This window comes from Nicotiana tabacum, chromosome 19 (genome assembly GCF_000715075.1).
Source record: "Nicotiana tabacum cultivar K326 chromosome 19, ASM71507v2, whole genome shotgun sequence".
Taxonomy (NCBI): Eukaryota; Viridiplantae; Streptophyta; class Magnoliopsida; order Solanales; family Solanaceae; genus Nicotiana; species Nicotiana tabacum.
The window spans coordinates 139,688,918-139,761,006 of NC_134098.1; the positions used below are offsets into that span (position 1 = coordinate 139,688,918).

At 37.3% G+C, this 72,089-nt stretch overlaps 4 protein-coding genes across 6 annotated transcripts in view; 3 read left to right on the forward strand and 1 right to left on the reverse strand.

Moving 5' to 3' along the window:
* The first annotated feature begins 17,375 nt into the window (after positions 1-17,375).
* Positions 17,376-25,253, forward strand: LOC107787839 (guanosine nucleotide diphosphate dissociation inhibitor At5g09550-like). The gene is made up of 13 exons (XM_016609443.2): positions 17,376-17,589; positions 18,164-18,226; positions 19,829-19,912; positions 20,796-20,903; positions 21,007-21,179; positions 21,308-21,419; positions 22,499-22,579; positions 22,665-22,727; positions 23,040-23,141; positions 23,294-23,418; positions 23,731-23,941; positions 24,420-24,494; positions 24,935-25,253. Exons 1-13 carry the CDS (start codon positions 17,503-17,505, stop codon positions 24,986-24,988), a joined length of 1,338 nt encoding a protein of 445 aa, XP_016464929.1. The 5' UTR covers positions 17,376-17,502; the 3' UTR covers positions 24,989-25,253.
* Positions 25,254-25,480: 227 nt separating this feature from the next.
* On the forward strand, positions 25,481-44,104 carry LOC107787832 (putative ubiquitin-like-specific protease 2B). Of its 3 annotated transcripts, none has more exons than XM_075238766.1 (16): positions 25,481-26,069; positions 26,948-27,219; positions 27,307-27,388; positions 27,482-27,531; positions 30,983-31,168; positions 31,313-31,361; positions 31,852-31,960; positions 32,736-32,810; positions 33,382-33,507; positions 34,608-34,808; positions 34,891-34,946; positions 35,018-35,114; positions 35,418-35,508; positions 40,402-40,521; positions 42,291-42,701; positions 43,187-44,104. In XM_075238766.1, exons 1-16 carry the CDS (start codon positions 25,868-25,870, stop codon positions 43,886-43,888), a joined length of 2,829 nt encoding a protein of 942 aa, XP_075094867.1. In that variant the 5' UTR covers positions 25,481-25,867; the 3' UTR covers positions 43,889-44,104. The 3 variants fall into 3 exon arrangements, with proteins under 3 accessions (XP_075094867.1, XP_075094869.1, XP_075094868.1); XM_075238768.1 differs by lacking the exon at positions 43,187-44,104 and adding an exon at positions 42,921-43,063; XM_075238767.1 differs by lacking the exon at positions 40,402-40,521.
* A 14,568-nt stretch (positions 44,105-58,672) lies between these two features.
* LOC107787835 ((-)-camphene/tricyclene synthase, chloroplastic-like) lies at positions 58,673-62,482 on the forward strand. The gene is made up of 7 exons (XM_016609440.2): positions 58,673-58,933; positions 59,044-59,303; positions 59,424-59,816; positions 60,081-60,302; positions 60,789-60,927; positions 61,045-61,293; positions 62,007-62,482. The coding sequence occupies exons 1-7, from the start codon at positions 58,673-58,675 to the stop codon at positions 62,307-62,309; spliced, it is 1,827 nt and encodes a 608-aa protein (XP_016464926.2). The 3' UTR covers positions 62,310-62,482.
* Positions 62,483-71,351: 8,869 nt separating this feature from the next.
* The window catches only part of LOC107787837 (putative expansin-B2), a 1,961-nt gene continuing 1,223 nt past the window's right edge, over positions 71,352-72,089 (reverse strand). The window contains exon 4 of the mRNA XM_016609441.2: positions 71,352-71,879. Coding sequence (XP_016464927.1) covers positions 71,549-71,879 — 331 coding nt within the window. The 3' untranslated portion in view covers positions 71,352-71,548. The remainder of the gene's footprint in view (positions 71,880-72,089) is intronic.

The window sequence follows — 72,089 nt, forward strand, 5'->3', positions numbered from 1 at the left end:
TCATAATTAAACCATAATTATTGTATGCTTGTTGTCTCGTAATTTTATATTAATTGTTACATTTATTAGGAGAATTTCTTCTATAAGAATTGGTAAATAAAAATGTTGGAGGAGCGGATTGCACGCCGCAAAATGATTGATTATAATAAATATATTGGAGGATCGGGTTGCACGCCGCAACAGACTTATTAAAAGTCAATATTGGAGGATCGGGTTGCACGCCGCAACAGACTTGATTAAAATAAATATGTTGGAGGAGCGGGTTGCACGCCGCAACAGAACTGAATGTGGATATATTGTGAGAGCGGGTTGCACGCTGCAAAAGAAATAAAATGATAATTGGTTATGACTGCTGAGTTGGCTTCAATTATTATAAATGAGTTACTTGATTTATTTTTATTATTGTTGTTGTATCTAATATTGCGTACAGGTAATGTAAGTGACCCGCCTTAGCCTCGTCACTACTTCGTCGAGGTTAGACTCAGCACTTACCAGTACATGGGGTCGGTTGTACAGCGACGTGCCATAGTTTTGCTCGGATTTCAGCTACTCGGAGCGGCGTGCCATAGTTTTGCTCGGATTTTAGCTACTCGGAGGAGACTTGAGGTATAACTGCATGGCGTCTGCAGTTCTGAAGTCCCCGTCTATTTCACTTTAGATGTGTGTTTATTTTCAGACAGCGTTACTTTATTCAGACCTTTATTTGTATTTATTCTAGAAGCTCGTGCTCTTGTGACACTAATTCTGGGATGGTATTTAGACACCGTTGTTTGATGGATTATTTCACTATATTTCAAACTTTGCTTCCGCATTTATTTCTTTGTTATTAATACATTTAAAAATTATTTTAAAATAGATAATATTATTCTAACGTTGGCTTGCCTAGCAAGTAAAATGTTAGGCGCCATCACGATCTGAAGGTGAGAATTTCGGATCGTGACAGTATATTTACCAAAAATAATAATTACACGGAGGAGGACATAGATATTAGACTCGTAAGTATTGTGAAGGTTGGATATATCCACCTTAGTAGTCATTTGTACATAATGTATCACGGTTGTCGATGGAATGAAACTCATCAAGGCAGCCATATACTATATACATATTAGGAACCAACAAAACAAGATCAAAGCAATCAGCTAACATCAGAAATGAACTTGTTCTTCATCTTCATGTATCTGAAATTTGGAAACCCATCAAATTCAAGCTTCATTGATCAGACATGAATATATCAATTACTTAATTATTGTTGAACCATAATTCAGAATAAAACGGATCAAAGCACATCCAAATATATTAAAACAGTTTTCAGCATATTAAAACAAACTAAATCAGTGAGCATGTCCTATAAGAACCTCCTCAATTAAATCATGCGAAAGAAAAAGAAACGAAAAAAAAAATCAATATGATTGAGGCAAGTGTTTGAATAAATAAAACAAGAATGAAAGGCACAAGGCATAAATAAATTATGTATTTATATCTGGGCCAAAACTATACGGAAAACTATTTTTTTATTAATAATTTTAAATAAACCAACGAAACCTTTTGTATATATACGGGTGAAACCGAGCTCATGATGCATCCTAACCTCCGACAAGATAAGCCAAGCTCGAGACATGGCAATAAGGGACCAGAATCGAGCCAAAGTCTGTTTATCTCGTCAGATCAGTTGACAGAGTCAGGAGAGATATTGATTATGAACCATGGTCGAACATGGATCGATATCAGCCATACAATGAAGACCGAAGAGGTGGTGGATATGGGAGAAACCCCGTGAAAAGTGAAAGAAGAAGTGACCGAGATCAAAACAACTGGGGACTCATGAGAAAAAACAATTTCGATAGGCCCATCGGGCCGAAAGAAGCGCCAAGACTATCGGAGTACAGCTTTAACGTCGCCGTCGCCGCTAACGTATCCGCCATTGGACGTATCAGAGACACCAAATGGCCTTGACCTTTATAGTCCGATCCAGGGCAAAGGGATCCTAACCTAACATGCAAATATCATGGCACTCACTATCACAGGACAGAAGATGGCCGATAATTGAGAGAGGAAGTAGCCCGGCTATTTAATAACGGGCATCTCCGAGAGATCCTGAGTGACTGAGCCAAGAAGCACTTTAGGAATAGAGATTCTGGTAAACAGACCGAATAGGAGGAACCTCAGCACGTCATCAACATGATCATCGGTGGGGTCGATATTCCCAGGGGGCCGATGCTGAAGCGCACTAAAGTATCTATCACAAGGGAAAAACGAACTCGGGATTATGGGCCTGAGGAAACCTTGTCCTTCAACGGCGAAGACGCTAATGGGATCGTTCAGCCACACAACGATGCACTGGTAATATTAGTACTTATAATTAAATCTCGAGTTAAACGTGTATTATTTGATCCAGGTTGCTCGGCCAACATTATCAGATCAAGGGTCGTGGAACAACTCGGCCTGCAAGATCAGATTGTGCCCGCGGTCCGAATCCTAAACGGGTTCAAAATGGCATGTGAGACCACTAAAGGAGAGATAACATTACCGGTGAACACCGCCGGGACCGTTCAGGAGACAAAGTTCTATGTGATCGAAGGGACATAAGGTACCATGCTTTGTTCGGGAGACCATGGATTCACAACATGAGGGCGGTACCCTCGACTCTGCACTAGGTGTTGAAGTTCCTGACGACCGGGAGGAAAAAAATTGTTTACGGAGAATAACGGGCCGCAAAAGAGATGTTCGCAGTTGACGAGGTGGTCCCGATATCCACACTTTCGACACCGAAGGAGCTGGGTCCAGTCATCAAGGGAGAAACCAAATAGCAACTACTGGCACCAACTCTGTCCCTACCGAAGAAGCAGAAGATAGGTGAGGATGACGACTACGGGATTCCCAGGTCTTTCATAGCTCATGATGATTTCGACGCTACCAAATCGACGATCGAGGAACTGGAGCAAGTCGTATTGATCACTTGCCTGATCGAAAGGTATACCTGGGCACGAGGTTGAATCCCGAGCTCAAGAAAAATCTCATTCAATTTCTTATAGCTAACGAAGATTGTTTCACTTGGTCCCACCTTTATATGACAGGGATCCCGCCGGAAATAACCACTCACAGGCTAAGTTTGGACCCAAAGTTTTACCCGGTCAAGCAGAAGAGGAGATCCCAGTCCGAGGTCAAACATGCTTTCATCAAGGACGAGGTATCTAAACTCCTCAAAATAGGATCCATCCAGGAGTTAAAATACCCGGACTGGCTACCAAACGTAGTAGTAGTCCCCCAAAAGGGGAACAAATTAAGAATGTGTGTGGATTATAAAGATCTGAATAAAGCGTGTCCCAAGGACTCTTTCCCTTTGCCTAACATCGATCGCATGATCAATGCGACGACTGTCCACGAGATCCTCAATTTTCTCGACGCCTATTCCGGGTACAATAAAATTCGGATGGACTCGGGTGATCAGGAAAAAACTTCCTTCATCACTAAGTACGACACCTACTGCTATAACGTGATGCCGTTTGGACTAAAAAACGCCGACGCCACTTACCAATGCCTAGTAAATCGGATGTTCGAAGAACAAATAGAAAAATCAATGGAGGTTTATATTGACGAGATATTGGTTAAGTCCCTGCGAGCAGAGGACCATTTGAAATATTTGGAGGAAACCTTTATCATATTGAAGAAATACAATATGAAGCTGAGTCTGGAGAAATTTGCATTTGGAGTCGGGTCTGGTAAATTCCTCGGATTTATGGTATCTAACAGGGGGATCAAGATCAACCCCGATAAGATCAAGTCCATCGAAGATATCACTATTGTGGACAACGTGAAGGTCGTGCAAAGGTTAACCGGATGTATAGCCGCCTTGGGACGATTTATCTCGAGGTCGTCCGACAAGAGCCACCATTTCTTCTCACTATTAAAGAAAAAGAATAACTTCTCATGGACCCTTGAGTGCCAACGGGCCTTGGAGGAGCTTAAGTGATATCTATCGAGCCTGCCGATGCTTCACACACTGAGGAAAGACGAATATCTATACCTATACTTGGCAGTATTAGAGATGGCAGTAAGTGGAGTCCTGGTCCGGGAGGAGAAAGGTACGCAATTTCCAATTTACTATGTTAGTAGGACTCTCGGCAAGGCCGAAACTAGGTACCCTCACCTAGAAAAGTTGGTGCTTGCTTTGCTAATTGCCTCTAGGAAGCTAAAACCGTACTTCCAATGTCACCCCATATGTGTCGTAATGATTTATCCACTGAGGAATGTAATGCATAAACCCGAGCTCTCAGGACGGTTGGCAAGATGGGCCGTGGAGATCAGTGGGTACCACATCGAATATCGGCCTCGGACTGCCATTAAGTCTCAAATTTTGGCAAACTTTGTGGTCGACTTTACACCGGCCCTAATACCCGAGGTTAAAAGAGAGTTGTTGTTGAACTCGGGGACGTCTTCGGGAATCTGGACCCTCTTTATGGACGACGCCTCAAACACAAAGAGGTCCAGACTTGGAATTATATTGAAACTGCCCGCAGGTAATATAGTTAGACAATCTATCAGAACTGTAAAATTAACTAATAATGAAGACGAGTATGAGGCCATGATTGCAGGTCTTGAACTGGCCAAAAGCTTGGGGGCAGAGGTGATCGAAGCTAAGTGTGATTCCCTTATCGTGGTGAACCAAGTTAATGGGACCTTCGAAGTCACAGAGGAACGAATGCAAAGGTACCTGGATAAACTGCAGTTAACGTTACATCAGTTCAAATAATGGACTCTACAACACATTCCTTGGGATCAAAACATCGAGGCCGATGCCCTTTCTAACTTAGGGTCGACGATCGATGATAACGAGTTCAACTCGAGGGCGGTTGTCCAACTCATGAGATCGGTAGTGGAAGAAGGTCACGCCAAGATAAACTTAACAAGCCTGACTTGGGACTAAAGAAACAAATATATGGAATATTTGAAGATCGAAAAACTGCTGTCATGACCTGAAATTTTCCACCGACGGGGCCGTGATGGCGTCTAACATTTCACTTGCTAGGCAAGCCAATGTTAGAGAATCATTAAATCAATTTCTTATTCACATTCAGTAATTAACAATAATTAACTAAGATAAATATAATAAGTGCAGAATATTATAAAACTGCATTAATCACTATCACCCGGATCTGGAATCATAATTCACAAGCATTCTAGAATTTACTACAAGTAATAGTCTAAAAAAAAATACAACTGTCTGAATGAAAGAAAACAGTAGGGCATAAAAGATAGACAGGGACTTCAAGGTCTATGAACGCCGACAGATCTATCTTGAGTCTCTGGATAGTAGACCAATAAAAAAATCTCGATCAACCTGAGCCGGTATCAAAATCTGCACAGAAAGTACAGAGTGCAGCATCAGTACAACCGACCCCATGTACTAGTAAGTGTCGAGTCTAACCTCGACGAAGTAGTGACGAGGCTAAGGCAAGGCACCTACAAATCAACCTGTACAATTTAACAGTGTATATACAAATAATAGAAATGAAGAACTAAACAGGAATTGTCGGGAGGGGACCATACTGAGGGGAATACAAGATAAAGAACTACAACAAAATGATCACCGGGGCAGTCAATAAACCATGAATCAACAGGAATAGGGAATACAATAAGGAAAAATGTACGGCATCACCCTTCGTGCTTTTACTCTCAATCTCACCATAAAATTAATAGAAACGACACGGTATCACCCTTCGTGCATTAACTCTCATATCATGGCATGTCATCACCCTTCGTGCATTAATACTCACAATATGGCACGGCATCACCCTTCGTGCATTAACACTCGTAATATGGCACGGCATCACCCTTCGTGCATTAACACTTACAATATGGCACAGCATCACCCTTCATGCATTAACACTCTCCTTTACCATAATGCAATGCATAAATAACAACAAGGAGATAGAATAACAAGTGCAAACCTTACTTCAACATTTGGTTCCATAATATCAATCTTAACTTTGAAATAAAAACTCAATTATCACCAGAAAATCCGTAAACATGATAAGAACGATAAATTAAAAAATACTAGTATAACACGTAGCAACTAGGCATAGAAATGAGACAATATAAGAAAAAATAGAGAAACATGGAAAATAGGTAAATTGGCGGTGCATAAGTACTCGCCACCTCACATATACGCCACTCACATGAATTTCACATAGCAAGTAATCTAAGGTTTCTAATTCCCTCAAGTCAGGGTTAGACACGACACTTACCTCGCTCCAAAGGCCACTTAATTCTCAATCACAGCTTTTCCTTTGGGATTCACCTCCAAACCACTAGTGTCTATTAAAAATGACTCAATAATATCGACTACTGCAAAAGGAATCAATTATATTACATAAATTAAATTTCCCAAATTTTCCTCCAAAAACAAAAAGTCAAAAAATCGACCCCGAGCTCGCTTGGTCAAAACCCGAGGTTCGGACCAAAATCCATTTACCCATTCACCCCCGAGCCTGAATATGTAATTGGTTTTGGAATCCGACCTCAAATCGAGGTATAAATCCCCAAATTCTCGAAATCCCTAGTTTCTACCCTAACTCCTAATTCTACCATGAAAACTCTAGATTTTAGGTTGATAATTCAAGAAATGTAATGGGTAATTGAAAGAAAATGGTTTAGAATTACTTACTAACACTTTGGGGAAGAAATGACTCTTGAAAAATCGCCTCACACCATTTGGTTTTTGAGAAAAATGAACTTTTGGCTAAATCTCGTGTTTGGATTCTGTTAAGTGTTAAGTGATAAATCTCGTGTTTGGATTCGCGAGAGCACTATCACGTTCGCGGAGAGTGTAGGCTGCCAAGACTTCGCGTTCGCAAGAAAGTGCTCATGTTCACGTAGGCTACCCTTTCCTGGTCTTCTCGTTGGCGAGACAGTGTTCACGTTCGCGATGAAGAAAAGGCTGACTCCCCCTCCCCAGTGCCTAACACTACGCGTTCGCGATGGGCTTGTCGCATTCGCGAAGGGTAACGCCCCCATCGCTTTGAGTTCATGACCAAGCCTTCGCGTTCGCGATCAAGCCTTCGTATTCACGAAGAAGAAATCCCGGCCTCATCAGTTTACTCTTCATGAATGCGAAGAAGGACATGCCAGAACCTAGACTCTGCAGAAAAAACCAGATTTTTCCAAAGTTCAAAACATCAAATGGTCTATCCGAAACTCACCCGAGCCCTCGGAGCTCCAAACCAAACATGCACACAAGTCTAAAAATATCATACGGACCTACTCGCGCGATCAAATCGCCAAAATAACACCTAGAACTCTAAATTTAGCACCAAATCAAATAAAATTCTCAAGAACACTTTAAAGTTCACATCTTCTCAAGTGGACGTCCGAATCACGTCAAATCAACTCCGTTTCTCACCAAATTTCACAGACAAGTCTTAAATATCATAATGAACCTGTACCGGGCTCTAAAACCAGAATACGGACCCGGCACTAACAATGCCAAACATCAATCAATTCTTAAAAATAATTAATTTTCATCAAAAATTCATAACTAGAGCTAGGGACCTCCAAATTCGATTCCGGGCATACGCCCAGGTCCCATAATTCGATACGGACCCACCAGGACCGTCAAAATATGAATCCATGCCCGTTTACCAATAATGTTGACCGAAGTCAACAAAAATCAACTTTTAAGGCATAAATTCTCATTTTCATTAATTTTCAACATAAACACTTTCCGGAAATATGTCCGGACTGCGCACTCAAATCGAGGAGGGTAAAAATGAGATTTTTAAGGCTTAAGAGTGCAGATTCAAGTTCTAAAATATAAGATGACCTTTTGGGTCATCACAACTGCCTTCAGACCCAAAAGAATCGAGGACTCTACGTACGAAGGCGACCCGGTTCAGCCTGTCGAAAGACGGTACATTGTTCCGGAGAACGTTCGATGGCCCACTCGTAATATGTCTAGGACTCGGAGACACCGACTATGTTCTGAGGGAAATCCACGAATGCACCTGCGAAAATCATTCGAGCGCTGAATCATTAGTTCAGAAAATAATCAGAGCCATCTACTATTGGATCAACATGGAAAAGGACATGAAGGAGTTCGTACGAAAATGTGATGGGTGTCAAAGGCATGCTCTGATGATTCATCGGCCCGGGGAGATACTACATTCGGTCTTCTCCCCCTGGCCGTTCATGAAATGGGGAATGGACATCGTCGACCCCCTTCCATGGGCACCCGATAAGGCTCAATTTATTTTGTTTATGACTGACTATTTTTCTAAATGGGTGGAAGCCCGGGCGTTTGAGAAATTCAGGGAGAAGGAAGTCATTAATTTCATCTAGGACCATATAATATGTCGGTATGGAATACTGGCCGAAATCGCGTGTGACAATGGAAAGCAGTTCATCTGTAGCAAAGTAAGCGAGTTTCTCGAAGATAAAAAGATTAAAAGAATCTCGTCAACACCATATCTCCCTAGTGGGAATGGGCAAGCAGAGTCCACGAACAAAACCATGCTCCAAAACCTTAGAAAGAGATTGACCGAAGCCAAAGGAAAATGGAAAGAAATCTTGCCCGAAGTCCTTCGACAGTTCAATATTGGGGACTTAATATTGAGGAAGGTCACATTGAACACTCGAAACCCGAACGAAGGAAAGCTGGGACCAAACTGGGAAAGTCCGTATCAAATTATCGATATCACCGAAAAAGGGTCGTACAAACTCGGAGCAATGAACGGTGAACGACTACCGAACAACTAGAACGTAACTCACTTGAAACGATATTACTGTTAAGGTACGATCCCGTTTACTTCTTTTATTTATCTACATTTTGAACTAACGCTTGCATGTAGCCATCAAAGAACGATACAATCTTTTAGGCCTAAAAGCACGCATTGCACTCTTTTTTTCTTGAACCGGGTTTGTCCCAAATGGGTTTTCTGACAAGGTTTTTAACGAGGCAACAGTAAATCGTGCTAACTTAGAATCGAAGACTGGTTGTCAATAGTATTCGAGGCTTCTCTATGATCGACCTCGAACAACAGGGGCATCACCCGAGGATAAATGATTTTGGCAAGTAAAGAAACTTTATGCTGTAATAGTCTATGCTCGATTGATAGGATTCACTGTAAGGACCAAACGGTCGAATGAATTGTTCCCACATAGACCACCCGAGTCCGGACACAAAGCTTGAACACATATGTAACTTTGTATGTTACGCACAAAATTAAAAGGATGTTTCTACCTTGCGGATAAATATTTTACCCCTTGAAAATTTTTCTTTCTTACATTCAATCCCCCAAAGACATCGAGCCCAAGTTCCACCTAACTCGGGGAGACTATCGCTCAAGGAAGGTTCGCACAACCCGGGATAATAAAGTCCGAGACCCGTAACAAAAAATAAGGCCTTTAAAATTTCTAAACTAGTTCAAAAGGCTACCCTCGACAAATTATAATTTAAAAAGTTCTAAGTCTTTTGGAAAAATTTCCCGTCCTACCGAGCCCCCACGAATCGTAAACAAAATAATATCGAAAGAAAGGCATGTTTGAACCTTATGACAAGACCTAAATATTATATGCTAAGGTATTTCGATATCTTTGCAATCATAAAAAATAAAGCTAAAGGAAACAAGCTTAAAAACTGTCGAAGGCGAAAGGAAACAAGCTTAGAAACTGTGAAAGGAAAAAGAATCCTTATATATCTATGAAAAGATCTTTACAAAGGCCAAACGGCCTTGACAAAAAAAAGTACAAAAGTACAAAAATACAAAAACAAAGAAAAATATACAAGGCACTTAAACGGCTTGGTCTCCACCGGAGCCCGCCTCATCACAGCACCATCAGAGTCTTCTCCACCCCCGGATCTGTCCGAACCCTCGGAGTCTTCTTCATCCTTAGGATACGCTAGTTTATTGGCCTCGGCTTTGAAATCCTTAGCACTTTCGACCTCGGCCGATAAATCAAAACCCCGAGCATGAATTTCTTTGAAAGCCTCCCTTAAGGATTGCCACTTCACGTATTGGATGGTATCTTTCAGCCAGTCCTGGGATGCCTCTGCATCGGCCTTATACTGGGCTACCATCTTGTTGGAATCAGCTTTGTTCACTTCAATCACCTACTTGGCCGCATTAAGCTCCTTGGCAAGAGTCTCTCGATAGAAATGGCCAAGCTTAGCTGATATTGAAGCTTCTCAACTTTTTGGGACCGAGACTTATCCTTATCCTTCGTCGCTTGAAGCTGCACCTCCGCCAAGGCCAACTGCGCCTGGGCAGTCTCCTTTTTCGAGGCCAGTCGGTCCATCCTGCCTCTTCACTCTTTAGCCTCGACCTTGACTGCATCCATCTCGGCTCGGAGTTGGTCGATCCAATCAATATTTTGTTGGACCTGCGGGTTACGACCATTAGTCATCGTGTCTAGCTCATCGTTACTAACTTCAAAGATTTTTACCTGTTCAACCAAGTCGGCATGTTCTTTCCGAGCCACTTCAAATTCAGCTCGAAGGCTTTTAGCCTCTCCTTCACGCTGCTCGCTGAGAAGTTTGTAGGTATCTCTCTTTTCAGTAAGCCCTCTAACTTCGGCTTCGAGCTGGTTCAACTCCTCCCGATACCGGATAAAAGTTTCATGGTAAAGCAGTGAGGACTACAAAAACGAAGAAGAATATTAGTATTATCAATGAATTAGTTCAAGTATAAGAGGAGGAATTGAAATCATCGAGAGTTGTTTACAGTTACCCGGTTTAGCGCATGTTGTGCTTCGTTGAACAGGCAGGACACGTCTACCTCGTTCATTTTGGCTTGGTCTTCCTCGATCACCAGGCACCGAAGGTAATTGGCCACCCCTACAGGGGCGGAAAGAACCCGGGCATCCTCTGGAATGAAGATGATGATGGATCACTTCCTGTCAGGATCCGCGCTCGGGGCAGGGAATCAGTTGATCAGTTTCGGACTCGAGGTAGTCCCTCTTGCTCCCAAAGACGGACTCTTTTTTTGGTACCTCTAATTCACCCAATCCGGTGATGTCCTCCGTGGCAGTAGAATCCATGCCATCAAAAAAGCCACGAAAAGGGTCGTTTGCCCTATGGGCCATCTCGTTGATGAGTTCTTTCACTGTTTGGTCCTCATTGTACATAGACTCAGTAAACGAGGGTGACTCAGTGATGTCGATCACACCGAGTGCCTCCTTCGGGGAACTGCCCGCATCCAGGGAAGCCTCGGCCCCGGCCTCCTCGCCGACCTCTTTAGCTTGAGGGAGATCGGCCTTGCGGTTCTCTGGTTCTGAGGCCCCTGCCCTTCAAGCTGCGACGGCACACGGGCCACTAGAACATATGGTTCTTCTTCTTCTTCTTCTTCTTTTTCTTCTTCTTTTTTTTCTTCTTCTTCTTCTTCTTCGAATTCTTCTTCTTCAGATTCGTTTCTCAGATGATAGAGCAAATCCAATGACGGTGCTCGGGCATTGGTGCGTTCTTTTGACTTGCACACCAACCTTCTTATTATTTTCTTTTTCTCTGAGCTCGGGGAACTCGGAGCCCTTTTTCTTTTTTTTTCTTCTCTTCGGCCTGTTTTGGAGCAGGGGATCGGTAGGTAAGTCCTTACCACCGACCGGAGGCCTCAGTTCGACGTCCTTAGATAAGCCTGCAAAAAGAAGTAAAGAGAGTAATGGCTTAATATTAAAAGAGGAATCCTAATACTACCTACTCGGGAAAGAAGTCTCACCATGGGAACGAGCCTCCCAACGACCCTTCTAAAGATTACTCTACGAGCGCTCGGAATATGGAATCTGTGATACGATACCCTCGACCCACTCGTTGAGTCGAGGGACAACGTTCGGGACCCGAGCAACGGTTGGACTACCACAAAGCATCGGTAAGAAAAAGAGAAGTAAGTGTAAAATCGACATTCGAAAGTAAATCATACTTACGTGACGTATTCCACTTCTCGAGGAATGGCCTACACTCGGCTGGGATTAAGTCCGAAGTCCTCACTCGGACAAAACAGCCTTGCCAGCTCCGATCCCGGCCCTCATCAATAATTGAGAACGGGGCTTTATTGGCTCGACGCACTAACTTTATCAGTCCCCGCCGGAAGATTCAGGGACTGTATAAGTGAAGAAGATGGTCGATGGTGAACGAGCACCCATCGATTTTGTTCACGAAGAACTGGAGGAGGATTATGATCCTCTAGAGCAAAGGATGAATCTGACCGAGGCATACCTCATACCTCTTACAGAAATCTATGATGACCGGGTCCATCGGAACCAATATAAAGGGATAAGTGTAAATACTTAGGTATCCCTCGACATGGGTGGTAATGGCTTCATCAGTGTCGGGGATCACTATGTCCTTATCGGCCCAGTTGCAGTCTTTTCGGACCGTAGGGAGGACTTCTTCAGTGATCGAGTAGATGTATCTCGAGACCTCTTCACATCGGCCTTGTACGGAGGAAGGTTTTTCAACCTTGAAATCGACATTGACCGAGCATCCCCCAGGATGAATATTTTCAAAGGGGATTCAGGTATCGGTTCGTCGATGGCGGCTCACGAAACGGTCTTCTCGACCTCAGTAGCCGTTCGCGAAGTAGAAGGGGTTTCTTTCTGGGGAACGATTTTTGAAGTCTTTGCCATTTCTTTAAAAAAATTGAGGAAAATCTGAGAAAGGTGTAGAAAGAAAGGAAGTTACGTAAGGATTACGATATCGATATTCTATATCATTTGCTACTCATAGAGTTTGCTTATAACAAAAACTTTCATGCTAGTATTCAAATGGCACCATTTGAGGCATTATATGGTATGGGATGTAGATCTCCCATTGTGTGGTTTGAGATAGGGGGAAATGGATTTGATTGGACCAAACCTCGTGCATCAGGCTATGAAAAAAGTTAAGATCATTAAGGAGCGGTTGAAGACTGCTCAGAGTCATCAGAAGTCCTATTCGGATGTTCGTCGTAGGGATTTGGAGTTCAAAGAAAATGATTGGGTATTCTTGATAATTTCCCCCATGAAAGGCGTGATGCGATTTGGTAAGAAAGGGAAATTGAGTCCGAGGTATGTCGGGCCGTACAAAATCATCTAAAGGATCGGTCAGGTGGCGTACAAGCTTGAGCTACCACCCGAGATGTCATTAGTGCACCCGATATTCCATGTGTCTATGTTGAAGAAGGTAGTTGGAGATCCGTCAGCTATTGTGTCGGTTGAGACCATTGAGGTTAATGAAGAATTGTCATATGAAGAAATTTCAGTTGCCATTCTTGATAGACAAGTCCGAAGGTTGAGAAGTAAAGAAATTGCCTCCGTGAAAGTGTTATGGCGAAACCAACAGGTTGAAGAGGCCACTTGGGAGGCCGAGGAAGAGATGAAGAAGAAGTATCCTTACTTGTTCGAATAGCTGTGTAATTCTTTTTATGAACATGTCACCTATGAATTTTGTATCACTTGTTCAGTTAATGTAAAGGTGTTCCTTTTGATTATATATTGTTTACATGAGGCCACGTTTGGTATTGTTAAGAGTTATGTTAGATTGTTGGATTGTGTACATGTTTTTAGGATGTGATTATGGGGCTCTCTAACAGGTGGATATGCCTAGTTACAAGGGAAACTCTAGCGAAATTTTTGGGAATTTAGGGAGTTAGTCAAATTTCGGGCTGATGGTGTGTAGTATGAAAACTGAGTTGTATAAGATGCTAATAGTAAACCTTGACCCTCATTCGAGGATGAGTGATCTTAAGTGGGGGGAGGATGTAAGGCCCCGTGAAAATATTTTCTAAAAACTGGGATTTTGTGATGCCGGGGCTAGCGTAGAGGTTAATAATAGTAGAAATTATTTGCGTCGAGCTTACGAGTTGCGGTTCAGACTTTTTGATTTGAACAGTGCCTGGGGAGTTGAAGAAAAATATTGGGCAGAAGTGGGCATTTCTGCGGCCCGTTATGCGATCGCAGAACCACTCTGCGGACCGCAGAATGGCCGCAGAGTGGAGCAGTCTTTTGGGCCATTTTTAATCTCATTTTTGCGGCCCATTATGTGACCGCATAACCATTTCGCGGGCCGTACTCTTGTTGCATATCCCGCTTTGGGATTTTTCGGAGGGAGGTTTTGCGGTGTACTATGCGACCGCAGAACCTTTCTGCGGTGTATTATGCGACCGCAGAATAGGTCTGCGGGCCGCATAGTGACCGCAAACCTGGTCAGTCCCTTTTCAGTTTTGGCACCCAAATTTCGCGATCATTTCGCGGACCGCATAATCATTATGCGGTTGCATATGCGACCGTAGAACCTGTTCCGTAGCTTCATTTTTTGGGGTTTTTAAACCCGACCCTATTCCGTTAAAACACATCCCATAGACCATTTTGAGCATATTTTTGATATCTTTAGAGTGAGAGAGAGAGTCCTATAGGGGGAAAGTGATCTTCATCAAAAATATTCTCTTCAATTCTTGCTTAAACCTTTGAAGATTAGCAAGAGAAGTACCTTAGGTCTTCATCCCAAGAGGTAAGAATCTATGCCCTAACTCTTAATTTCAAAAATTTACAAAAAATAGGGTAATTAGGGAGACAATTATTGGGTATGAGGGTTGTTGTCTTGCATGCTTGTATTCTTAAGGTATGTGGGAATGTTGTGAGCTAAAAATGATAGAGAATGGGTTGGGGAATGATGGAATCTTCCGCAAAGGGCCTTAAAACATTGATGCTCACGTAGTATTTGATAATATGCTCAAATGAGCTAGAATCATGACCATCTCCCTAATTTTAGTTCAACTTGTTGTATTTCTAAAATAGATTAAAGTTGCTAAAAATTCCGGAACATTTTTAAAGTTTAAGGAAGCTCAATTGAGGTATGTTGGTTAAACCCTTTTTTTCTTAGAATCGAACCTCACGGTGTTCATGTAATTGGTGTAAGTTCTTGATCATTATTGAATTGGCTATTCCTAATGTGGTTGTGTTGAATGATGTATGTTCAATATTTATTCTAAATATTCCATCATGTCATCTTGCCATTCGAGGATGTGTTCAAAATGTGGAATATGTGTTAAAAATGTTAAGACTTCATGTCAAGATCGAAAATAAAGGTTGTTATGCCAAATTGTATGAAAAGCCTCTATGTGCCTAAGATTCCCAAATTGCTCATATGTGAATTTAATGTCTTGAATGAGAAGCCTTATTATTGTTGACAATGATAATGATATTTGAATATGGAAAATGGAACTGGAACTATGAAATACGGCCAAGTGCCAAGAATGACTTTGTAATCGTAATCACTAGTGCCAATGAATTGAAAAGACATGAAAGAAGTGTGATGTGAAATGATTGACTGAAAAAGGTAACGTCTTGGGTGAGACGGCCTAGCCGATCGGGCCGTGATCGGACGCCATGCCGCACACATGGTGGTGACTGTGCTGAAAAATGATAATTGAAATTGTTGTTATGGTTGATGTCTCAAGTAAGACAACCTAGTCGATCAGGTCGTGATCAGACTCCGTGTAAGAATACAGTGATATTTTGAATTGTGGAATATCGGCACAAAAGATCACCCAACCTAATAACATGGAAATTGACTTGAAAACTTATGTGATCCTTAACTTGATGTTTTGATGTTATTTGAAGCTCGTATTGAATTCTTGATTGTATCCTTTGTATTATTATTCATTCTATTGAGATAGTGTTTAGTTTTACATACTAGCACTATTCGACGGTACTAACGTCCCTTTTGCTGGGGGCGCTGCATCTTTAAATAGATGTATGTGGTTCTATAGCAGGCAGTGTTGATCAGCGATAACAGTACACCTTCCTCCTAGTAGACTTGGTGAGCCCCACCTCATTCCGGGGTCATGTGTCTTTTGTACATTTTGTTATTACTTTTTGAGGTATAGCCGGGGCTTTGTTGCCGGCACTATCATAACTCTCTTTTATATCTCTTAGAGGCTCCGTAGATACTATGTGGGTTGTACATGGGTGCTAAAAAAGTCAAACAGATTATGTTGTGCTTTGATCTCTTGTTCCACTTTAGACTATAAAAAGGTATGTATTTTGAGATATTAAAGATGAAGAAACTAATAGAAAGGTTGTGGTATTATATGCATATGATCTTCCTACTGACTAATTAATGAAATCATGCCTTCTCTTGACCACGAGTGAGTTGGGTAGAAAGTGTCTAACAGGCTTTCTCGACCGGGTTCACTCGGTTGAGCGCCGGTCGCGCTCCCCGAGGTTGGGCGTGACATATTTATAGTATTTCAGTGGCGTTTAGCATCCAAGGGACGGCCGACCGGTGGCTGACATGCATTTAATGCCATTAAGACTTGACTGACGAGATCTTTCAGTTGTTTTGTTGTTTCTGTCACGATGCATCGAAGCAAGAATTGGATGCTCATGTCGTTTCTCGTCGTTTACTCTCTGAAAAACGAGGGGACTATCTGTATACGGGTGAAACCGAGCTCATGATACATCCTAGCCTCCGACAAGATAAGCCAAACTCGAGACATGACAAAAAGGGACCGGAATCGAGCCAAAGTCCCACCGGGCTAGAGCCCGGGGCATGCCGCCTGCCTTCGAGAATATCGAGGCCATGATCCCGGAATTAGTCCTAGTCTCGAGTGACTTCGAAGAGCATTGTCAGGCAATCTAGCATAGCCAACAAAAGGCTGAAATATCCGGGACCGACTGAATATTACTGCGGGGATCTCGGCGCGTATCGATAAGGAGCCGGCATTCAGCGGATCAGAAGATTTTTTACCTTTTATAGAGTTGTACCTAAAATAGGACTCCCCTACTATACAAATGGGGTTTAATACTTTATTTGACACATTGTAACACGTAATCAAAAGCAATATATTATTATTTTTTCTGTCTTTAAGCTCTTGTTCTTCTGTTTATCGACACCGGTCGTGGTGAGCCCGGCGCGAGGGCAATTATTCCATCAAGGCTGAATTATCCAACTCGTGTGGTTTGAATTTATCTTATCTTTATTTACCAAATAACAACTTAATTTATCGTTTTGTGTCAAGTTAATCCGCGTATCCTTAAAATTACTTACAAATTTAATTGTTATCTGATTTTGAGGGTAAACACTTTTTATAGCATCGATTTACACCACTCACCAGTTAGCACAACGTAAACATTGTAAATATATTCTTACTTCTTAACATAAAACAAAAATAAAATTATAATAAGAACTTGGTGGTACCAAGCAATATGATCCGCTGTGCAAAATTATACCAATTGCCCAGAATAAAAGAAAATTAACCGAAATATAACTTTCGGAAAAAAAGAAGTTAAATTTCAGTTATGGCAGAGGCTGGTTGTGGTTAAAGTTGCGCTAAAGACCCGTTCTAACAAATGACACCCGAAACCGCCACATGCTCTCCCTCCTTAACTCTCCCGCCCTCTTTGCTTTACTTCCATTAATTTCACTCTCATTCTCAGATCTCTCATTCTTATTTTCTGACAATTCAATTTGATTCATATATAGCTCGTAATAATCAAAGATCATAATTAGGCATTAACGATCAAAAAAGCATATCAATTATGGATGAAGAATACGACGTGATTGTTCTTGGCACTGGCCTCAAAGAATGCATCCTCAGCGGCCTTCTCTCCGTTGACGGCCTCAAAGTACGTACATTACTTTACTACTATATTCTTTCCCATCTTCTTTAATTTCAATCATTTCATTTCCTTCTTAATTTGTACAACTACTTTCTAAAATCATCTTATTACATGTATAAGAGTTTTTGAAATTAAAGAATTTTCTTAATGTCTTATACAGAGTAGTAGTAATATAGTAAAAAGTGCTCCTACTGTCTTTATTAATATTGATTCCTTATGAATACTTAGGCATTGTTAATTACAAAAAAAAGAAAAAGGAAAAAAGAAGAGATCATCAGATTACATCCACATGGAAACACAGAGGTGGCTAGCTTTTCTTGATAACGGAACTGTTTATGATAAAGATTGAATCTTTTTCCTTAGAGGATTTCTTTTTTTTCTCTTTCCCTCCTTTATACATTAAAATTCTTAACATTGGCAACTCTGTTTACTGGATTTGGTAGAAAATTTATGATGTCTACTAATCTTTAGATCATCAATCTCATGATTATGTATTCTAGTTCAGATATTTATCCATGCATCTTCGTTTGCTTTCTAAAATTGAACAATAACTTTAAGTCTAACCTCTGACTGTCTCCAGGTTCTACACATGGATAAAAATGACTATTATGGAGGAGAGTCAAGCTCACTTAATCTAATCCAGGTAACATCTTTACTAATAATGCGGAACCTAAATACGCACAAACAATTTTGGATAGCTCATCACTACTCTTCTGACTCCTGAGAGGACTAACGGCATGTTTGGACAAACTTCTCCAAGGCCAAAATCAAGCACTTTTTTTAATAAAACAAAAAAAGAGTTTTTTTAAAAAGTTAAATTGTTTGGTCAAACATTTAGTGAAAAAAAAGTGATTTTGCGTAGAAGCAGAAGCAGTTCTGGAAAAGCAGAAAAAAGTAGCTTCTCTCCATAATCATTTTATTGAAAAGTACTTTTGAGAAAAATACACTTAGGCCATCTCCAACCCTTGACTCCATTTTCTCCTCCAAAATGGAGTAAAGTTACTCCAACAATTACTCCATTTTTAAGAATATTTCATTTTATAGTCTTCTCTCTCTTCAATATTATATTATTATCTTTTATTTTCTTATTTCTATTAAAGAAATTCCATCTTTTTTTCTTTTTTACATATTCATCACATATAATTTAATATAAAATTATTTTATACCATAAAATTTTAAATAATATAATTTGTAAGCAAATATTATAGATTATATATATTAACGGATAATTCAAATAATAGTGAAATCATTGAGATACAAGATAATTAAATACATATTACATTATGGTAAAAAATCAGATTAAATATTACATAAATATTCAACTTCCACCTCTAGTATTCTCCCATAAATGATCTATTAATGCATTACGAAGTGTAAAATGAGCATATTTGTCCTTAATTCTTTTGTGTCGAGCTAAAAATTGCTCAAATCGGCGATTTTCATCTACTAGCATTTCTACTATTGGAGGTGGACATTACCAATCATCTTGAATTGGTGCATTAAGATCACGCTCATCCTCGATTTTATTTAATATATTTTTAATTTTCACTTTTCAATTTAGCAACATCTAATATTTTATATTCGCACCTTTCAATTTTAGCAACATCTAATATTTTATATTTGCACCATTTATTTTTTGAGATGATTATATATTGTTTGTATAATTATAACTTATAATAAAATTAACTTACAATTTTACATAAAAATAATAAATGCACGAAAATTAATTTATCTAAATTATACGCCAAAGTTAAGATGTAAAATTAATATTATAAAGATATTACATAAACATAATTAGGTATATATAAAGAGATAAATTAAAAGAGTTAAATAATAATAATAAAAATAAAGTAAGGATGAATAGTAACGAAGGAGATGAATAGTGTCACTCCATCCCCGTTTTGGGGGGGCAAAAATGGGGAGCATTTGAGCCATATTTTGGCAAAAAAAGACAGGTTGGAGATACCCTTAGAAGCACTTTTTTATAGCCTGGTCAAACACTAATTGCTGCTCAGAAGTATTTTTCAAATTAATTAGCCAAACACAAACTGCTTCCATTTGACTAAAGTACATTTGAGAAATAAAAAACATTTATCAGTATAAGCTTATTTTAGAACGTTCGCCAAAGAGGTATAACACTTACCCGAAAACGAGGCGTAAATGGAAGTCTGGCATGAGTTAGTGCTAATTTCATATTTACACTTGCAGCTAATCTCAGCATAACTTATCATGTTATTTTGTGTAGCTTTGGAAACGATTTAGGGGAAATGATAAGCCACCAGAAGAGTTAGGTACGAGTAAGGAATACAATGTTGACATGATTCCCAAGGTAAGATAGTTCACAAGTTCTTATATTAATTTTGATTTTTTATCTTTCGTTATCTATATTGTCCATTTTGCCACTCACTCAATTTCTTGACTTCTGATTCTTGTTTCTTCCCTTTTATGGATAAGTTAAAAGGATTGAGGCATCTTTATGTTGGTATCGAAACAAATAATATTCACATAATTGTAGGTTCTGTTTGATAATCATTGTTTACACAACCAGCTTAAGCTAATATGCCTGCAAGTAATAGAAGTCTCACATCTGTCAATAGAAGATCATGGGCTTTAAAATTACAGCCAGTTCAAAGAAAATTTTGGCTTTAAGATGAGGAAAATGCAATTAATGAAACAAATACTCAAAACCTGAGACAGCAACTATTTCATTTTATATATAGACTCATGCCAACTGATCATACAAGTTGGCAAGAGCATTCAGATGTTTATGTGATCTAATTTACCACATTATGAAGATTGCTAATATTGCAGTAGTTATGATATGTAAGAAATTATCTACAGATAATTAAAGGTATAACTCAACACTTTTCTAGAATATTTTTGATTAATAATGACATGAAACAGACAAGTAGATTCAACAGCATGCTCCTTATTTTAAAGGAAATTGAAACCAGATACACTGGTGCAATTAAAGAGTAGGCTCTTCTTTAGGTAAGTTCATAAAACATCTTAACTTCCTATTGATGACAGATTATGTTCATGAAAGGGCCAGGAAATTATAGAAATAAAGATGTTGGGCTTGAAAGAGTTCTTTTATTATCATGACAACTTCCAAACTGTATTTGGTTGAGTTTGATTATTGGCCTCTATTATTTGATTTATATCAAATACTTTACAAATATGGATTTAGAGCTTTTCCTGATGTATTGTAGTTTGCAATGGCAAATGGAACTTTGGTTCGTGTGCTCATCCACACCGATGTTACCAAGTATTTGAACTTCAAGGCTGTAGATGGTAGTTTTGTGTACAACAAAGGGAAGGTATGTTTGTTAAAGCACTATGAGGTGTAACTTCCGTTCCGGTTTTTGTTGGTAGAAAACTTCTTATTCTTACTTAACTTTCTTGTGAAACTGCTATCTTTAGATCTACAAAGTTCCAGCAACTGATGTTGAAGCCCTGAAATCCCCATTGATGGGGCTCTTCGAAAAGCGCCGAGCTCGGAAGTTTTTTCTTTATGTGCAAGATTTTGAAGAGACCGATCCTAAAACTCATGAAGGGATGGATTTGAACAAAATCACTGCAAAAGAATTCATTGCGTAAATTTTCTTTCCTCATGTTTTTTTGATTGCCTTGCTTAAACATATTGGTGAAGGCTGCATCCCCAGTAATAAACAGTTTCTTCCACTCTTTGGTAAGTTGTTCTTGGCAAATATTGTTTATGCAGGAAATATGAACTTGAAGCTGATACCATTGACTTTATTGGACATGCCTTGGCACTCTATACAGATGATAACTATTTGAACCAGCCAGCTATGGATTTCGTAAAGAGAGTAAAGGTGTCAAATTAAGTTTGACTTGATCAGCTTAGTATTTCAGAAAGTATATAAAATTGTTTTGATGAAGATATTATCACTAGCTTATTTTGCTTCTGACGCCATTTAAAACTTCACATTTTACATGACAGTGTAAATGTCTGGTTTGTGATTGCTGATGAGCTAGGTGTGACTTATTCTAGTTATTAAATCTGATTGAAAGCATGGTATAGGTATGCTTTATTCCATGACCATGAGAGAAAAAAGAAGAAATTAAGGAAGTTACAACTTTACCATGTTTTATACATATGGAGTGTAGAGCCTCATACAAATTTTATTCATGTGATGAGAGAAAACCCACATACTTAAATTGTTTATATATTACTGTCTTCTTATGTCCACCACCAAGTCTCTTCGGTTGCAAGACTCTAGGTTAGGTATTAATTGTAACCCTCCTCTGGTTGTAAATATCATATCCTTTTTACTAGACTAGATGAGGTAAATCTTTTACTCTTTCAGATAACTGCAAGGACCTAATCAATATCGTCTTGCCTACTGAAAATGCATTTTAAATGATTAGAGATTTGATTTCGGCATCAAGACATCAGGCTTTTTTCTGTTTCTCTTTTGTGTTTCTTCTCTCTTGCCATGGATTGAAGACCTTTGCAAAGTAAAATAGAGTGTTGATATAATCCTATCATCTAAGATGTGTCCTAAACTATTATTACTTTATGAGTTGTTGACTGATAGTCATATGGTAGATCTTCCGTAAAATGTTCTAATGAATGCATTATCACAATCAAGATATAAATGAAATGCCAAATGCTAGAAATATGCTGTGATGATAATTCCACTTCCTTTCATATGAATAGAACTATTTTTGCAACTCATACGAAAACCAAATTGTTTAATTACATAAGGTAAGATATGCCTTCTTCTTTTTGAGATAAAATAAGCTTGACACTTAGATGAACAGTGCTTGAACAAGGATTACTTTTTCCTTGTTCCTCTTTCTTTTTGATTATGAGAGGATTATTTGTTACTATCGAAATTCTTTGTTTAAAGAATTACTTAATGACTACTTCGTCTCTTGGTTTTTAAAGCTATATGCAGAGTCTTTAGCACGCTTTCAAGCAGGATCCCCCTATATTTATCCAATGTATGGACTGGGAGAATTACCGCAGGTTTGTCTCCTTGGATATCTCTTGTCAGTCATATTTGAGCAAATCTAAGTTTTTTTCTGTATCTGATTGGTGCACATGTTTTCAGGCGTTTGCACGTCTGAGTGCAGTTTATGGTGGAACTTACATGCTTAACAAGCCACAGTGTAAGGTAATCATCAAAACCATCTGTAGCTCATCTGGATGCTTAACTATCACCATATAAGGTAAGTTTCACAAATGTTTTAGCACCAGAATGTGACCTAACATCTACACCTCTTCTCTCCTGATTGGAAAAAACAATTCTGAAACGAGATTCAGGATCACAAATCTTAAGTATGGCATATTATTTTATAAGGAAAGCTGAGACGATCATGCACTCAGCTGGCTGCTCTATGTCAAATGCTGAGGAATTCTACATGGCTTACATACTCATTGAATTAAATTTGAAGTTTATGTGAACACTCGGGTTCTGGGATTGCAGGTAGAGTTTGATGAAAATGGAAAAGTAGTCGGTGTGACTTCTGAAGGAGAAACTGCTAAATGCAAGAAAGTTGTTTGTGATCCCTCCTATTTACCTGATAAGGTACAATTAACAAATTCGGAAAAACTAATATGTCCAGGCTTTCTGCACTGTCGATTCATGTCTTGAAAATTTGCTTAATCATCTGCTGAGCAGAAAAAGGATCAGATTGGTTATTTCGATTGACAATTTATTTATACCAATACATAATGCAGGTTCAGAAGGTTGGAAAAGTTGCTCGTGCAATTTGTATAATGAGCCATCCAATCCCTGACACTAATGATTCTCATTCAGCCCAGGTCATTTTACCACAGAAGCAACTTGGTCGCAAATCAGACATGTATGTTTTCTAGGCTTCCAGATAGTCTACTGAATTATCATTTCCTATTTTGTGGTGTACTATAGCGGGATGTCTCTGATAATGCAAGCTTCCTGATTCTAAAGATAAAGAGTACAGAGCATCCTAACTTTGACCTTGCTTATATATGCCACTGACTAGTAATTAAGTCCTCTTTTTTATAAACAATTGTTGAGAAGTGACTGCCACTGTTTATTAAGTCCTAGACTTCGTTACATGTTCACTATACCTTTTCTTCTGTTTGGAGAACTTGAAAAGTAATTCACAGCTACTTATTCAACATGCCGGTTACAGGTACCTGTTCTGTTGTTCCTACTCCCACAATGTCGCTCCAAAAGGGAAATATATTGCCTTTGTTTCGACAGAAGCTAAAACTGATGACCCCCAGACAGAACTGAAGCCTGGGGTAGACATACTTGGGCCTGTAGATGAGATATTTTATGAAACTTATGACCAATTTGTACCTTCACACGACTCTGCTGCTGATAATTGTTTCATATCTAAAGTAAGTTCCAATATTAGTTGCTAGTTTCTATTCTATTTCATACAACTATTTCTTCTGAAATATAGAAAGACATATGACTGTGTTATTACTTATTAGTACAACAAGCTTTTGTTTCTCTCGAGGAATTAGATGATATTTTATGTATATGTTTTCGAATGGTATAGAAGCATCACTGAAAGCGAAGGGGCACTTTGATTTTCTTTCTCTGACTTACTGGACCTTGCCCCACATTATGTGAAATTACTGCCACTCAAGGGAACCGTTCATAATCTAGTAATACCACTTAGGCGGAAAATTAATTGTAATAGTAATGTCTTAGAAGCTTAGGCATGCCTTCTCTTGCATAGAGAGTTAAAGTCCAAAAACTCTATGATAGACTTCTTTCCTGCCACTCCAATGTCTCTATATACTTTAGTCTGCAGTTCATAGTGGAAATTTGTTTTCTGATCTGATTACTATGTATTATCCTTTCTTGCAGAGCTATGATTCAACGACACACTTTGAGTCTACGGTAATGGATGTGCTAGACATGTACAGCAAGATAACGGGAAAGGTAAGACTCTAGTTTGAATTTGGTTATCTGGTGACTTTTCAGTTGACAAATGCAGCAGTTACATAGCACATATATCAAGACTCAAGTGTTTTCACGCATACTTGAGTCTGACATAAGGTTGACAATGTTGCCTTCAACTAAATAAATGTTGGAGGCAGTACTTAACGCACACACATTGTATATCCATGCATCATCAAAAGATACTGTTAAACTCAAGTCTTCGTCTATCAACAACCAAGCACACTTTTGTTCGAATATGGAAGCAACCTATCAAAAGTTTCTGGTGAAAAAAGGGGTTCTAATTAAACTTATTATCTTCTACTGTTTGACAAATATATCTTCTTTCTTTTGACATTGCGTGAATGGTTGTATGTGTAATGAACTTATTGACATTTCTACGCCATATTAGTTGTTTATTCATGCATTTTTCTTTTGTTTAGGTTGTTGACTTGTCAGTGGACCTGAGTGCTGCAAGTGCTACTGCTGAAGAATAAGCTTATTGTATCCACATCATTATGCTGCAAGTATAAGTCAGTAGAAGTCAATTCTGTCTTACATTCAGTAAAACTACCTAGTTGATTCCTAAAATGGGCTGTTGGAGGGAAGCACTTACTCAACTTTTGGAAAGGTTTAGAATAGTTTCTACAAATCCTTTCCATTATTAGTTTATGCTTACTGTTGTACTGATTCATTTTTAACGTTGTAAGGATTTAATAATTTTCCTATGGTCAAGGATGATGGCGGAACTTGGAATTTCTATTTTGACTCTCGAAATTCAATCACCGCCACATAAATTGGAACGGGGAGTATAAAATTGAAGGTAATAAAGGATGTCCACGGCCAACACCTTCAAAGGTGTTTTGTGGAATTATGTACTTTAAGAACCACAATCCACTTTAAAATATGTGTAGTTCTTTCTACCCCTATTCTATGTTACTCTTAATATGTAGTATTTTTTTTAATGACATCCGAGCCAGTTTGCACCCAACTCCTAACATCTTTGTGTGATTCATAGTAACACCCACCACCAAATGTTGCCCCTGATTTGCCTACCAAATGACCACTCTAATCATTGGCTTACATGTAAGCCCCTCCACCTCCAACTTAAATAGAATTTTGAGTCATTCAAGGAATTTTGAAGAACCATTCTTGATCTCGGTGATAGAAAGTACGAAAAATAAAAATGTGTTTCGTTTCACTGTATGCAACTGTATTTAATTAGAATCGAGTTACAAAATTGGAATCTTTTGCAACTTTTTCAAATGTAAACTTATAAGTATCATTTAAATTGGGACAAAAGAAAGGCAAAATCTTTGGCGTGGAAAGTGGGCAAAGGTACCGTTGAGGCTGCGCAAAAGTTACGATCGTCCACAATGACCAAGAGGAATAGCCGAAAGAAGAAGACGAGTAGCAGTAACAGCCAAAGCACTAGCAATCACAAATTCTCCATTTTCGAGTTTAACCCTGACGATGAGCGCGTTGAGAAACACTCCAAAAAGTTATTGCAAGCATTTAAACTTCAAAAACCTAAGAAAATCCATTCCCCGATTGATAAGTACACCTTTCTCGGTTTCTGTACGTTTCTGCAAAACCCTAATTTTTGTTTCCAGCGTACAATCTTTGATTGAACATAATGTAGTTATTTTACTTTGCTGCTCTTTTATTGTACTAGTGCAAAACATTGTTTTATTTCAAATTGATCTTGACACTCGAAACATGAAGTATTGGAATAGGAAGAAAAAAGACGTAATGGAACCATAATACATCTGATGCTTTTGGTTTATCATTCTACCGCAGGAAGTAAAATTGCAACTTCTGAGTTTTGTCTAATTTAAGAAGAGGGGGAAAATATAAAAGTTGAAAGATAACAATACGATTGTAAAAAAAAGGAATAAAAGTGATGAACATAGGGATGAAGGTAATGGACGAAGACTGAGAATGTACTCCGGTTGAGCATGTACCTTGCACTACTACATGGGGGGTGACGGACACATTGACCGGAAGTATCAACAACGAGAATAAGTTGATGCATATATCTAGGAATTGAGAAACAGAAGTTTTGTCGTATAACTTATTCTTGCAGTTTCTTCTTATCAGATTTTGCTCAAAGTATACAATAATAGTGTTTATGGATTCAATTAAGTTGATACATCTCCATGAAACATATATAATGCTTTTGCATTCATCCTACTTAGTTTAACTAAAGGAAGCCATCTTCTTAAAATTGTACATGCTTTTGGTTTTGAATTTATTGAAGATGAATGACATTTCTATAAGATATGTGAAAATATTTGGCTTAACTAGGTGACATCTATTTCTGTTTGCAGATTCCTTTCGGTATTTTTTTTCATTGCTAACTTTTGCCCTGTTTTTGTCCAGCAGGCTTTTAGTTTTACTTTTTTTTCTTTTAAACTATAGAAGTGCTGATATTCTATTTAACAAATTTTCCTTAGTTGAAGGAAGAACAAGGAGTTCAGAAAATGATTCAGTGAATGAAATCCTACACATTGATGATAGTGATGATATTGCAGAAAAGAAGACATTGGAGTCAGGTGCCACTGTGGCATCTAGCTTTTCAAGTTTGAAGCCTTCAACGGATTATTCTCTTGGTCATCTTGAGTCAAAATGTGACACTTCTGGGGCCAAATCCCATTTAACAAGAGCGAAAATACCTGGATGCTCTGTCACTGATGGCAAAAGTTTTAGGGGAAAACTTTTTGCTGATGTACCCATCTTTCTCAATTTCTCATGTTTCAAACTTTACATACTTCTAACGAATGCTTTATGACTATACCATCCTAAACTTCTGCAGAATGAGCCAGTTATTCTAGATTCAGATGATGCTACTGAAATCGAATCATCCAAGCCAGCCTGTTATCTGCCAGAAAATAAGGGTTTGTTTAAATTATATCATTTCATATTTTCAACGGTTGCTCATATAAAGCCACTTATTTGCTTATGAAGATGTTCTATTTTAATCATTTTAGGTTCAGGAAACCAGCAAGAGTTGATGCAAAGTCCTAATCTATGTGATAAAGTGAGCATGCCTCTTGTAGTCTTTGCTGTAATTAAATAACTTTGTTCTTCAGAAGTAAAATGATATTACTTCTTGTATCAGATAGAGCAAACCTCTGTGCTTTGTTTGCTCCATCATAACTTTGAGCATCTAAAAGTAATTTTTCTAAATGATGGTTCATTGACTATAAATCCTTTTTCCAGCTGATGTGTTGTTCACAATTTCTTTGGTGTAGCTGCTAACCTTTAGGCTAACTGTACTTTAATAATAATAATAATAATAATAATAATAATAATAATAGTAATAATAATAATAATAATAATAATAATAATAATAATAATAATAATAATAATAATAATAATAATAATAATAATAATAATAATAATAATAATAATAATAATAATAATAATAATAATAATAATAATAATAACTGCCCTTGGAAATGCAAAATCGAGCAATTAAAGCAACAACTTTTTCCAATACAAAGATAACTTTTCTCTCCAGACCAGCTTTGCTTAGTTAGTGGTGTAGAGGCAGAAAACCTAACCTTTCTAAGTTCTGTTTTGTCTTAGCTTCCTGTTTAGTTTTAGGTTCCAAAATTAAGCCACCTTATAGTGATTGCTCCCACATAAGCTGTACAGTTGAGATAAAATGCTAGCTTCTTCTGTAACTCCTACGCAAGTCGGTTTCATGAACTATTAGTGGTGATATCATAGCTGGCAGCGTACTCAACTTGCTAGTCCAAGATGCAGCTTCTCTGCGTTTCTTCTTTCATTCAGCAATATTTCATGGCTGAACTTCCATATTGACTGCAAAGCGGCATGCATAAGGATCTGTGCACGTCATTAATCATAAAATATATAAGAAAGCTAATAGGTTTTGTTAAAAAATCATGGATAAATCAAAAGTAAAAAATTTTCATATGAAAACAGTATATATGTAGGACGTATGTTCCACGGAAACGAGGGTGGTTATCTGATATGAGTGAGGATCTAGAAGTCGGATTTGCTGTCACCTAAATCTTAGGATTCGGGGATACAGATAGGATTGCAGGTATAGGTGCTGGATGCTGCCAATAAATATATACCAAGTACGTATCAATACATTCAACATTTTGTTCCATAAGTATATCTCCAATGATATCAAAATTTCTGATACTTTGTGTGTGTGCAAGTGCGCGCGCTCGTATCGTTTTGCTGATGGTTTAACAATAATAATCTCCGCACAAAGTCCTGCTTAAAATAATGGAATGCTTGGTTGGTTGCATAAGAATAAAATAATTCTTGCATAACTAATGCATCGTTTGGTTGGTGATGATTATAAATAATACCCGCATTAAGTTATGCGCGATAACATGCGGAATAAGAATACTTGTATTAGCAATGCAGGTATTAAATATCTAAAAACAAAAATGCCCTTTAGTGTAAGTAGTTCATGCATAAAAATCTCTTTATTATTAATCATCACATAAACAATCCCTGCATAACTAATATGTGAACCAAATGACCCCCAAATGTATTGACCAAATCCAGTGGGCATGACACCCACACCGAAATCGTGTTGAATCCACATGGCTGCAATAGGGGTTTTTGGAGGATCCATGTGCCATAATGTAGGACAAGCTTGAGTTTAACTAGTAAATGAACTGTGAAGTAAATCATATGATACATCAATCACACACATAGGCGATTAAAAATTATTGGTCATGTGCTTCAAGCTGTATATCGATAAATACAACACACACCATTCCTCTATCAGAACTGTAATTATGGCCAATTTTGGCTAATGGAGTCCATCTCACATAAGTATAAGCTGTCCCAAAGAATATTGCCAACAAAGTCTACACTTTGCAAAGAATATTGCCAACAAAGTCTACACTTTGCAAAGATACTTATGCTTATGTGAGATGGACTCCATTAGCCAAAATATTGGCCATAATTACAAATCTGGTATCAGAGCCGGATTTAACTGGGTTAGTTTCAGGTAAAGTCTATTTTCCACCGTCCTCTTCGTATATAAGGTTTTCAATTTTTCCCACATGCCTTGGCTGTGGTTTCTACAGAAACTTCACGTAAAATCTCATTTGAGAGATTTAAAATGATACCTGATTTTGCCTTTTTATTTATGATGGAAAACTCCTCGTCCGTCATTTTATGATGGAAAGTCTATTTTCCACCGTCCTCTTCGTATATAAGGTTTTCAATTTTTCCCACATGCCTTGGCTGTGGTTTCTACAGAAACTTCACGTAAAATCTCATTTGAGAGATTTAAAATGATACCTGATTTTGCCTTTTTATTTATGATGGAAAACTCCTCGTCCGTCATTTTATCCGGCTTCTTCTCCTTTCCTTGCAACGCCAAGTCTAAGCCATCCTGAATTAGGATAACTTCCATCTTTACTTGCCACATTCCGAAGTTTGCACTTCGGTCAAATTTCTCAACATAGGTCTTTGTTAGAGTCATTTTGACTATTGAAACTAACCCGGTTAGATCCGGCTCTGATGCCAGATTTGTAATTATGGCCAATATTTTGGCTAATGGAGTCCATCTCACATAAGCATAAGTATCTTTGCAAAGTGTAGACTTTGTTGGCAATATTCTTTGGGACCCAAAAATATTGCATTGTGTGGTGGACGTCATTTGCACAAGTTGTATCTCTTCTTTTACACCTAAGAGGCCAAGACTTTTTTGCCTATAAAAGGGAAGACCATTAGTTCATTTTAGACACACGTCTTCATTTCTTAGTTCTTCCTTTACTCCTTTATTAAGAGTGTTTTGTATAAGAGTTAAGTGTTGGGAAGCACTTCTGTGAACCCTTTATTTGGAGTGATCTTGTGAGGTTATTCTCTTAGGGTATTTGGGATTAATTAGAGTATTTACTCTAATTTTTTACTCTCTTTTGTACTCTTATTCGTATAGTGAAATTGCTCCTCTCCGCTTGTGGACGTAGGTCACTTTGAGCGAACCATGTTAAATTTGTGTCTTCTTTATATGCTTTAATTGCCATTGTTATCAACTTCCATTGTCTTTGTTATTGTCATTATACCGTTGTTTGGCTAAATTCCGCACTACCCGGGTTCCCGATCCTAACAAGAACTTTTTCTCCGCCCATGATATTGTTCAGGCCTCATAATGTGATTGAGCTCAATTAAATAAGGTAGGATATGATGTTTGTTCTATTCTAGATATGTGTTAAGTTACACTGATGTTGGAATATAAAATACTGCTGATGTTGTATCACTCTGGTGCTTTTTCCTTTACTGCCACTCATAAAGTGATGAAGGGGGTAGGCGAGAGCTGGTGAAGAAGAAAGAAAAGAAGAGTTGAGCATGGATTTTCCCCGATTGGTGGTCAATCCTTTTAGAAAGTTAATTGAACACAAATGATGATGAAAGTTACAATTGGAATTTTCTTCAAAGCTTGCAGAAAACTATTGTTTATACTTCACTTTTCTTTTTGCTATCCTTTGCAGAAAATTTCGGTGATTGTTAAACCTGATCGTGTCGAGTATGGAGATACGTGTTCTACAAGCTCCATTTTGACCTTTTCATGCAGTTCCATAAAGCTTGAGGGCTCCTCCAAATGGATGAACTTACCATTTACATATGAATGGACACACTGTGATATTCTCACTATTAACTCCATGTGGTACAAAATTGTGAGTTATAGTGCGTGTGCGCCCTTTATTTTTGTCCCCCCCTCCCACCCCCCCACCCCAAAAAAAAAAAAAAAGGGGGGGGGGGGGAGTTGGTTGGTAAGTGAAACTTGCTAACATGCGAGTTTACTTTGTTGCTAATGTTAGGTTAAAACTGCCCTTGTGGAATTGCATCTCAAATCCAATGAAAATTCAGGTTTGTGCATTTCAATAGAATACTTTCCCACGTAACGGTTGATGTTGTTAGATAAATGATTTCCTTCTTTTAAATTACAATGCCCAACATTTGAGATTAATTTCATGGTCTCAAGCTGCAACTGAAAAAAGCTAAGTCATGCTCTCCTACTGGGTTGTTCTAAAGAACCTCCTTCATGCTCTAAAGGAAACACGTTCTTTGTCTTTAGGGTAGATTAATTGTTAGAATTAGGTTGGAGAAGAGAATGCTAGATTTTTCAAATTCAAAATTCATATCTGTTGGTCATATATGTACTGGAGATTCTGTTGCATGTAACTGTGTGATGGGTCAAGTTTTTGGCTTTTGGAGGGATACGAGACTTGGAGTTGGAAACTGAAAAACGTAGATTTTTTTCTGTGTAATTTATTAGGAGAGAATATTGGTAGTTTTTTAAAGCTGTGATTCTACAAGTGATTGATCTTTGTTTCCATGAATACCTCTAAATTTACAGGTGCTGTTGTGTTAAAGTTTGCTTTGTTCCACCCTGATTGGTCTGAAACACAAGAAGCAATTAAGATGCTGGATGTGAGATACAAAGATAAATGGAATGACATTACATCGTAAGATTCTTCATTGAACAATGTATTTGATGGTTCATCTCTTATTTTTAGATGTCCTTTGGGATCTTGCTTTCGTTTTTGGCAGTGGAAAATGAAGTTTACTTTTTGTTCCTTTATCTGTATTTATTGTCTACAGCCTCTCCTCCCCTCAGGCACATCTGTGAGATACTTCTTTCGTTGTTTTCTGGATTTGGCTGGCTAAGCTCAATGTGAGACCAGTGTTTCTGTGTATAATGATTATGCTCTTCCTTTTATGAAGAAAGTAGGTTTTCTTCTTTGATGGACTGTGGGAGCAGAAGAGTTTTTTTCCCCACTAGAATTTGTGAGATAATTTGTTTGAAAAAGTTCTCTAGATTTATTCTCTTGGCCTTGTAGGACACACTTGCTGTACCAATTGACTGTCTCAGTTGGCGGAGATGTGAGTGAAACTACTAAACACCAATGGATGATGAAGATCAATTTGTTATTGGTTTTACCTTCAGTAGCTTTTAGAACAAAGGGCAGCCCGGTGCACTAAGCTCCCGCTATGCGCGGGGTCCGGGGAAGGGCTGGACCACAAGGGTCTATTGTGCGCAGCCTTACCCTGCATTTATGCAAGAGGTTGTTTCCACGGGTTGAACCCGTGACCTCCTGGTCACATGGCAGCAACTTTACCAATTACGCCAAAGCAACTTTACCTTGAGTAGCTTTTAGAATCTTACTGTTAATTCCCTTTCCTCACTTTGATGGAACTTTTAATATCATCATTAGTTCATTACAATGCCTCCTTTGGCAGACTTGATTGCACGAGGAGCTACAGTCCATTTTTTGGGCAGAAAAGCAATTCAGTTTCAAAGCATTATCATCCCAAGTAAGAGATACTTTTCCTTGTCGCCTTTCAATGTACATCTGATTTGCCGAGTTGACTAAGGTCTAATTTTGGTTGGCCACGAAAGAATGAACAGCTTTTGTTTCAATTTGCTAGTGGTGATTTAAACAGTTACTGATGTCTGACAGTATGCACACTTATATTTCTATATATTAAACTGGTCCCGGGAACCAGAGGAGTTCCTTATGTCTTTCTCTTTGACTTATGAATTATTATAAAAGGTTTTTTTGTGGTGACATTTCTCTTTTGTTGCCAAAAGATTGACGCAGTTATGAGGTGTAGAGCCAGGAACAATGACTAGTAATTAGCTAATTTGGCATATAAAGGGTTCATGTAGTTTGAAAGTTATAGTTTAAGATATATATTCCTCAAACTCAATTTTTACAGTAATCTAATTAAAAAAAAAGATAGTTGACTGTTGACCTTTGGATTGGGTAAAGATCACTGATTAACGCCTTAAGATTTGTCGTACGCATGCCTCCAACTTCTGTGTATCTGAAGTAACTTCACATTGTTTGATTCTTGTATCTTCTTTCATTATCTAATGTTCCAGAGATAACTTTGAAGAAGTTATTTATCCAGAAGGGGATCCAGATGCAGTTTCCATAAGTAAGAGAGATGTTGATCTATTACAGCCTAAGAATTTCATCAATGATACCATCATCGACTTTTACATTATGTGAGTTTATATGTACCTGTTTCAATTGGTACTGCCCAGCTAATTTGGTTTGGAATTAAATTTAGCTAATTTTTTGGTTCCTTTTTCTTTCTTTCTGGATCTTGGTTATTCATTTATGTGAACTTAGTTATTCCTGTAGGTATAAATATTGGCATGTGGTTCGTTATCAACATCTGGAAGTAGGATCTACTTTTGTTAACCACAAATAAAAGGAAACATTTAGTGGCTGTGTGACTCTTAGGTTAAATGTTTCTTCATTTTGTTTCAGCTTTTTAATCAGGACAGGTCAAAGTTGATGGACTCCTAATGATTTCATTGCATAGTAGTTGCATCTGAACCAGATTTGGTTATTGCTGTCAGAATCCCTTCCTCCCTCCCGATTATAAATATTTGTTAACATGCATCAACTACCTTCATTTGCAGTATATAGGCTCCATGGTAAATGAATATCAGGTCCTCTGTGTAATCCCAGTTCATGCTGTTCACAGCATACAGGAGTTTCTTTTAAGGCTCAATACACAGATAAAGTTCAATCCTTAAAGTTTGATAGTTAGCTTGTTTTAACACCTAAGCATGTTGTAGAGTACCAGGGCCTGAGAACAAATTAACCCTGACAATACTAGGGTAGTTATTTATGGAAAAAACCGTATGTTACTTTTATAATTTTATTACCTTATATGTGTCTCGATCGTTATCCAAGGGTATAGTATTTCAAAACTCCTATCGGTTGGTTTCCTTATTTTCTATAGATTATACCATCTCCAGATGTTGCTCAAGTGTTGTGTAAACTAAACGTTTATATATATAGATATATGGATATAGAGACAGTTTGTTCGAACGTTTCACATATGAAAGTAAACTGGAGATCTGCCCAGAATATTTTCTTCTGGTCTATGACTGTACTGTTTTGCATTATTGCTCTGAAAGTGACATACAAAAATCCATCTAAAAAATGACATTCAAAAGCGTAAAACCACAAATTTCAACATTTCAAGCTGATGAAACAGATGTTTCATTCATTTATTCTGAAGTTCTGTACTTGTTGTCTCCTGCTTGACACCGTGAAAGAAGGAAAACTCGATTGATGAAATGAATTGCAGGTATCTTAGGAACAAAATCAATCCAGAGGAGAAAGATAGGTTCCATTTTTTCAATAGCTTTTTCTTCAGAAAGCTTGCTGATCTGGACAAAGATCCTACTAGAGCTTGTGAAGGTAGAGCTGCTTTCCAGCGAGTTCGTAGATGGACTACAAAAGTTAATTTTTTTGGAAAGGATTTCATTTTTATTCCGGTCAACTTCAGGTTAGAAGCTGTTATAGAGCCATCTTATATGTTAAAACTTTTATGGTACAGCTCTCCACTATGATTTTTTTTCTTGTGACAGTCTCCACTGGAGTTTGATAGTCATCTGTCACCCTGGCGAGGTTGTTACCTTTAGAGGTATATCAGATGACTTATATGTTTCTGTTTCTAGTTATTATGACTCTTCATAACTGGAGGTAAGTTTTTAGGAGAGGAAGAAATGGAGAAATCATCTAGGGTACCATGTATCTTGCACATGGACTCAATCAGAGGGAGCCACAAAGGCCTGAAGAATCTTTTACAAAGGTATAATCCGTTTGAGTTGCTTTGACTCACAAGGTTGAGTAGTTATTGATTGAGTCACAATCATGTAAAATAAATTAACTCTGTTCGTATATTATATGAGGTACATTGTACCAATAGTCTAGTGATAGCATTTGGTCATTCACCATGCAAGTGAGCATATTGCAAACAATGATATATATGAGATCTCTTTACAAGGTAGTGTGTCTGTATTAGTGAAATTCGTTTAGGATTTCACTATGAAAGACTAAGATTGTTTCTTGATTATAATGGAAAGAGAGAATGTTTCATGTCTTGTAAGTGCAGTTACTTATTGGAAGAGTGGAAAGAGAGGCACAAGGAAGTAGCAGAGGATGTTGCAAGGAAGTTCTCGAATCTGCCCTTTTTCAGTCTCAAGGTATCACTCCATTCCCACCTCTCTATCGTGCATTGAAAATGCTTTTTCCTTCAATAAGACGTATTACTTTAATCGACAAAAGGAGAAGTTTCGGTTATTGTCAACAAAAGCAATGGTTAGCTTTTCTAAAATCTATTTATTGCACATATAGAATGAACACTGATTATATGCTGTTTATATGTTAATAATTACAGTTATATTATCATCTTCAACCTCTAAAGATGCACTGTTTGTCTCATAATTTTAGATTCTGTTAAATTTATTTGACTCTCTAATAAATCACTGTTTTGGGAAAGTAAAAATTTATTAGTTGCAACCTGCTTACTAGTTATGAAACTCCTTCACTTATTAACATCAAGCTTAATATTTTAATCATTCATGAGTCCATTTTTTGTAGGACCTTTTTAAAAAAAAAATGTTAACAGTTGTATATATAGCAACATCAAGAGAGTGCTGCAAGCCGTATTTACAATGCCAAAAGGCCAAAAACAAAATTATGCCCTTTTTCTTCTTACAAGGATTTTTTTGTCGGACTTGTTATAGAAGTAATATAAATATATGTTATATTATTTGGGAGTTTAACTTTTCAATAGAATAGAAAGTATATTATAATTTTGTTTCTGATAATTAATAATCTGTAGAGGTTTTCTTAAAAAAGGAATTATTCATTGTGATATATTAAGTAGATATGGGTAGAAGGTAAATGAGATGTTTTTTCTCTTGTAGTAGCTAGCTGTGATAGCTAAGCTTGATTTGTAATTTCATTACTTGGTGATTAATATAATGTTTAGTTACCAAAAAGAAGTAGATTGGCTGTAACTATAAACATAGAGTGAACTTGGTCTCATAAAATTTATTGTTTTGTGAATCGACAATATGACAAATGGAGATAGAGAAGCTTGTTTTAATCATATTGGTGGCTTTAGAAGAGCGAATAGGTAATATTTGAAAAGAATGGTTTCTAGGAATAGTTAATGTTCTAAATATTAATTTCAAAAGTATCTAGAGTTTTGATGTTAAAGGAGTGTCAAGCATTTCTGGAAGTCTCAAAAATGAAATAGCATAAATTGAGACAAAGGAAACTTCTAAGCTGTTACGATTTTCGTAAAGGTTTATTACATAAACTTGCCTTTGAGGTTGTCATTGTTACACTCTCCCCTCACCTGTGGTCTTAGAAACCACTATTGTTTTATGTTTTGCGTAATGAAACTCATTGTTTTTGTATGATTTTGCTAACATGTCTAACTCTATTGCTTGGAAATAATGCAACTTTATTTTATCATAAATAAGCTTTGAAAGCTATTTTTTGAAAATAAAATAAAAATAAAAATAGTTCATGTAAATCTTGAGCAATTAAAGGATGCATATGTTAAAAAATGGCCTTTTCATGGGTGCCTTTCTATTTATGTTAAAGTGGTTATCAATTAACTACCAAAAGACTCTGTTTATTAGATGTTTTTGATTACTGTAAATTATTTCTTTTGAATGTAGTGCAAAGTCATCAATTCATGCAGAAATTCTTTTTTATTGAATCATGTGAACTTAGCTAAAACCAGAACATAGTGAAACAAAAGGGTCTATACAGTTGATACCAGCTAGTTGGATTAAAGGTTAGTTGATACACTTACATTCGATTCAATTGGGGATAAGTGTGAGATCTAGACCATCTTCTTATAGGAACCTCCAATTTGCCTTGTTAGATTGTACTCCATTGGTTGAGGGAATGGATTGTTTTCTCCTAGATCAAACCTCATCTCATGAGCTAGCTTTAAGGGTTGGACTAGACCCAAATCCCAATATTCATTTTCTTAACATGGTATTAGAGCCAAACCTAATCTTATTCTCGGTTCACTTAATATTAGTCCCCTATGTTATATTGTCTACAGTACACGGTCTTGAGCATGTCAAGTTTGTTAGAGCGTCCCACGTTTGCTGAGGGAGTAGGTTGTTGTCTTCTTATATTGTTTTGACAATCCTAACCTCATGGGCTAGCTTTTAGGATTAAACCCAATGTCCATTTTCTTAACGGTCTCGAACAATAAATTGTGTACTAATATTGCAAAGACATAGGTCTGAATACATCATAGGGATCCTTATTTTGAGGGTCTATTGGAAACAGCCTCTCTACCTTCATTAGGTAGGGGTAAGGTCTGCGTACAGGTGGGAGATGGAAGGAGAATCAGCTTTTGGAATCACAGGTGGTGTGAAGAGGCTACTCTGAGGGTCTCTTTCCCCCACGTCTTCAGAGTTTCAAACCAGAAGGAATTGATGGTCCAACAGATTCGCAAGGAGCATGAAGGGGGATAGTATGAGACCTCTCTTTTTGAAGGAACATGCAAGATTGGGAGATTGCGGAGCTCGAAAATTTATTGGCACTGCTATACGGGCAAGACATGCCCCATCCATCTTGCGATTCTTGGAGATGGGGTTTGCGTGGCGATGACTTGTTCATCGTAAAGTCCTTTTACTAGAGTATGTTGGTGAGAGAGGAGGCTACTTTTCCATACTCATCGATCTGGATTCCTAAGGCGCCCACGAAGGTGTGCTTCTTTGCATGGCTAGCAGCGAGGGGAGTGATCTTGACAGCTGAAAGTCTGCGAAAGAGAGGAATTACACATGTTAGTTGGTGCTACATCTGTAAAAGCTCAGGGGAAGAAGTTGATCATCTTATGCTGCATTGCCCTGTGTCCTGGGGCTTGTGGAGGGCAATCCTGAATCTTTTGGTGTTCAATGGGTGATGCCAAACACTGTAAAGGAAATGCTATATAGCTGGGCCAGTTTCTGAGAAGAAGCAAGCAAAAGGCGTGGAAGTTCGCCCCGTTAGCTCTCCTGTGGTTAGTCTGGGGAGAGAAAAATAGGAGAGTTTTTGAGGAGATTGAGTCTCCGTTTTCACAGCTTAAGAATAGTCTTTTATCTTTGATCGCTTTTTGGTGCACACATATAGCCCCTACTTGTGTAGAAGATTGGGCGTCATTTGTAGAGAATCATGTTCTGATGTAAATTCTCTACTTTTTTGTATACTTCTTGTATGCGGGAGTTTTTTCTCCCTTTTGATTAATACAATTTACCTTATCAAAAAAAAAAAAGGTCTGCGTACAGATTACCCTCCCCAGATCCCACCCGTTGGGAATATACTGGGTATGTTGTTGTTTGACAGCGTAGAGATACAAAGGATTCATATAGAGGACTAGGTTGGGATTAAGGCATATTTGTTACTCAAAATTCATATTTAGAATAGGGGAGGTTTTTGTAATAGTCAAAACCACAGGTTAGAAGTGCGATGGAAAGAACTTTTAATTCTTCGACTGGACATGTAAATTTATTTTGGGACATGGGAAGAAGTGAGTTCTCTAAAACTCTTGAGATTATGAGAGACTATCAACTTGTAAGATGCTAATTGCGACAAAAAGCACCCTGATTTGCTGTTGAGTCCATCTATTCAAGGCTTGGTGGATGGGATTACCTTGGCTACCTGTGCTTGTGGGGGGTGGACAGACTATCCCCTGGATCAGTTGAGGTGTGTGCAAGCTAGCCCGGCCACCAAGTATAACACACTTCCCCTCCAAAAAAAAAAAAAGAAAAAAAACTAGACCAATTTCCTTAAGTGGAATAATTCTTTTGTATTCAGTATAAATATCTTGTTTTCAGTACAATGTACCTGATAGTACTTTATATTACTTTATCCTTGATTTAACTACTCTTTATAAGTCACCTACTTAGCCATTTAATTATTTTTTGAATCATATTCAACATCTCCAACGTAATCATCTGCCTGCACTTTTTTCTTTAATCTCCACTGTAAGCACTTGGGCCTTATAAAGTGCAGCTGATGGAGGAAAATACAATTGGTTTTTTAAATCTTCATCTGTTACATTTAAGAATTGTGATTTTTCAAATTTCAAATCCTCATGCCTGCTGAATGCTCTACAGTTTTACAGATTGATTTTGTCTTTATGCACTATTTGAGAAAAATAAACTCAATCTTTGGTCTATGTGATGTAGGCTTGTACTATTGGATAAGCAATCATCTCTTTCTTCTACTACGATATGCCCCATTGCATTTTCACTGCTTTTTGGATTGAACTGCAGTTCATCCAGCAAAGTCCGTTAGTTGAGAACTTTGCATTCTCCTGACATATTTTTGTTTACTAATCTAGCATTTTTCTGCTTTTTTCAATTGCATGCTAGAGCACCAAGCTCTTGCACTACTTATAAGTTATACCATATAAAGTTAAGCATTTATCACTAGAATACTTGTAAATTTGGGGTTTGTGTGGTATCTTGGACAGTTTTATTGACCCTTTTGGTTAGAACTGGAATCTACTCTGCTCTAATTCTCCAACTGACCTTGCCTCCTCAAATTATACAAAAAGGGGGAAAAGGAAAAAGAAAAAGATTAAGGCAAGCATACACTTAAATAAACGAAAGGGAGAAGAAAGAATCCCACTACTTTTAAAGGACAATTCAATTGTGTAAATTGAGTCGGCACCTGACTAAGGCAAGCATACACTTAAATAAACCAAAGGGAGAAGAAAGAATCCCACTACTTTTAGAGGACAATTCAATTGAGTACAGTGAGTCGGCACCTGTGAAAAATGATGTACTACAGGAAGAGTTACAACTTTTAATGTTACTCAGTGACCACATTCTTTTGCAAATGGGTTTTTATCAAATGTCTACTGTAAATTTTTCTGCAGTATCGATTCTTTTTCCTATTTGGTCTCTTTCATAGACTTGGGGTTAATTTTGGTGATTGCAACATGCATGCATACTGCTTGAAACATACTTTTTGAAACTAAAAATTGCAGTAAACAATCATAACAAATATTTTGTTACTGTCTTTTATAGTAAAACATCTTCTTACACCCCCACACCTTTATTTTTTGCTTCCAGCTGCCACAGCAGGAAAACTCATTTGATTGTGGCCTTTTTCTGCTACATTATGTGGAACTTTTTCTGGAGCAGGCTCCGGTCAACTTCAACCTCTCCAAAATAACTGCATCGTCCAAATTTGTAAGCTGTTTCGTCCTTGTTATATCCTTTTGAATTGAACCGGGGGTTATCATTTTATATATGTTGGGGGGGCGTTAGCTGATGGATATCTTGGACTTTAGAGAAGCTTTTGCACTTCATCCATCGCCATCTCTCATTAAGTCGACAAGGTCATTTTGTTTATGAGTGCTTGCTTTTCTGGGTTTTCTGCTATTATTCCTCATGCATTGAATTCTTTTCTCAAATACTTCTCAAAATTTTCTATTGTGACTAATTCGTTTATCTTTTGTTCCTAGAGCTGCTCCAGGTTTTGATTAATTGGTACTAGTCAGTCTTATTAATAGATTGAGAATATCTTTCTTTTCTGGTATGCATGCTGATTAAAGGGGAATGTATACAATTTTCTTGAGGCTTGGGTAGTACAAGGGGTAGAATGAGAGGAAGTGCTTGAGGATATAGGAATTTGGAATTTGACAAATAGTGCATCTTAGTATTTACCTACATGATAAGGTAAAAGTTGAAAAAGCATTCTCCCATGTTTGCCTACATGCTCTTCTGGATGCACTTTACACATTCACTATTTATGACCCATTTACAGTGAGGAAAAAAAATCTTTTTCGGGACTGAAACAATGGAGACGGAGAGAAGGAGGAGTGAAACCTAGCTTTGAGGTGGTTGAGATTCGAGGGGAAAGAAGAAGAAATGGTAATATTCTACAGAGGACTCAGGACAGAGAAATTCACTTATGGAGAAGTTGGAACCAGACTAGCAAACAAGGCTTCACATTGAGCTGCCAAAAGTGATGCAATGTGGATAAAATTTGGTGCTTTGCAATTTTAGTTGATACTGCTGAACCGCATCATGCAGCTTTAATTATACGAACTTACATATCTGCATTTTGGCATTTTTCTATAGGATCAAATTGTGTTTGGAGTAATAAAGCTCCAGAAAAAATCTTAGGGTAATCTTAATATACCTGTCCTGTAGTTTAGTGAAATTACATAAAGGGGAGCCTACAAGTTATGATGATCCATTGTGCTTGTCTTTCTCCCCATTATCTAGAACTTTTTTTATTCTTCTATTTATTGTTGTGTCATTTGCTTTACTTGAGGCCTAATGCTACAGACATGCAGGGTGTTGCATTATGTGGCTACAAGATGCCTCTTTTCTCGAGTTATCATCTGTTAACATGTTGCCTCTCTCACATCTCTGTGAATCATTATTTCATTAGGTTTCATGTTCATAGTTAAAGTTGAATACGTATTAATCCGGGAAGATTCTACTGTAGTGGCAAAGGGGTTCAAAAATTGTTTACCTATAAAATAAGTTGAAGACATATTAATCATGGCTCTATTGTAAATCGTGTCTTTCATTCCATTTTTAGATTTTGACTGTCCTGCGGAGCTGAGCGACTTAAATTCAGAGTCATTGGTAAACTTGTCTGACTGGACTAGGAATAAGTATCCTGAAGTTGACCTATTTCTTCACAAACTTATATCTTAAAAGATGCAATGTTTGAGATCATATAATGAGCATCTGCTCAATGTTACTTGCATTTTGCTATATGTAATCATGTTGTTATGATATCGGTGAATTATTGCATGATTTTACTGAACTCTGTGGGGATCTAACATTAGCTTGATGTGAAGACTACAATAATATTATTGGGATGGGAAACCATTTTGACAGTTACATATGTGATTGACTGCTGCTGGGTTTATGCTATTGTTTCTTGTGTTGAATAGTTATTCATGTCCTACTGGCACTTTTGGTAATATTCCATTTTTCAGCTTGCTGGAGATTGGTTCTCAACTGAAGATGTTGATTGCAAACGTGAACATATTAAACGATTGATCTGTGAAATTACAAAAATTAGAGTTCAGAAGGTTTCTTCAGCTGATTGTGATGACAACTATTCTTTACATTGCTTAGAAGAGGAAAATACTTGTATGAATGTTCCTCAGGAAACTTGCAATGCCAGAGAAGCATGTCCTGGTGGTGACTTGAGCTCACATGAGGCTGAACTTCTTACTATGTCTCCTGTAGCCAACCTTATTAGGGGTTTGAAGAGTGCTGCAGTATCAGAAGTGGTTTCTAGAGATTTGTTGCAAGCACCAGATTCTGCAAAGCCACCCACTTATGACAATGATGAGCAAAAGGCACTACTGGATCCATTTAGGAATGTCATGTCACCAATAGAGGTAATCGATCTTTATCATTCTGGTGCTTAAGTTTGCTTGACTTTTTATAACAACCAATATTCTGGATGGAAGTCCTTCACAAAATAGTTGCATGGATAGTCGTCAGCTCCCCTTTTGTGGGATTGCTTGTTTTCCAGGGAAATATCTGTGAAAAGGGTTTGAACGACAAAACTAAGAAAGTGGCAAGGACATTAATTTATAGAACCTCATTGTTTGCAGATGTTGGTTATCTTACCATTCTCTTTGGATGTTGAGCGATGAAGGTTGGTGTGGTGCAGGAAAAGGAGCCTTTGCAACTACTACTTTGGCAAAGCAATCAATTTTTTGTTTCAACACTGACGTTCATTTTTTTTTTTTTTTTTTTTTTTAGCCTGAAGTTATCACATTCTTGACAATGTTCCTGTCTCTTATCCAGTTTATATTCGCATCCGAGCACATCTCCAGTGGTTAACTTAGTTGTCTTGTTTCTTATTATTTTTTAAAAGGAAGAGGCAATTGGGGAGCAAATGTCTATCTCACCAGCCATCAAAGCAGGGAGCCAGCCCATTGAACTTTTTGCAGCACCACATGCTTCCAGCAGTTCTAAAGCAGAAACCATGTTTCCTGGAAGAGCTAGTCCTCTTAGCAAAAAGATAACTCCAGGTAGTCAAAGTTATGGATGTCGATCTCCAAATTCACTAGATGATGAAGAACTTAAGGCTGAAGTAGAGGAGGTTTCCGCTCCTGATGCAGACTCACCAATTTCGACAGAGGAACTTGCAGGCTATATTGTTTTGGACTCTCAGGAGGAAGATGAAAACCATGATCCGAATGGTCTGGAAAATAACCTACCCACTACAGCCACTATTTCTGCTTCGTGCCACAAGGAGGTTAACTCCACTGATATCTATGATTATAAAGTAAATGAAAAGATATTGTCTTCACAATTAGTAGAGCAGGCTGCAAAGAAGCCAAGGCCCGTGCCTGAAGTTTTGGAGGTGTCCAGTTCTGGAACAGGGAACGACGAAACTGTGCCTTCTTCAACATCATGTGAAGAAGTTGCAAGCTTATATATCCAGGATTCAGAGGTGGTCAACTCCGCGAATTGTAGTGAAATAGATAATTTAGGACCAGCAACAGGATCCAGGATCAAGCATGTTGCAGGGCAGATGAGGTATTTGTTTCGCCGTCGACGAAGAGGCGGATAGACCTGCCCGGAGACTTAAATATGCATAACTGACTTGCATGCACAGCGTTTTTGGTGGTTATGGATTTCGAAGGAAGTAGGTACAACTGTAAATACACCTACTGTCTCAACGATGAATCTTGCCACCTTTCCCCTTTGGCCACCTTTTTGTCTAGAACTATCCATGCGGAGGAAATACGTGTATATATATAGACATTTTATGGTTGAATATTGGGTGTTTCTGTTTTCTTTTTCTTTCAAAAGTGCCGTTTATACATTAACAATGCAGTGCATTCATTACATACAGTAGTTTTTGAAAGTCCAACTCGAGCTACCTTCAGTAGTTCAAATAAATTGAAGTTTTTAGATATTAGTAAAGTCTTATTTTAAAATATTCTACCAATAAATATCTTAAGCTTTACCCGGTAATTGTCTAGCTCCTTAAAATTTAGAAGACCCAAAAAATGATGATGAAACTTCTTGCCAATTGTCGTAGTTGTGTGTAAATTTATTCCAAAGCTTTCTCTGCGGGTGAGTGAGATCGCTGTGTTTGGTAAACTTCTCAGTAGTTTACTAAATGGACCTCTTTGGCCATCCAATTTTCTGCGACGTCCCGATAAATATTCAACAGCATCTCCTACTTTTACTTTCTGGAGATCATTTTGTTGCTTTTTTTTTTAAAAACCATAATGAGATACTCTCTCCGTTTTTAATTGGTAAAAACTTAGTGTTTACATATGGCCAATAACCAAAAAGACACATGTTGATTTATTTAATTATAACTATTAGTACTTAATCATTGTTAACTGTAATGTGTTTGGCACATGATCTTAAATAATTAATATAAAAAATGATAAATCTCTTGTTTTTCTTCATCATGTTCTTAACCTAGCATCAAGTAGATCGACAAATACTCTCAATTGAAAATTTCTTTGACACTAACCGTATCGCAAAGGTCATCACTGGCCATTTTGGACATGGAACTTTTTTTCTGCCGACGATATCAAAGTTTTCCCCTGTTTCAACGATACAAAGAGTTTATTTAGATCTTCCTGGTATCTACTCTATCTGCTCATTTTGTTCCTTTAGCTGCTTCTGCAAGGTTAGTACAAAATTTTGTAAATTAGAATTATTTGGTGTACCTGACCCTCCGGCTCCAGAATTATTTTGCATTTCTGTCACGACCCAAACCGATGGGCCGCGACGGGCACCCGGTACCTTACTCAACCGAGTACCAACATAACGTATCTTTCTTATTACATCATCATAGGTAAGTGGGCCAGAAGGGGCGTCATGAGATAAACTTAGTAACAATGAGGGAATACCCGACATTAAACGACCCAACCTGATACAGAAACTCATACCTGTGACATACGGGCCTCTAAGGCCAATGTGATCCATTATATACTTAAAACATAGGCCGACAAGGCCATACAAGTATCCGTATACATGACATCTGTCTACAAGCCTCTAAAAGTACATACTTATCATAAAGGTCGGGACAGGGCCCCGCCATACTAAACAATACACGTCTAAATCATACTGACCAAACAAGCAACTCTAGAGCAAATAGAGCGCACCAACATCTTCCGCTGAGCTGATAGCCTACTTGGAGGACTCTCGATCTGTCTATCGGGACCTGCGGGCATGAAACGCAGCGTCCCCAGGCAAAAGGAACGTCAGTACAAATAATATACCGAGTATGTAAGGAATAAAAATTAGTAAGTAATAGACATGAAAGAAACATGGAGTAAAAGACTCAACATGTAAGTCTGAACAACTCCGTGAATCATTAATATTCATAATGTCATGCATATGCGTATAAATGTTATACCATGCATAGGTATATGCGTTCATAACATCATCAAGCCTCTAAGGGCATACCATCATATCATCTCGGCCATTATGGGCAAATCATCAACGTATACTAGCTGATCAGGTGGTGGTGCGTATATAACATCGTAACCTTTTTCCATATTCCATATACATATATATACGCATATATAACGCCATCTGGTCATGGGTCAATGTAAATGGATGCAATGCATGAGAAGTGCGTTAATAAAATCTCTCGAAATGTCATAAGACCATTTTGCCTCTGATTAATGTCATGAAATAAATTTTATCAACTTACGTATTTTTTGAGACCCATGAACAGACGATAGAATAATAAGACATATGGGGAATCAATAACATAGGAACCTCTAGTATTTCTATAAGTAGAATCATTTATGGAAGTTGTGCATTTGTTCGTTTCGTTTGTATCGTATTGATCATGCCAAAAGAAAGAAGGGATAGCCTTAACATACCTGAGTCGATTCTCTTGACAATCCCTCTAACACACGTCAATTGTGGCAAAACACGTGATGGCAAGATCAGAGTAGGAAACAATTCGTATAATAATCTTGAGAAAGATTGCACCGTACTCCCTTAAAATTACAAAATCTCACGTTGCTTAAGATGCTATGAAACCTTTGTTTGAATTATTGAAGATCCGTACCTTAGAGTCATTAATTGTAGAATATCAAGTTGTTTAAAATTGCACCGTACACATAATTGGATCTTGTATGATTTTCGTTGAAGCAATTTCACGTTTCCATCACTTGTAAGAGTTTGCTGGAGCACTTCACTTTGCTATGAAGATTGAAATGTGTCTCTCTTTGAATCTTTAAGATGTCTTTTACCTTAGTGGGTGTGGGCCCCACTAAGGTGATGAGTTAGCCACCAAAGATCCTCCAATTGCCACTTATTTTAATGACTATGAGCCATTAGTTGGGCTTTAAAATCAAGACCCCTTGGCCGCCATATTAGGAGACTAATCAACCTTATCCAAATATGATTAATTAATTAGTTAATCTCCCACTAAAATCAATAATTATCCAATTATTCACATAATCAAGAATTATCTCAACTAACTTAAAATACTACTCACTTTTAACACACTTTGCACACCTTACTATTATGGTCATGTGGTACCTTGTATGGTACTAGTCCATAAATACCGGGTATTATAGCTCGGACCGTATTTCATCCCAAAATGTCAAACTTCAACGAAACTTATTTCTTCGATTCGCTTACCCTCTCATCTTCACGAATTTACTTATCACTTATTTTGAAATAGCATAAATGCTTATAACCTCAAAATAATCTCAATCCCGTGCTTGCGTCGATTAACTTGCGATGAAACTTTAACGTACGACAATGCGGGATGTAATATCTCATTTTTAAGCTTTCATCAATTTACTTATGGCGTGCTTTTACGTACAAAAATATGGGGTGTAATATCATTCTCCCCTTTGGAACATGCGTCCTCGAATGTTGACTGATGCACTTATCATTTTCATAACTTATGTCTTCCGAATACTTTAGTACTTTCCTTGCCATCTAGGAAACTATTCTGTGAATAATTTCAAAGGTCAGGGCATTCCCACCTGTAGGTCTCTTTCTCATACCACGGCCTGTGGTCGAAATTCTTCCAATCTTGTAACTCTTGCTACCTTCTGTCATGAGCCTGTACGACTTTTTCCTTATATATGCGCCTATGCGACTCTTCCCTCCAGCTGTTAGCCAATCTCTAGGCCTTACTTTATAAACATATACAGATCTTGACAAGATGTCCCTCTGGGCATCTATAGGTATACTGAAGTTCTTCGCTCGGTACTTTGTTGAACTCACGAATATTGTTATACCTTATTTCATAGACCCGATTATCCATCCGTATGACTTTACTGCATCAAGGTAGGTCATACTATACCATAACTCTTACTTCGATTTATCGTTACTGAGGTCTGCTACCAAACTCCAGGTTACTTTTGTTGCTTATCCTATATGTATAAATCTAAGTCCTTTAATGCTTCTTCATCACTGTTTATTTTAAGAGTGATGGCCTATTCTCATCTCATACTTTGTAACTTTTATCCATCTATTATTGATTCACCTCAATATTGATCTATAATCTACCATTAATAACTTGACCTTTTATGTAATCACTAGGGCTCATGTCTCATCGGGGAACATCTGAAGTGATTTTCCTGATCCACCTGGGGGCGATACGATACTATGCTTCCATAACCGTATTTCATAGCATCTCGATGTGATTTAGCTTACATGGGTATTTTTAATCCTGTACAATTTATGAAATCATTACTCAATCGAAGGCCCAAATGTCATTCTTCATCATCCTCATTCTCCTACCAGGGCAACATTCTATTTCTTCTAAATACTACTAGTCTTAGACTCATTTGAGTTTATTCAGGTTATACTGAGCTTTCTATAACTTAAAGAACCCATCAGCTCTCTTATTTTCATGGGCTTAATCCCGAGGACTTATCGATTCTCATCACCTTCTCACTTCGCCCTTTCTTATCCTTATTCCTGTCTTCCTAAAACCTTGTCGCTTACCATACTTTAGCTTACGACCTACACATATCTATTTATACTACTCACAACCTTCCTTCAACTTGCTTGCACCATAGATTTTCTTATGTTATTCTGAAACATCAAGCGAGACGTCACATTGCTGCTATCATTCCTGGATACTGAATCCTCGTGCTTCTAGTCGTTTATCCGAAGTATGGACCATTCACAACCTTCTGCATTTGAGTATCTCGTATGTTGTCTACCTTTACCTTACTTACCTTAAAGTCTCGCATCATATCTTTCCACATATGTATCATTCACATCCATAATTTGAATCTCTATTATAATACTTGCACCTCTGGTGCATACACAATCCGGTGGGAGCTTCATACTGACTTCTTATGAGGCTGGTACTCTTCTAACTGGTTTTCTCGTATAGCCGTTATAGAATATGGTTGTTGTACTATCTCTCTTGTACATCTGATATTAAGAGTGCTTCTGCAATGATCTCAATCACGATTTCTATAATTTTCTGGGTCCAATAATTAGACTTCTGATTTACTTAGTTGATGTTACTCTTTTAGTTTCCTCTTCCCTCTGATCAGCCTGTATGTAGTCTTAAGCTATCTTCTATCTGCAGCTCCTGGTATTAGTTATTACTTTAGCCTTTCATGGGCGCTATGAAATATCCATGATACAATCTTCTAACAATTCAATCCTTTGTCTATGACCTGGACTCAATTTTTTTCTTTTAACTTATACCAGTGTCTTATATCTAGCTGTATTATTTTAGAGTGCACCATCTGGGTGTCTCACAAGGAGATCTATTACCGCATTTGCAATATCTTTCGGAAATGTCAACTAACACAAACAATCCATTCACTATTTTGGGTTGCTCTAACCCCAGCCGGATCCTGATATCCCGTCTTTCTCTTAGACTACACCTGTCAGCCCCCATAGGGCATAACTAAAATGGGTGTGATCAATTGTATATATCTCCGTTACTGTTGAAAGTAACTCAGAATGCTTATATTTCTCTGCGTGAATTATAAATACTAATAATCTTCATTAACTGGGCGTCTCATACCCTTCTCCACCTTGCTTCTTTTACTTATTGAAACTTGTATCTACCTTCTGAATCTCTCATTGTTTTTCACCATATGGGTAGATATTCTTGCCTTAAGGCTCCTTATCAAGAAGCTTACATGTCTTACTACACACATGTTATGCTAAAGACCTCACATTTATCCATCATAAGAATGACGAAATCGAGTTCCTCTGACTCAATTCTTCCACAGCTACATTCAATTTCTTACCAACTGTCTTTCTGGATGTAGGCATGTATTATGAATAAGATAGAGTTTAGGAAATTGAGTTCTTACAACTGAGCTCTACCACACGATCTAGAGTAAGAAGAAAGAGTGATAGTCCTAAATGCCCTGTAGCCTCCTGCTTATAAGTGTGGTGCACAACACACCCATAAACAAGACTCTACTAGACACGGCTTGTAGACTCCCTAGGACACAACTGCTATGATACCACTTTTGTCATGACCCAAACCGATAGGCCGCGACGGGCACCCGGTACCTTACTCAACCGAGTACCAATATAACATATCTTTCTTATTACATCATCATAGGTAAGTGGGCCAGAAGGGCCGTCATGAGATAAACAGAGTAAACATGAGGGAATACCCGACATAGAACGACCCAACCTGATACAGAAACTCATACCTATGACATACGGGCCTCTAAGGCCAATGTGATCCATTATATACTTAAAACATAGGCCGACTGTCACGACCCAAACCGATGGACTGTGACGGGCACCCGGTACCTTACTCAATCGAGTACCAACATAACATATCTTTTCGTATCATACTATCATAGATAACTGAGTCGGAGAGGCTGCCATGAGATTAGTAGAATACAACATGAAATACCAACTTATACTTAAGACATACTGGCCTACAAGGCCAAAATAAGCATTCTTACACTGAACATAGGCCGACTAGGCCATACAATCTTTCATATACATGACATCTGTCTACAAGCCTCTAAGAGTACATAAATATCATAAAGGTCGGGACAGAGCCCCGCCATACCAATCAACACATGTTCTAATCATACTAACCAAATAGCAACTCCGAAGCAAATGGAGCGCACCAACACCTTCTGCTGAGCTGATAGCCTACTTGGAGGACTCTCATCATGTCTAACGGGACCTGCGAGCATGAAATACAGCGTCCCCAGGCAAAAAGGGACGTCGGTACAAATAATGTACCGAGTATGTAAAGAATGAAAATCAGTAAATAATAGACATGAGAGAAACATGGAGTAAAAGACTCAACATGTAAGTCTGAATAACTCTATGAATCATTTAATATTATAATGGCATGCATATGCGTATAACTGTCATACCATGCATAGATATATGCGTTCATAATATCATCAAGCCTCTGAGGGCATCCCATCATATCATCTCGGCCACTGTGGGCAAATCATCAACGCATACCAGCTGATCAGGTGCGTATATAACGCCGTAACCTTTTTCCCATATACGCGTATATAACGCCTTCTGGTCATGGGTCAATGTACATGTATAAATGCATGAAATGCATAAGAAATACGTTAATAAGATTTCTCGAATATCATAAAATCAATATGCCTTTCGGACAAACTTTATCAAATACGTATTTTTCTGAGACCCATGAATAGAGGATATAATAATAATTCACATAGGGAATCAAGAATATAGACACCCCTAGTATTTCTATGAATAGGATTTCTATGAATAGAGTCATTTATGAAAGCTGCGTATTTTGCTCGTTTCGTTTGTATCATTTGGATCATGCCAAAAAGAAAGAATGGATAGCCTTAACATACCTAGACCTATCCTCTTGGCGATCCCTCTAACACATTTCTTTTGCGAAAATACGTAACGACGGATCGAAGTAGGGAAAAATTCGTATGGTGTTCTTGAGAAAAATTGTACCGAACTCTCTTAGAATTGCAAATCCCGTTGCTATTATATTACGTAGTCTCGTATGAATTTTGTTGAAGCAATTTGCCATAGCAGATCCGTATGATATCTTTTTCAAATAAATTTGATCAAAATCTTTCATGACCTTTGTTGAAGTGAATTACGTTGCCAAGATGCTTAAGAAATTTTTGCTTGAATTCTTGAACTCTTTCTTGAATTCTTGCTTGAATTCTTGTTGAAGCAGAATGTTACTAAGTTGCCTATTTTTAATATAAGCACTCACGTTGCTAAAGAAGTTCACCTTGCCGATGCCTTTCACATAGATGTAATACATCTTTAGTTTGAATTTAGAGATGGATTTTAAGTCTTGGTGGTGTGGGCCCCACCTTTCAAGACTTGGTGTCACATATCTTCTTTAAAATATGCCACCTTTACACTTAATTCAAGAGTCATTATATGGCATAGTGGGCTGCCACGTTTGGGAGCTCAATCAAAATTATCTTGTAGACAAAGTGAATTAGAGAAGTATTAAATCCTTAGGTATGGACCCCACTTTGATTTTGCTTGACGCTTTTTCTTAAGAGATGAACAATTGATAACATTGATATTGCAAAGTTTATCCTTGCTGAAACTTTCCATTATTATCTTGTAGACAAAGTGAATTAGAGAAGTATTAAATCCTTAGGTATGGATCCCACTTTGATAAGATGACTAAGCCAAGAGCTCCTCCAAAATGTGCCACATTGTCTTGTGAGTTAAAGACTCATTATCATGGCCTCTTTGGCCAACCACGTTGGGGGTGTTTAAATTTATCAAGTTTATCCAAAATAATTCATCCCTTTCCTTAATTAGTTTATTAATCCCCCATTAATTTAATAATTAACTAATTGTCTACATATTTAAGAATTATCTCAAATTACTTAAAATATTACTCATTTTTAGCACACCTTATACACCTCACTATCATGGTCATGTGGTGCCTTGTATGACACTAGTCCATAATTATCGGGTATTATAGCTTAGATTGTATTTTGTCCCAAAATGTCAAATTTTGACGAAATTTATTTTCTTTGATTTGCTTTCCCTCTCACCTTCACGAATTTACTCATCACTTGTTTGAAATAGTGTAATACTTATAATCCCAAAATAATCTCATTCCCGAACTTACGTCGATTAACTTACGACGAAACTTTAACGTACGAAAATGCGAGATGTAACATCTCATTTCCAAGCTTCCATCAATTTATTTATGGCGTACTTTGACGTACGAAAATATGGGGTGTAATACCGACAAGGCCATACAAGTATCCATATACATGGCATCTGTCTACAAGCCTTTAAGAGTACATACTTATCATAAAGGTCGGGACAGGGCTTCACCATACCAAACAATACACGTCTAAATCATACTGACCAAACAAGCAATTCCAGAGCAAATGGAGCGCACCAACATCTTCCGCTAAGCTGATAGCCTAATTGGAGGACTCTCGATCTGTCTATCGGGATCTGCGGGCATGAAATGCAGCGTCCCAGGCAAAAGGGACGTCAGTACAAATAATGTACTGAGTATGTAAGGAATAAAAATCAGTAAGTAATAGACATGAGAGAAACATGGAGTAAAAGACTCAAAATGTAAGTCTGAACAACTCTGTGAATCATTAATATTCATAATGTCATGCGTATACGTATAAATGTCATACCATGCATATGTATATGCGTTCATAACATCATCAAGCCTCTAAGGGCATCCCATCATATCATCTCGGCCACTGTGGGCAAATCATCAATGTATACCAGCTGATCAGGTGGTGGTGCGTATATAACGTCGTAACCTTTTCCCATATCCCATATATATATATATATATATATATATATATATATATATATATATATATATATACGCGTATATAACGCCATCTGGTCATGGGTTAATGTAAATGAATGCAATGCATGAGAAGTGCGTTACTCGGAACGTCATAAGACCATTATGCCTTTGATTAATGTCATGAAATAAATTTTATCAATTTACGTATTTTTTAAGACCCATGAACAGACAATAGAATAATAAGACATATGAGGAATTAATAACATAGGAACCTCTAGTATTTCTATGAATAGAATCATTTATGGAAGTTGTGCATTTGCTCGTTTCGTTTGTATCATATTGATCATGCCAAAAGAAAGAAGGGATAGCCTTAACATACCTAAGTCGATTCTCTTGACAATCCCTCTAACACACGTCAATTGCGGCAAAACACGTGATGGTAAGATCGGAGTAGGAAAAAATCCGTATAATAATCTTGAGAAAGATTGCACCGTACTCCCTTAAAATTGTAAAATCTCACGTTGCTTAAGATGCTATGAAACCTTTGTTTGAATTATTGAAGATCCATACCTTAGAGTCATTAATTGTAGAAGATCACGTTGCTTAAAATTGCACCGTATGCATAATTGGATCTTGTATGACTTTTGTTGAAGCAATTTCACGTTGCCATCACTTGTAAGAGTTTGCTGGAGCACTTTACTTTGCTATGAAGATTGAAATGTGTCTCTCTTTGAATCTTTAAGATGTCTTTTATACCTTAGTGGGTGTGGGCCCCACTAAGGTGATGAGTTAGCCACAAAAGATCCTCCAATTGCCACCTATTTTAATGACTATGAGTCATTACTTGGGCTTTAAAATCAAGACCCCTTGGCTGCTACATTAGGAGATTAATCAGCCTTATCCAAATATGCTTAATTAATTAGTTAATCTCCCACTAAAATTAATAATTACCCAATTATTCACATAATCAAGAATTATCTCAACTTACTTAAAATACTACACACTTTTAACACACTTTGCATACCTTACTATTATGGTCATGTGGTACATTGTATTGTACTAGTCCGTAAATATCGGGTATTATAGCTCGGACCGTATTTTATTAAATAGAGTACCCACTCCTAGATTAAATAATCTATGCCCCTTTCGTGGGTTATTTCATACTAATCCAGATTACTTAGTCTTACGTGTTTTTGGTTGCTTATGCTTTCCATGGCTTCAGCCTTACACGAAGGACAAACTCTCTCCACGATCTAAGCCTTATGTATTTCTGGGATATAGTAAGCTGCACAAGGGGTACAAATGTTTTGATATAGCCTGATCAAAATTTTTTGTTTCCCGTTATGTAATTTTTGATGAGTCCAACATTCCATTTGCTTCACAGGATGTTGTGGTGCCTACTTCATCAACCAATGGAACTTGAACCCCATTAGTTGTCAATGTACCACTTCACTAGCCCATACCACCTTCACCAGCTTCACCTTCGAAGCAATCCAACACCTTGGCGAGTCATTCTTCACCAACCTCATCTACATGCCCAACACATTTGCCTGATGTTACTGCTCCAGATGGACACTCTACATTGGCTGCTCGTTCCTCTTCTGTTGGTATCCCTTTGTGTGCTGATTCTCCACAGGATATTCCTCTTGATACACTGCCTTGTCATCATGGTACTCGTCTTCCGTAGTTAAACCTGTACACCATATGGTTACTTGAGCTAAAACAGGCTCGTTAAAACCTAAACAGACTTTTTCCTTAATGTCAACTACTTTACCTTCCACTGAGTTCTCTTGCTACTCACATACTGCCAAAGATTCAAATTAGCGTAGGGCCATGACTGATGAATATAATGCATTGATTCAAAATGGGACTTGGCAGCTTGTCCCACCTTTTCCTTTACAAAATGTCATTGGATGCCGTTGGGTCTATAAAACAAAGCTGAAGCCGGATGGTTCACTCGATCGCTAAGCGAGGATTGTTGCTAAAGTCTATCATCAACATCCTGAAGTTGATTATATTGATACGTTCAGTCCAGTTGTTAAGCCTGCAACTATCTGATTGCTCCTTTCCCTAGCTGTGACTTATCGTTGGTATGCTACTCAGTTGGATATCTCCAATGCTTTTCTTCATGGTCATCTAGATGAGGTGATTTATATATCCCAACCTCCGGGCTTTGTTGATCCGATACGACCAGACCATGTTTGCCTGTTAAAGCGCTCTCTTTATGGCCTAAAACATGCTCCTAGAATGTGGAATCAATGTTTAACTGATGCCTTGACTTCCTTTGGTTTCTTAGGTTCCAAAACTGATAGCTCTCTGTATTAGAAGTCTACTGTTGGACAGAAAATTTTCGGCCTCATCTATGTGGATGATATCCTAGCCTTGGGCTCTAATCTACTCTTGTTATGACACTAGTTGCCCAATTACATAATCGTTTTGCAGTGAAAGACTTGGACAAACCTTCATATTTCTTGTGAATTGAGGCACACTAGGTGAAGGATGGTCTTCATTTGTCTCAAGGTAAATATGTTGCTGACCTTCTCAAACGAGCTCAAACGGACTCCTGAAGTAGCTTGTCTACACCAACTTCTGCTACAAACAAACTCTCAACTACAAATGGTGCTCATTTTTTTGATGTTACATTATACCACAGTGTTGTTGGGTACAATATCTAACCTTTACGCGTCCGGACATAACTTATGCGGTGAACAAGTTGTCTCAATTCATACATAATCCTTTGGACTCATATTGGGTTCAATTCATGCATAATCCTTTGGACTCATATTGGATTGTTGTTAAACACATTCTATGGTATATTATGGCGACACCATCATATAGTTTATTTTTTGCTTTATATTCCTCGTCCTTACTACACGGTTATACAAACTCAGACTGGGGAGGTGATGTTACTGATCGAAAGTCGACTACTGGATTTGCTTTGTTCTTAGGCTCTCACCTTGTTTCATGGGCTTCACGTAAATAAAAAGTTGTTTCTAGGTCGAGTACAGAGGCCGACTATCGAGCCTTAGCTATTGCTACGATCAGAAATTACATGGGTTGAACATCTCCTTCGAAAAATCGGTTGCTTTTTCTCTACAGTTCCAACACTGTGGTGTGACAATCTTAGTACTACGTACTTAACAGTGAATCCTATTTTTCACTCACGGACGAAGCATATGGAGATTGATTTTTATTTTGTCCATGATAGAGTTCGTGCAAAGTCTTTACAAGTTCGATATGTAAGCTCGCATGATCAAATAGCTGATTTCGTTGCTAAGGAATTACAAGTTACAGTGCTACAAGATCTGCTCAACGTGAGGGGGAATGTAAAGGATGACTCCTAATCATACTTAAACTCTAGGATGGAAGTTTATTGAAAATAGAATTCTATAGGGTTAGAAGTCTTATGTACTTTGGGATGTATTGTATATATACATGATGTAAATCATTGTTTTGATTATTGAATAACATAGCCTTTCACTTTCTAGATAGACCACTTCTTAAATCCAAAGTCTCATCATTAGAAACAAATTCTATTTCAGCCATTAGGACCGAAGGAACAAATGATTCCAACCACTACAGAAAATCAAAGTAAACTAGTTATTAAAAATGTCCAGCCAACATTGTATCGATAAATAAATATGGATTCAAGAATTTTCTTTTTCCTTAGGCTATTTCAATGTTAGAACAATGATAATATACTATTAGAAAATCTATATGAAACTTGCTTAGAAGCATTTTAACACACTTCTTGAAAATAGTTAAGTCTCTACTACGAGTATACGGAAGAATTCAAGGGCAAAACTATTTATTAGAACAGTAGGTATCTAGGTTTTAAAGCTTATCGAGCCCTTTTTAAATGTATTAATTCCCCAATGCCAATAAGAATTGGCAATAAACCTTACATAATACAATAAAGCTTCAAAAATATGCTATTATCATCATTTCCTGAAGATTTTCTTTCAAAACTTCTCTTAAAAGTAAATTTAATATTCCATTGAAAATCACTGGAAAGAAGAGGCGATCGAGAAAGTATATTAAAACCTGGGCGAGGAAGTTAATTGGTTTGTATAGTACCTGATCAAACAATTAATAAGCATGTCTATTCTTTAAATGGCACCTTTTTAGACATGGTACATCTGATTTAAAAACTGCATATTTGTAGTTCCTCGTTATAAGGCCGGCCTTTGAAGGAAGGACGGAATATCTTTCTCAACTAGTCTAATATTGATAAGTAGCATTCACGTGCATGTTCTTCTATTCTTGAATCTAGGATTTCACCTCCGATAAATATCTCTTAATAAATATTCTCTTCAATTGAAAATTTGCTTAAGATTTCCAAAGAAAACCCAGCCCCTGCTGCTCAACTCAAAAATTAATCTGCCATCTTTCCTATATTCACATGTTTGTGTCAAGAACGACTATCTATTCGTAGATAATAGTACGTGTATATATGGACTGGTAACTCCTTAAATTTCTACAAGACCCACAAAGGATGATGAAATTTCTTGTTAACTGTCGTGTAAATTCATTGCAAGGTTAATTTCCAACATTTTTACCCCTGTCAATCCACAGAATAAAAACTCTATATTAAAAAAATGAACTATTTAAGAGGTCCATCCAACTAATTTCCTGGGCGTCCCAACATGGTCAGATGTTAGATTTAAGTGGTTTACTGTAGTATGAATTTGAAATTATTATTTTTTCAATTAAAGGAGATAATTTGGGGCCAATTTTAGATGAAGTGTTCTTGAGGACATAGCAATTTTAGTTCTTGTTTTTTCTTTTTACCTATAAAGCTGGTTATAAACGTTTCAGAGATAGCTTTTGCAAGAGATTTGTCTCATTTTCATTGAATGTTGTCAGAATCGAATAATATTTGCTCTTATCTTGTCATGGTTACCCATTAAAAACATGTTTTTACCTGATAAAATAAATAAAATATACGTTGATGATTTATGTGAGATTTGTGGTGGAGAAACAGAAACGCAAACGCAAAAAACGAGTCTTCTTGTGCTTTATCAGATCAATTAATAAAAGCTACAGTCTAGTGATATCAATGCTCTCTTTTTCCTAATCCCTTAATGTAATAGATTTTATTTTTATCTTTCTGAAAGAAAATAAAAACATTTCCTAATTGTACTTTAATTTGAGACCAATAGAGTACTAGTACAAATTAATCTGCATTTTCTTAATGATGTTCCATATTCACCAAGTACTCAGATTTCAAAATGGAATTCAAGACTTAATTGTGAAGTCAGTCATCAATTATTTGTTCATATAATTCACGTGAAACATTAGTATTTAGTGCAAAGATACAAATAGGTCTTCTTCCTTGAGATATGCTCTCTTTTCTTAGTTGATGGTAAAACATCAAATCAAAACTGTTCATGCCTTTTCCCTAAAAAGATTTACATTTGGTAGTTAGCCACGAAAGATTTAGCAAATCTTAGTTATTGGAGTATTTGAGTCATCGATATATTTTGCGAATCAGACTTTAATTTCAGACGCAAACTAAATCATAATTGTGCTTGTGGAGTGGTCCCCACAAATCCCTGGGGGGGAAAAAAATGAACATAACACGTCCATATATAAATAAGATGTTTTAGAGACATTGAACTGAATATATCAATGGAGGCAATGTTATTCACCAACGTAGGGATACTACTGCCCATGGCTACCTACAGAAGACCTCCACCTAATACCTGTTTTCCCTCTTTTACCCCTGGAAAATCATCAACAATATCCTGCCTTTCTAAAGCTGAACCACCACTTAATCACTCTACTATTTCCACTAATCAGTCATCATTTTCAGATCTTAATCCCATTAGGCGTTCAGGGAATTACGAACCTACCACATGGGATTCTGAATATATTCAGTCCATACACAATGATTATGTGGTAATTACATTTGTTTAGCACGTCTTTGTTCTTGTTATTAAAAGAATCAGCATATATGAATATCGTCGTATCACTCAGATAAATTAATGTGATTTGTAACCTTTGCGTAGGGAGAGAAGTATATCAAACGGTTTAACAAACTGAAGAAGGAAATGAAGGAGAAGATGATGATAATGATTAATGAGGGATCAGAAGAATTAGATAAGTTGGAGCTAATTGATAATTTACAAAGGCTTGGAGTAGGTTACCACTTCAACGATGAAATCATGCAAATTTTGAGTAGCATACACCTTAATGCATCCACAGGAGATTCATTATACGCCACAGCTCTGAAATTTAGACTCTTGAGACAACATGGTTTTCATGTCTCTCTAAGGTGCTGTTTTTGCCAACTAATTTTAAATTTCCTTATTCTTCTTTTTATATATGTTCTGATATTTTGTCATTTTTATGCATGTTTTGACCACCATTTAATTTTTTATTCTCGTATTTTAGATATATTGAATGATTTCAAGGATGAGCAGGGTAACCTCAAGCAGAGTCTCTCTGAAGATACAGAAGGATTGTTACAATTATATGAAGCTTCATTTCTCTCTACCGAAAATGAAAGTACTTTTCTAGAGTGCGCCAATATATTTGCAATGTCACAGCTACAGAATTTTCTGAACAATCAATTATATGAGGAAGACAATGTGACAGTCGCATTAGTGCGCCATGCCCTGGAACTTCCTTTGCATTGGATGATGTTGAGAGTTGAGACAAAGTGGTACATAAACATTTATGAGAGAATGTCGAATGCTAATGCTCTTCTGCTCGAGCTTGCTAAGTTAGACTTCAACATTGTTCAAGCAACACACCAAGAAGATTTAAGAAATCTATCAAGGTGAGAGATCGATCGAGTATTGATAATGTAAAAGTTTTTTACATGACTATCAGGTCATTTGATAAGTTATAATTAACTACCCATATAATAAGTAAAATTACTAACTTAACGAACAAGACAAATAACCTTTTACAATATGTCAAACACATTGATAGTGTAAAAATTTTATTATATAGGTACGGTCTGTGAATATAAGTTAAATCCGAGAGAGAAAAATATATATCCAGAGTATCTACTGACGCAATAATTTTCATGTAAATTAAGGTGGTGGAAGAACTCATGCCTTGCAGAAAAATTGCCATTTACAAGGGATAGAATAGTTGAAGCTTTCTTATGGATAGCGGGGATGATGTTTGAACCTCAAAAGAACCAGCTGTGCCGAACACTGTTGACGAGGGTCACTGCTATGGCTACAGTTATAGATGATATTTATGATGTCTATGGCACTCTTGATGAGTTGGAACTTTTCACTTGTGCTGTTGAAAGGTCAGAAATTAGTCACTATGTCTGTAAATTTTGTGCATGTAGATTTATCAATTTGTTTTCATTGGGAAATTACTTCCTTCTTTAATTATCATCATGAGAGAAGTAATTATCTTTTTACGAAGATATATAAAGCTTAACTCTATGTAATATATATATATATATATAACCAGTATAAACATGATGAAGAGTTAATCTTGAATACTCTTGTTAGATATATTTTGAATTTCATGCTTAACACTAACCGCTACTCGATTTATATAATTGCATGTCCCAAATAATGAATAAATTAAATGAGGAGTATTTACCTTTTAATTTCATGAAAGGACTATTTATAGCTTTTCTGCTTTGAATTCACGCATGTTCATCAATTCTCTAAATATATTTTCACTCTTTACTTAATAAGATATATGTACGCTTCTCTTAGTTGTTGCACCTTTATAATTAGTTTTGTTAATGGCCTTCCTCGTTTGATTTTTTAACATTCAGAATGGAGCTAAAAGCGATTGACCATCTTCCAGACTATATGAAAGTATGCTACCTTGCACTCTTCAACACTGTCACTGAAATTGCATATGAAGTTCTCAAAGAGCAAGGAATCAACATCATACCCTACCTTCAAAAACCAGTAAATATATACTTTGTTCTATTTTGAATCTTTTCTCCTCGTGTATTTTAATTTATTAATTCTTAATTCATTGTTTTTCCACTTACCATTAATCTGCTTATTTTTATTAATAATTAGTGGGGAGATTTGTGCAAAGCTTACTTACAAGAAGCAAGATGGTACTACAAAGGGTATATACCAACTCTGGAAGAATACATGGATAATGCATGGATTACAGTTGGAAGTCTTGTTATAGTATTCAATGCATTCTTCTTTGTTACGAATCCAATTACCAAAGAGGCGCTGGAATATTTAAGCAAGTACCCTGACATTATTCGTTGGTCTGCTACAATTATTCGTCTTGCCGATGATTTAGCGACAACATCGGTACGATTTTATTTAACCCTTATTTATGGTATCCATAAAATTTATGTGCTCTTCATAATATGATTCAACAGTAGATACATACAACTCATGTATTTTAAAATCATGTACTTGAACCTCTTGCATAACCAAAATTGAATACATGTCCAAAATGCGAAGAAATTTAATATAAAAAATCCTGTATATGAAATGTATAATTTTTCACAAAAATTTGTGATTGCAAATGACAAGTTTTATAGTACTGTTGTCAAATACAAAATAAGGATCTATTTGAACGTATTGAGAATTAAGTTTGTATTCTAAATTCACATTTTCTTGCGTGTATGGTAAAAACAAGTACACTGAAATTACGGCTATATAAAATACACAGAGTCAAGTTACTCCTTCGAAATAAAACTTAGATTTCTTTAGATTTTAATTTATATACACTTAAAGAATTCGTCGATTATAGGTCAAGTGTAATTTTACTTGTTATTGGCAAATTTGCCTTATTTTTCAAAGCATCCAACTGATTATTAGCAATTATGTGCATTTACTTTTTAAATAACCTATTAGTGTATTTTTTTAATAAAAATAAACTGTTAATACACGGGAGTTAAACTCTTTTCCGTTTGATATCAAAGTAACTAAAATTCCATGCAAAGCTCAAATTCACTGGACTTCAAAATATTATGCGTGGTATATTATAGATAGTATATATTTTCCTCTTACTTCAGGATGAAATGAAAAGAGGAGATGTTGCCAAGTCAATTCAATGTTACATGAATGAGAAGGGTGTTTCTGAAGAAGATGCAAAAAAACACATCAGTTCTTTGATAAAAGAAACATGGAAACTGATCAACACGGCTCAACGGGAAAATTCAATATTTTCTGAAGCATTCATTAGATGTGCAGTAAATATTGCAAGAACGGGACAGAGCATTTACCAGTATGGAGATGGGCATGGAATTCAAAATTATATGATTAAAAATCGCAATTCCGAATTATTTTTTGAGCCCATCAGAATTTCAATTCCATAAAGGCCTCCCATCTTTAGTACTTCGATGCCTAAAAGTGCTTCTCATAATGTTTGGTTTTTACTTGTATGCTTGACATGTCTTATACTAAATACTTTAGATTTTATATGTTTCTTATCAAGAAAAGTTTGTTGTAAAGTAGATTTTATAAATTTCTTATCAGCCCATCCACATTCCACCGCGTAAGATTAATTCCTTCTTTCTTTTATTAGTTATTAACTAATTTTTCTATACGTGTGTTGTCGAGTCACTGTGTGTTGTCGAGTCACGTACTAGTGTGTATATGATTTTGGATTATTTAAAAATTATTAAATAAATAATTATACATAAAAAAAAATACATATTTTTATGAATAATCAATATGGATCATCGCATAGTGACTTATTAATCGAAGTCAAGATGCATATTAGATATGAAAATGAACAATCAAAGTTTAATTAGATACATGTCCTTTTTTGCTTATTTTATTTTTTGAAATGCACAAACATGTGATGAAACGTGTTACCTAACACTACTAGAAATTCGGCCAAAATCGACCGCGGCCAACCGACTGACTTCGGTCGATCAAAAAACCGACCGAAAAACCGACCAAAGTCGGTCGGTTTTCAAAAATATTTTATTTTTAATTTTTTTTTACGAAACCGACTAACTTCAGTCGGTTTGTTTTGGCGCAAAAATCCGGAAAACTATTTTAGAATCCCTCGAAATTTATTTTTTAAGAAACTGACCGAAATCGGTCGGTTTTTCATATAAAATAAATTAAAACTAATATTCAAAAAATCGACCGAAATCGATCAGTCAGTCATTTTAAGAAACCGACCGACTTCGGTCGGTAATTTTATATTTTTAATAAAACTGACCGAAATCGGTTGGTTATTTTCGCGCGAAAATGAAATGAAGGAGTACAAATAAATTAAAAGGAAGTCTTAAACTAAAATGTACCAATAGTCTAGTGGTAGAATAGTATGATGCCACAGTACAAACCTTGGTTCGAGTCCCAAACGGTATATTTTTTAATTGCATAATTAAAAATACCGACCGACTTCGGTCGGTTTTTTCGGCAGATTTTTTCTTTTTTGGTCGTTTGTGAAAATTAATTTACCGACCGAAATCGGTCGGAAATTGCGACCGACTTTGGTTGCTATTTTTTACCGACCAACATATTTTCGACCGATTAAAGTCGGTCGAAAATCGATCGGTTTTTTCAGATTTTCGACCAATTTCGGTCGATATTTCTGGACAATTTTAGGCAGTTTTCTAGTAGTGTAATACTTCCTTATAGACTATATTACTAGTATATATTTTTTTCATCTATTTCGGTTGTTTTGTCATGGCCAAGACTCTTATTAACAACATTGATATTGTTGCGAAAGATCGTGGTTAACTAGCTCACACTCACACACACAAAGCAAATAGAGAAGAAAAATCAACACAAAGATTTAACGAGGTTCGACTAAGCTTAATCCTCGGAGAGGAACCAGAGAGAGTTTTTCACTATGAATGAAAAGAAAAGCACACTATAATCTTTAGAATCTCCAATTACAACCCCTATATATAGATCACAAATAGTCTCAAACCTATAAGAGAAAGATTTCTCAATTTGACAAGGACAATAAGGTTTCCTTTCCCAAATCTATTAGAACAATGGATTTTCTTAAACCTATAAGGATTATGGGTTTCCTAAAAATATAAGAAAATAATCCAAGCCACAAAATAACAAATCTTTCCCTTGGCTTGAATTCTCTTCATTAACAAGAACAACATCTCTCTACCTTGCCCTCAGCCCTCGCAAGGGCTCTACCAATTGCCGCACACATAAACCAAGTCTAGGCAACACCTAAATTTCTTAAGAGACTCAATCTCTTTAGCCATAACACTAATTCGTCGATTTGGTTCTGTACTCGAAATAGCTTCTGGATAGGTATAACACTCAAACGCATCAACGGTCTCTGCACCTGCCAAAGCAAATCTCACAAAATTCGTATATCTAAGAAGATTCCTATCAACTATGTTTGCTAACCTTTGTGGTCGGTTGATCACTCTCTTCTCTCTGCCTGTTGCAATGCTATATGGTTGATGTTGCGCAGGTGCATCAAAATTATCATCTTGATCAATATTTTGAACCTCCTCCACTTCCTCTACTTTAGAACTACCGGGCTGAGCTAGTAGAGATTTAATTTCTAGTTCTATGCGGTCACTGGCACCACAATCTGTTTCTGCTATTGCCTTCTCCCTCTGACTGTCCAGTGAGGCAGATTCAATGAATGTTACATCTCTACTGATAATTAGCCCTAGAGTCAATTGATCTGTGCACCACAACCTATAACATTTCACTCCAGTTGCATACCCTAGAAATATGCACTTCTTTACCCTTGGCTCAAGTTTTCCATCTCTCACATGAGCATAAGCAGGACAACCAAATATCCTTAAATTTGAATAATCAGCAGGCGAACCGGACCATACCTCAAAAGGAGTTTTGAACTCAATAGTTGTGAATGGAGATTTGTTGACCAAATAATAAGTTGTATTGATTGCTTCAGCCCAGAAATCCTTGCTAACACATGAATGTGAAAGCATGATTTGTGTCGTATCACAAAGCATTATGTTCATACGTTCTGCAATACCATTTTATTGTGGTGTTCTGATACAAGTGCGGTGTCTCACTATGCCCTCTCTGCTGTAGAAATTATTGTACTCAGAATTGCAAAATTCCAACCCATTGTTAGTTTGAAGACGCTTAAATTTTCTTTCTGTCTGCCTCTCAACCATCGTCTTCCATTTAACAAATATCGAAAATGCCTCATCTTTTATTTTCAGAAAATACATCCACACCATCCTTGAGTAATCATCAATTAAAGTCATAAAATACGTGGCACCACTCTTGGAGGAAACTCTATTTGGACCCTACAAGTCTTAATGTATATAATCTAACTTGTCTCTTGTCTTGTGTTCGACCTTCTTGCTAAACATTACCCTTGTTTGTTTACCAAACACACATTGCTCACAAAAATTCAAAACTTAATTTTTGTACCCATTCAGCAAATTTCGCTTACTCTAAAAATACAATCCCTTATCACTTATATGACCAAGTCACAAGTGCCACAACTGAGACTGATTTAGATCACTTTTTCCAGAAGCTATAGCAGCTTCCCCTTCAACTACACTGGCCTGAAGATGATACAATTGAGAATGCAGTTTACCCTTCATGAGTATCATGGAACCTTTACATACTTTAAGTATTCCATTCTCGGAGTGAAACTTATACCCTTGATCATCCAAAGTCGAAAGAGAAATCAAATTTCTTTTATCTGATGAACATGACAACACTTGATGTTTCTGATAATTCCATCGAACATTCTCAATCTGATGTTACCAATCCCCTCTACTGGTAATGGATTATTATCTCCCATGTAGACAGTCCCACTCATCTGCTTGTAAGTTACAAACTAATTCTTGTGTGGACACATGTGAAAAGTAGCACCAAAATCAAGAACCCTGGAATTCTGCCCATGACTAGAACTCACGACACAGACTTTCCTTACATAATCACATTCATCAGAATTATTGCCAGCGTCAACAACATTTGCCAAATTATCTATTTTTTGCTTCCCTCTTTTCTCTTTCAGCTCGGGGCAATCTCTCTTGTAGTGACCTTGCTCCCCGCACTCATAACAGTTCTGCTTCCTTGCTCAGACTTCGATCTGGCGGTTGACTTTTTCTTGTTAAAGTCCTTTTGTTGCGTACTTCTTCTACTCACAAGACCCTCACCCTCAGTTCTGGTGTCTGAAAAGCTCTTTTCAACTCTTTAGATTTTAGTGTATTACTAATATTTTCAAGTAAAATATTATATTTTCCATATAGCAACGTATCGGTAAAAGTATCATAAGACGGTGGTAAAGAACATAACACAATCAAGGCCTCATCCTCACTCTCAATTTTAATATCCACGTTCTCCAGGTCCATTATAATTGAATTAAACTCATCAAGGTGAGTTTTAACAGGTGTGCCTTCGTTCATACGGAGATTGTATAACCTCATTTTCAGGTAGATGCGGTTTGTCGGCGATTTCTTAAAATACAAATCTTCCAGCTTCTTCCATGCCATTGCTATAAAAGTTTCTTCAGCAATTTCCCGAAGAACGCTATCTGTAACGCTTATGAAGATCGCATCAAAGCCCTCTTCTTCAGGTCTGCCTTCTCTATCTCTTTCATCTCTTCAGGAAAATTCTCATCAATTGTCTTTCATAACCCTTGTAACACCAAGGATGATTTCATCCTAATCTTCCATAGACTGAAACTAGAACCCCTGTCAAATTTCTCCACTTCGTACTTTGTTGAAATGATGAATACATCTTAACCCTAGATTATATGTAGAAACCCGAACCTTGCTCTGATACCAATTGTTGCGAAAGATCGTGGGTTAACTAGCACACAAAAATCAACAACAACAACATACCCAGTATAAACCCACAAATAGGGTATGGGGAAGGTAATGTGTACGCAGACCTTACCCCTACCCGGAGAGGTAGATATGCTATTTTTGATAGACCCTCGGCTCAAGATAAGGTGTTAAGGAAGAAAAGGAAAAAATAAGAAGAAAAAGAAAGAGGGGGGACAAAGAAAGACAAGGGAGACAAAAGACGATAAGGAAAAAAAGGAGACAAAGTAGCTTCAGATAGTAACAATCAGGGAGCAACAATTTCCAATAAAAGGGAGAAAAAGTAGCATCAAATAGTAACAATCAGGGAGCAACAATTTCCAGTAGCAATTTTCAAAAACAATGGATGTGGTTGCTAAGTACCAGATATAATAACAAACTGAAAGGAAGTAACTTTCAACCAACAACAAGAATATTACTGGTACTACTGGTACACCTAGGAGAAACTCACAACTACCTGTCAACCCACCATCTTAATCCTCGACCTACACACCTTCCTATCGCTAGTCATGTCCCCGGTTAGGTGAAGCAGTTACATGTCATGCCTAATCACCTCTCCCTAATACTTTTTGGCCTACCTCTGCCCTTCTTCAAGCCAGTCATGGTCAACCTCTCACACCTCCTGACCGGGGCATCTATGTCACTTCTTCTCACATGCCCAAACCATCGCAGTCTCGATTCCCATAACTTGGCTTCCGCGGATGCCACTCCCACCTTGTCTCTAATAAATTCATTCCTGATCTTGCCTTTCCTGGTATGTCCACACATCCATCTCAACATCCTCATTTCAGCTACACTCATCTTCTGGTCATGGGACTTCTTGACGGGCCAACACTCAGCTCCATACAACATAGCCGGTCTAACCACCACCCTGTAGAATTTTTCCTTAAGTCTAGGCGGCACATTCTTATTGCATAAAACCCCCGAAGCTAGCCTCTATCTCATCCAACCCACTCCAATATGGTGGGTAACATACTCATCAATCTTCCTGTTGCCTTAGATTATAGACCCAAGATACTTGAAACTATCTCTCGTGGGAATGAGTTGGGTATCAATCTTTACTTCAACTTCTTCTTGATGTCTCTCATCATTGAATTTGTACTCCAAGTATTCAGTTTTTGACCTACTCAACTTGAAACCTTTAGACTCCAGCGTTTGTCTCCAAACTTCCAACCTAGCATTAACACTCCCTCGCATCTCGTCAATCAGAACTATGTCGTCAGCAAATAACATACACCATGGTACCCTCCCTTGTATATGTAGTGTCAGCACATCCAATGCTAGGGCAAACAAAAACGGGCTAAGGCCTGATCCTTGATGCAACCCCATCTCCACAGGAAAATGTTCTGAGTCTCCTCCTACAGTCCTCACCCGAGTCTTAGCTCCTTCGTACATGTCCTTAATCACCCTAATGTATGCTACCGGGACTCTGCTAACCTCCAAACATCTCCATAGCACCTCCCTTGGGACTTTGTCATAAGCCTTCTCAAGGTCAATAAACACCATGTGCAAGTCATTTTTTCTCTCCTTATACTGATCCACCAATCGTCTCACAAGGTGAATGGCTTCTGTAGTTGACCGTCCCGACATAAATCCGAACTGGTTCACAGAGATAGATATACTTGTCCTCACTCTCTGCTCCACCACCCTCTCCCAAACCTTCAAAGTGTAACTCAGCAGCTTGATACCCCTATAGTTGTTGCAGTTCTGGATATCACCTTTGTTTTTGTACAACGGAATCATCAAACTCCACCTCTAATCTTCGGGCATCTTCTTCGTTTTGAAAATGACGTTAAACATGCTAGTAAGCCACTCCAAGCCCACCCTACCCGCTACTTTCCAAATTCCACCGGGATCTCGTCAGGCCCAGTCGCCTTACCCCTGCTCATCTTCCGTATTGCCATATTAACCTCCTCACACTTAATACGCCTACAAAATCCAAAATCTCTCCTACTCTCTGCGTTCTCCAACTCGCCCATCACGATGTTCCTATCCCCTTCCTCGTTTATGAGTCTATGGAAGTACTCCTGCCATCTACGCCTGATGCACGCCTCTTATACTAATACCTTACCATCTTCATCTTTGATGCACCTCACTCGATCCAGGTCCTAAGCCTTCATCTCTCTAATCTTGGCTAACTTGTATAGCTTGCTATCTCCTCTTTTGCCCCCAAGATCCTCATACAATCTTTCAAAAGCCGCAGTCTTAGCCGCCGTGATAGCGAGCTTCGCCTCTCTCCTTGCCTTCTTATAATACTCCCTATACGACCTCCGCTCTTCCTCGTCTGTGCTCCCCACTAGCTTAAAAAATGCCGCTTTCTTAGCTTCTACTTTTCCTTGGACTTCCCCATTTCATCACCAGTTCCCTATGTGGCCACCCCCCTAGCAGCTTCCCTAATGCAGTTCATTGTCGTTGTCCACATACTACTCGCGTCCCCACTACTCCTCCAGGCCCCCATAGCCAACAGTTTCTCCCCCAACTCCTGAGCCTTTCCATTAGTCAAGGCTCCCCGCTTGATCTTAGGTTGGCCGTACACCGCTCTCTTCTTCCTTGCTCTCTTGACCTCCAAGTCCATTACCTAGAGCCTATGTTGCGTCGAGAGACACTCACTCGGGATAACTAGCACACAATCACACACAAAGCAAATAGAGAAAAAATCAATATAAGGATTTAACGAGGTTCGGCTAAGCCTAATCCTCGGGGCAGAAGCATAGAGAGTTTTTCACTATGAATGAGAAGAAAAGCACAATACAATCTTTAGAATCCCCAACTACAACCCCTATATATAGATCCCAAATAGTCCCAAACCTAAAAGAGAAAGGTTTTCCAATTTGACAAGGACAATAAGTTTTTCTTTCCCAAATCTATTAGGACAATGGGTTTTTCTAAATCTATAGGGATTATGGGTTTCCTAAAAATACAAGAAAAAAATTCAAGTCACAAAACAACAATATCTCTCGTGAAAGTGTTCTGTAAAGTTGGCCATGTGGAAAATTATGGTGCGACAATCCAATATCGGGAATTTGATTCTAATTTCGGTTGTCATTTTGACGGAACGAGAGATGATTAGATGGACAAAACAAAAACAGTATGATAGTAACAATATAAGATTAGGTTATGTACTTTCTAGATTATTAACATTAATTTTGTTCGAAATAGACAACAATTTATAGCAATTTTAAAAACTTTAGCATGTTTTACTGGCAGTGGCTATTATTATTTCAGTCAGTATATTGAAAACAATTTAATCGGTAAAGAGCAGAAGTATTACCAATAGTGTAAATTGAGTAATTCGAATAACTTATTAGAAGAGTACACAATAAATTTACATTAGATGTGATATTAAATCTATAGGAAAATAATATAATAATTTTCAAATTAAAAGTTGTTCCAAATAAAACATTGAAAAAAGTTGATTAACTTAACCCCAAACAACATAATCCGTGAATTTGACACAGTGGCTAAACAAACGAAACGTAAGCTCATTGCTAATGTCTTGATTAAAGTAAATGTATGAAACAAACCGCTTAGGTTGTCAATTTAAATTCTAAGGCTAATAAATAAAAATAATTAATTTGAAATATCTTATTTAATAATTAATTCATAATGTCTTATTTTGAAATTATTTTTCACATGGTCGTCTTTCTTTTGTTTTGATGTCAAGTATTAATTCATTATGTCCAGTATAACTTTAGAAAATAATAATACACGTTGGATTTTACGTCTGACCAGTCAACTATAGCCATAATACAATTCTCTTTTCAAGTTAACAGTTTTAGTATTTCTTTAATGCGAATATATACTATAATTTCAGACAACCCGGTGATACAAAAAGTTACAATCTGAATCACAATATCACGAATACGAATAAGAGATTAAAACACTATGCAAATGCTTGTTGTTTTTCTTTGTCAATTGAATCAGACAAAGAAATACATAGATTGAAGAATCATGTTAAAACTTACCGTGTACCATATTGGAAGTTTGCCTGACAAATGAAGAAAAAGAAGAGTAGCCGTTGTGAAACTCTAACGATCAAGTACACATAAAAGAGAGAAAAAGCGAGGAACGAAAATTACTATTTAAAGAAAGAAAATAGTATAGTCTAAAAAGTAAGAGCAAGAGTTGTTACTTTATTTTTTTGGTATTAGTACGAAGTTATTAATGTTCGTCTTAAAAGTTGTTTGGCAGGCTTCTGAACCTAAGAGTCTTTTTTCGATATTGAAAGGATAATGATTGTTTTTTAATGTTTGATTGGGTAAAATAGTAGATCGATTGGACGGTGTAGGATATAGTGTAAGATAACGTTTCCGTGATGTTTCTCGATATTAAAGATTAATATTGAGATTGAGCCCGAGTTGAAATATTTGTAAAACAAAATAAATTTCGTTCATAAGTATGGAAGATCATCCCCACTTTGTTGAAAAACAATTTTTAGATCTGAAGGTAACCACTAATTATCTATCATTTTCCTAAATATTTTCCACCATATATACCAAGCATATATATAAGTAAGTTCAACACATGGATTATATAAAGCTGGATAAGAAGATACTTAATATTCAGCAATATTCATAAAGTAATAATTTAGGAAAAGGTAGTCTGTACTTTGGGAACCTACTATTCCCTAAACCATAAATAGGGCGTGGTATTAATATTAAAAATACACAACAGCCACATTTTTCTTGTGTCTTTCTACTTTATAGTTTATTCTACTAGTCACCCTAATAATAATTTGATAACACAAAGTCTACCATATTGACTTGTGCAGTAACTGATAAAGCAGCACATTGTCTAACATTAAGCTAGACTTTAAAATTGACAACTGATCGGTAAGTTTTTCCGGGCTGCCAACCAGCCGGAATGACGCCGTTGGCCACCACAGTCTGGCCGGATTCTCCGATGAGTTTGAGAGAGAAGGGTGCCACAAGGGAGGAGCCAGAATTGAGCTTCCACACTGCACCCCACGACTGTTGCATGGGTTGCCATGTATCTGAATCCAAGGCCTGTTTCAGGTCAACTCTGTTTAGGTCTCCGTCTCCATCTTCGTACTCGATTAGAGCTGCGAAATAGTTGGGATTTGAACCTGAGTCTACGTGAAATGCCAGTGATACTCCGGGATAGTTGCACTCCACTCTGTTGCATGTACCGTTAATTATAACAAGATCAACTTCTCATTATTTCTGATGACAAATGATAGGAATTGAGATAACATAAGAATTACTACTAACTAGCAACGGATATGATTAAGGCATATTACTAGGAATGTTTAAGAACAACATGCAAGGCTATTTTATTTATAGTATCTAATTTTATGCATTTTAAAATATCAAATAACCTACCTCT

Bases quoted from the DNA above. Each gene is read 5' to 3' on its own strand.
- LOC107787839 (XM_016609443.2), top strand. From the start codon at position 17,503: ATGGATGAAGAATACGACGTGATTGTTCTTGGCACTGGCCTCAAAGAA. The intron at 18,227-19,828 runs GTAACATCTTTA...TATTTTGTGTAG, and splicing joins GCTCACTTAATCTAATCCAG to CTTTGGAAACGATTTAGGGG. The intron at 22,580-22,664 runs GTTTGTCTCCTT...ACATGTTTTCAG, and splicing joins GACTGGGAGAATTACCGCAG to GCGTTTGCACGTCTGAGTGC.
- LOC107787832 (XM_075238766.1), top strand. From the start codon at position 25,868: ATGACCAAGAGGAATAGCCGAAAGAAGAAGACGAGTAGCAGTAACAGC. The intron at 31,362-31,851 runs GTTTGTGCATTT...CTAAATTTACAG, and splicing joins CAAATCCAATGAAAATTCAG to GTGCTGTTGTGTTAAAGTTT. The intron at 42,702-43,186 runs GTAATCGATCTT...ATTTTTTAAAAG, and splicing joins ATGTCATGTCACCAATAGAG to GAAGAGGCAATTGGGGAGCA.
- LOC107787835 (XM_016609440.2), top strand. From the start codon at position 58,673: ATGTTATTCACCAACGTAGGGATACTACTGCCCATGGCTACCTACAGA. The intron at 58,934-59,043 runs GTAATTACATTT...ACCTTTGCGTAG, and splicing joins CCATACACAATGATTATGTG to GGAGAGAAGTATATCAAACG. The intron at 59,304-59,423 runs TCTAAGGTGCTG...TTATTCTCGTAT, and splicing joins CAACATGGTTTTCATGTCTC to TTTAGATATATTGAATGATT.